Source organism: Ceratotherium simum, chromosome 21 (genome assembly GCF_057802395.1).
Source record: "Ceratotherium simum simum isolate JZ-2026a chromosome 21, ASM5780239v1, whole genome shotgun sequence".
NCBI classification, from domain to species: domain Eukaryota; kingdom Metazoa; phylum Chordata; class Mammalia; order Perissodactyla; family Rhinocerotidae; genus Ceratotherium; species Ceratotherium simum.
The window spans coordinates 30,454,269-30,525,885 of NC_141920.1; the positions used below are offsets into that span (position 1 = coordinate 30,454,269).

At 47.4% G+C, this 71,617-nt stretch overlaps 1 protein-coding gene across 1 annotated transcript; it reads left to right on the plus strand.

Annotated features, from left to right (window-relative positions):
* Positions 1–13,529: 13,529 nt before the first annotated feature.
* On the plus strand, positions 13,530–53,374 carry TGM3 (transglutaminase 3). Its single transcript, XM_014790131.2, has 13 exons — positions 13,530–13,662; positions 23,375–23,548; positions 23,897–24,139; positions 24,771–24,889; positions 26,280–26,408; positions 29,681–29,858; positions 29,962–30,097; positions 39,577–39,680; positions 41,598–41,843; positions 45,240–45,563; positions 47,882–48,039; positions 52,228–52,361; positions 52,766–53,374. Exons 1-13 carry the CDS (start codon positions 13,656–13,658, stop codon positions 52,911–52,913), a joined length of 2,100 nt encoding a protein of 699 aa, XP_014645617.1. The 5' UTR covers positions 13,530–13,655; the 3' UTR covers positions 52,914–53,374.
* Positions 53,375–71,617: the final 18,243 nt, after the last annotated feature.

Consider the following 71,617-nt stretch of genomic DNA (forward strand, 5'->3'; position numbering starts at 1 on the left):
GCCATTACAGGATCTGTCCTTGGAGCAAAGCCACCACCTAACAAACACAAATCAAGCACCAGATTTGTGCCAGACATGGGGCTTGATTGTACAGGAGCCTTCCAGGGAGGCAAGAATGGACAGCGGGGCTTGGCTCTTTGTAGGGACTGAACAAGCTGGTTGGATCAAAAGCATTGAAATCTTTGTGGACTGATCTGGGTTTTGTACAGCTCTTTTCCTCTTCCCATCCCACTGTAGGGCAGTGTTAGGAGAAAGAGCACGGGCTTGAGAGACATAAGTGGCTTCAAGTCTTACTCCGCCTTTGCTAGTTTCATGACCAAGTGACTTAACCCCTCTGAACACTAGTTTCCTCACGTGTAGGATAAGGACAATCATCCTCGCCTCACCGAGTGGTTGCAAAGACCGAATGAGCCAATCTAGGTGTATCCCGAAGTGTGGCGCACGCAACTCTGATATGGGAACAAAGATTTTGTAATTCTAAGAGTTATATTTATTTAAAAATTCATTAGAAAAATAATTAGCATATAAAACTTTTGTTATTAATTGGTACAAGGCTGAAGTAGGTATGTAAGTTGAAGGAAGAAAAGAAAAGAGAGTTGATTTAAAGACAAATATAAAGTAAATAATGCTATAGCTGGTGTGTAGATATGCTGCGTGAATGACTGAAGTAATGGGAGGCTCTGTACAGAACCAAATGGTGGTGGTGGCTGGCACGTGGCATACACTGAAGGTTGTTTCTCCTTCCTTCTCTTCCACTCCCAAGAAAGGAGAGAGAGAGGAAAGGAAGAGAGGAATGAGGGAGGAAGCAAACCTACTTACTACGTACCCAGTTAACTTGTAAGTCTACTCTGGCCTTCCTCTTCTTGTTCCAAAGTTTCCCTTGATGTATGAACTGCCTCCTCACCTCTGCTTCCTCCCAGACATAGCTCTTAGCTCTCCCATTAGGACCTGAATTTTGTCTTAAGTCTTCTGAGATAATCAGGTGTTGGAAGTTCTAAGCACCTCTATAAATCCATCGCCAACACAGTTCAATACGTCTTCCAGAGCCTTCCAGGAGATATACATTTTAATGGACATGAGAGAGAAAGAGACAAAGAGAAACAGAGACAGAGAGTCAGAGACAGAGAGTCAGAGACAGAGAGCATGAGAGTTACTTATGGGAGGAGAGAAGAACAGAACTTGGCAGTGGAAGGTTGTGGGGACAGTAGAGTCAGGTTATGACTCTTGAGTCTGGGACAGTCTTGAGTGTCTTCCTGTTTCCTAAATGGGCTTTTTTCCCTCTCTTTCTCGAGGAAGTGGACACCTAAAGAGGGGGAGTGACTTGCCCAAGAAAACAGTAAATCCTGTTACTTACTAAGCCAGGGACCTAAGCCTGGATAGCTCAATTCCTGGTCCTGTTTCTTTGCTTTCTGTCATAATGGGGAATCTGGGAATCTAGAAGAGCCAAAGCAGTTCCCCTTAAAAATAGGCTCTGCTGTTAAAAACAAAACAAAAACAAAAGCCATGGGACTAAATATCTCCAAAATCCAGAGTCTCAGGTCAGGGCCCAGCCCTTACAAGACACAGGTGAGTGGGCCCCAGAGGAAGAATCACCTAGAGCAGAGCTGTCCTCACACGAGCCAGGGGAGAAGGGGAGAGGGACGTGACTCAAATGTCACGGAGGCTCGCTGTTCCTACTGAATTTTAGTAGATTTTCTTAAATAAGTGTTTTTCCATTTGCTGTATGGCTTTAGAACAATTTCCAGAGACTTTAAATGGTTTTTTATAATTCTCAGCTAGTTAAATGGTTGTTTTGCTCTTGGAACTCAATGAGTCCGTTGAGTTCCCCACTCCACCGTTCACACAGTCGCGTCTCACACTGTGACTTTTTTCTCCCCTATTTCAAGGCTTTTTTGTTTTCCATATGTATATATATATATTTTTTCTTTTTTGAAAAGACAATACATGACCACTTCACACCTATTAGAATGACCAAAATCCAGAACACTGACAACACCAAATACTGGCGAGGATGTGGAGCAACAGGAACTCTCATCTATTGCTGGTGGGAATGCAAAATGGTGCAGCCACATTGGAAGACAGTCTAGCAGTTTCTTACAAAACTAAACATACTCTTACCATATGATCCAGCAATCAGGCTCCCTGGTATTTACCCAAAGGAGTTAAAAACTTATGTTCACACAAAAACCTGCACATGGATGTTTATAGCAGCTTCCTTAATAATTGCTAAAAACTTGCCAGCAACCAAGATGTCCTTCGGTAGGTTAATGGATAAACAAACTGTGGTACATCCAGACAATGGAATATTATTCAGCGCTAAAAAGAAATGAGTTATCAAGCTATAAAGAGACATGCAGGGACTTTAAATGCATATTAGTAAGTGAAAGAAGCCAGGCTGAAAAGGCTACATTCTGTAGGATTCCAACTATATGATATTCTGGAAAAGGCAAAACTATGGAGACAGTAAGATCAGTGTTTGCCAGGTGTTAGAGGAGAAGGAGAGATGAGTGGGGAGAGGACACAGGATTTTTAGGGAAGTGCAAATACTCTGTATGATACCATAATAGTGGATACATGTCGTTATACATTTATCCAAACCCATCGAAAGTACACCACCAAGAGTGAACCCTAAAGTAAACTATGGACTAAGGGTGATTATGATGTGTCAGTGTAGGTTCATCAACTGTAACAAATGTACCCTCTGGGGGTGTTGATAATGGAGGAGGCTATGCATATGTGGGTGCAGAGGGCATATGGGAAATCTCTGTACCTTCCCCTCCATTTTGCTGTGAACCTAAAAGTGCTCTAAAAAGATAAAGTCTTAATAAACAACAAAAAAAGACAATACATGTATGACAGACACTACTAATGACCAAGCACATATCCATTCTTTCCATTCTTACTAACAGAACCCCAATTTTACACGGGATGGCAATACATCTAGTAGGAAAACTCTATTTCGCAGCCTCTCTTGCAGCCAGCAGTAGCGGCGCCCCACAGTTCTAGCAACGAGATGTAAGCAGAAGCTGCTGCGGTGGACTTCCAGGAAAGCTCTTTAAAAGCGTCACAATCAGCAGGCAGTGCTCGTTGCCCTTCCACCTTCACACTTGAAACACAGAGGTCATGCCTGGAGGTAGAGCAGCTATCTGTGAGCTTGTGACCTGATGTGGGCCACAATATCAGGATGGCGGGACAGAGAGCTGGAAGGAGTCTGGGTCCCTCATCACGTTGTACCAGCTCTAGACAGTCTGCCCCAGACTTTTCATTTAGTAAGAAAAATAAAATCCCTGTTTGCTTAAGTCACCCTTCCTCAGATCTCTCTTACATGCAGTCAGTTGAAATTCCTAACATCCTATGTATTTAGCAAAAAAAAAAAAAAAAAAATCAGTGAGCATACAGTGGAAAGTCAGTCTCTTTGTTTCCTTAACAATCAGGCTCATAGGTCCTTTCCCCAGAGAAAAATCACTGTTAGCTGCTTCTTTTAAATCTTTCCAGATATTATCTAAATACATACAAGTATATGCAAGCATAATTGAGTATGTATCTATTTTTTTTAAGCTCTTTTGATGATAATTTAGAACTAGAATCCTAACATTTAAGAGTTGGGGGGTGTGAAACCTGAGAAGATCATTTTGTTCAGAGATTCTCAGGGAGGGTCAGCGAATGGTGCAGGCGGCCACACTAGTTGACAATCACTGTGTCTCACGAGAGATGTTTTTGATGCGTGTGAGTAGAGCATGTGATGGTGTGGGGGCTGAAGAGAAGTTTGAGACCTACTGATTTAGACCAAACTCCTCATTTCCCAAAGTTTCCAAGTGAGTTAGTGACAGAGCCAAGACTAGAACCGAAGTCTCCAGGTATCTAATTTAGTGCTCCAATTTCACCCAAATGTAATCATCAAGGACAAAGGCTCAGAGCCTGAAGAAGTCCTCCTAGCCGTTTCGCTGCGGGGCAGAAGGTAAAGAGAGGCCAAGTGTTTGGGGCCTGTTGGAAGCAGACGGTGGCTAGGAAATTCTTCATTTGGTCCTGTGTTGTAAGTGACTTGAAATTCCATTTCTTCTCATGTTCCCTGTGCACAAGTCCTATGAATATTGCCACATCTCTAAGAGCATTTGGACTTTCCAGACCTTTACATTCCAGAGACGTGAACAGAAGCATTATAGAACATCCTCCCTTCATATCGTCCTGACTTTTCCGGGACAGAGTGTTCTAGCATCGTTTGCAAGTCACTCTTCCAGTTCAAATTTATTAACTTCCTTGCTGTGAAGGCCCATGTTATGCCAGGACAAGCCTTGGCCTTCTGCATTTTAAAGCTTTTTTTATGGATGCATGAAACTAAGAGCTAAATCTGTTGCATGGGAAATTACTACTCATCCTTGAGAATTAAAGAAACTTGAGTGTTGGATAAACTTGGTGAAGACCAAAATTGCTGGTCAAATCCAGCCAAGAGCCAACACTCAAGCTATAAAATAATTCCCTAATAAGTCGTCTAGCGCTGACTCCATTTTTATTTACATTCAATCAGTATGTAACAAGATCAAATCAGAATGGAAAGTGTATGGGGCCAGCCCGGTGGCGCAAGCGGTTAAGTGCGCATGCTCTGCTTCTGTGGCCCAGGGTTCGCAGGTTCGGATCCTGGGTGCACACCAATGCACTGCTTGTCAAGCCATGCTGTGGCAGAGTCCCAAATAAAGTAGAGGAAGATGGGCACAGATGTTAGCCCAGGGCCAATCTTCCTCGGTAAAAAGAGGATGATTGGCACTGGATGTTAGCTCAGAGCTGATCTTCCTCACATAAATAAATAAATAAATAAATAAATAAATAAATAAATAAATAAATAAATAAAATAAAAAGAATGGAAAGTGTACCCTTTGTACGCATTCATAGCTGCCTCATTTGGGAAGATACTGACGTGTTTGATGACTAAGCATGATGGGTAAGCATGATGGTTGGGTGGAAATGGTGGGCAACTCATAGGGAAGAGTTGATCATGTCTGAGCAAGCCTCTTCAAAGTGCTGTTCCCCTGCCTTTTCTCTGCTGAAAATGCCCTTTCCCCCAATTTTTGTTTGTTCATACATACCTTTGAAGGCATGGAACAAATGCTCTCTCTTCCATGAATCTTTTCTGGAAGACCTATCCCATTTTGATTGCTCACCTCTTACAGAAGGTGATCCCACAGAGCCCTGTTGCGTATTTTAGTTAGTGTATTCTCTCTCATCTCCTCTGAGAGATTGTCAGCTCTTTAAAGGCAGGGATTCTATTTTATTAATACTTTTTTAGAAAAACTAACAGAAAACTTATTTTTCTGTCTTGTTACATAATTTATGTATATTCATTATAGACACCTGACAGTGCAGCAAAACAAAATCAGGGAAGACAAATCATTTATATTCTGTTGTACAACATTTTAGCCTTTTAAAATTCCTACTTTTGCTAGCAGGATATATCAAAATTGGATCATCCTATACATAAAGTTTTAAAATCTACTTTTATATTACTACATATCATTAATATCTTTCTGTGACAATATGGTCATTTTTTAAAAACTGAAATATGTTGTCCAATTATAAAATATGTGCTCATTGTAAAAATTGAGAAAATATAGAATTGCATAAAGAACTGAGACTATCTTTTAATCACACCGTGTAGACCACTGTTTACATTCTAGAATAGAGCCATCTGTATACTAGATATACTAGATTTTTTTTCTGTGAGAGCAAAAGTGTGCATATATGTATCATATTGATATATATTTATTTAATTCATTCATACATACAATTTTGGTTTTTACTTACTATGTTATGAACATCTTTCAATGTCAAATACTTAAGATATTTACATCAGCATTTTTTTTTTTAAGATTTTATTTATTTATTTTTCCCCCAAAGCCCCAGTAGATAGTTGTCTGTCATAGCTGCACATGCTTCTAGTTGCTGTATGTGGGACGCGGCCTCAGCATGGCCAGAGAAGCGGTGTGTCGGTGCGTGCCCGGGATCCGAACCTGGGCCGCCAGCAGTGGAGCATGCGCACTTAACCGCTAAGCCACGGGGCCGGCCCTACATCAACATTTTTAATATCTACATAGATAATATGTGGATCTGCCACAATTTAGTAAATTTCCTATTATTGAACATTGACATTTTTTCCAAAACACTGCCTTTTATTAAAAAATGTTATGGATCATCGTGTTCTATGCATTTGTATATGTACACTTTTACAGGTTTTGGTACAAATTGCCCTCCATAAAAAGTGCTCATTTTTTAATTTCCCAAAATGTCTGAAGAAAGCCTTGCACATAGTGGACGTCATGAATGTTGGGTGGATGGATGAATGGATTCAGAAGAAATTCTTTGCCCCTCGCTCTAATCTTTCTTCATTTCTTTAGAGTTCCATGGAAGATCTATTCATTCTTCAGACAACATGGGAAGGGCCCAGATTAGAGGCAGGGCCTGTGTAAACTAACCACCGCAGTTCTGTTATCACTTAATGGCTGGGAAGTGAGTCCTGAGAGGGAGTGCCTTGTTCTGAGTCTGCCTGTGGGTGAGCCACAGGGTGGGGTGAGACGCAGGGTGCGGGCAGAGAGCGCTCCCTGAGGCTGCCAGACTCCCAGCCCAGCCCCTGCCTTCTCCCACTTACCACACTCCCGCAGAAAGCCCATCGCCCCTTCCCAAACCTTTAGGTTTCTTCATAAATCACATCTGTATTCAAGTGGCTTATGCTATGTCAGGTGACAAAAATAAAGCAAAGCATTGTACTTACAGTTACCATAGAGCATCTAGCACACATGTGACTTTGGACATACTTTTTTCTGAAACTCATGTATTATTAGCACCTAAGATGAGGTGGAGGAAAAGGAACATGAAATTTGGAATCTAAAGTTTTAGGGGTTTTTTTGTGTGTGTGTGAGGGAGGTCAGCCCTGAGCTAACATCCGTGCTAATCTTCCTCCTTTTGCTGAGGAAGACCAGCTCTGAGCTAACATCTATTGCCAATCTTCCTTCTATTTTTGTTCCCCAAAGCCCCAGTAGATAGTTGTATGTCATAGTTGCACATCCTTCTAGTTGCTGTATGTGGGACGCGGCCTCAGCATGGCCGGAGAAGCGGTGCCTCAGTGCGCGCCCGGGATCCGAACCCGGGCCACCAGTAGTGGAGCGTGCACACTTAACCGCTAAGCCACCGGCCTGGCCCTAAAGTTTTAGTTTTGAGTCTGGCTTCTGCTAAGACACATAGCCTACCCGGGCATCCATTTTCTCCTTGGTAAGGTGGCAGTGATACCGAGCAATGGGCTCACTCTGCTGGCTGCAATTTGAGCCAATTAATCACAACAAGTTAGAGATGGAAAAACGAAATTTAATCAGATTAGCCAGCAAATTGGAAGACAGGTGACTAACGTGTCAAAGACCCATCTTCAAAGATTACAGAATCTTGAGGCAGTTATATAGGGAAAATGAGCAGTGAGGAGGGGGTCCAGGGATGTTGGTCTCCAGGCATGATGCGCTCCAGGCATCACATTGTTCCATTCTTCTGTCAGCTGTGATGGATACCTTGTAGGTGTGTTTCCCACCTGTGGTCAGCCTGTTCCTGGAGAGAAACTCATAGAACAAAGTTATTAATTTATCAAGCTATTGGGGAGTACATACGTAAGTGGAGGCCATAAATCAGGAGAGCATGTGAACTTTTTGGAGTACGTGCAGCGTAGCGAGTAGTCACACAGAGGAGGGGCTGGGGCCATTTAGTGTAACAAGATGGCCTCACTTATGCTCACTTATAGCAGTTGTACTAAAATCTGCTTCCTGGGAACTGGATAAGGATCAGGGCAGATGGTGAATATAAAAGCACATTTGGTGATAATTGTACAAATGTTCAATGATGTTAATAATATTTGATGCTATTGTTAACACTGAACAATATTTCCCTAATCTTGCATGCCTGACCACTTAGGCTTTGCTAGGATGGGTTTCTCAACTGAAAGACAGGAAAGGACTAAAATGGAGTAGCAAGAAGAGAGGAGTGCAGAGCGAGAGAGCCTGCAATCTAGTTGCAGATGATCTGGGCCTCAGTGTTCTCAAGGGTAAAAGGACACAGGTCAGTTACTCTGTGACCTTATGCAAGTCATTTCTCCGAAAACCTCAGTTTCCTCATCTATAAAACAAAACCGTTTGGGCTGATAGCCTATCTGGTCGTTTCCTTTCTGGGAATTTACACAACCCCGGTGACCTGCCCTGACTTCCCTGTTCTCGAGCGTGCTCTTAGTGCCGGTGCTCTGGTGCAAACCACCACTCGGCCTCCAGGTTGTGGCATTGTAGCCCACATTGTAGCCCACAGGTGGTGGGCTGTGGCTTCTTCTCTTCTCCCTGGATTTTCTACTGCATGCTCACAAATGGTTGAGTGACAGCTTGGCAGAATAAGCCAACCCTTCCCTCAAAATGCCCCAGACATGTGATGAGCCAGGGCTGCCCCTCAGTTACCTTCCCCATGCCCCAGGATTAAGCGTCCTCATTCTGTTTCAGGGTGGAACCGGCCTCTCTGGCCCTTTCCCGCTGTCCTCGGGCGCTGTGCGCTCCAGATGAACTCATCTGCAGTCTTGTCCTGGGATGGGCTGCATGCTCTGCCCCACTCTTCCTCTACCTGCCTGGAAGGCTCTATGATCTTTTCCTTCTGGGTATAGCTGAAACACCTCCTCCTCAATAAATAACTCTTCTTTATCTCCGTAATCAGTATCAACACTCCTTCTGAACTCTTCCCACAGTGGTATGCACCTCTTTTTAGGTCTTATCAGTTTCTGTCTTTTAAGAAAAGTGCCATTGCTCCCTATCTTCTCAAAGGCTGGGTGTCTCCCAATGCTCACCACCCGCCCATACAACCAGGCATTCGATGAAATGAGCGCTGACATGAACTGTGAGGGACTTTTACATGTCTCCTCTTTCTTCAAGCTTTTGCTTTGTTTTATTTGTTTGGGTGGGAGTGCAAACTTTGGGCATAAACACATTAGAGTCAAGGCTTTTCTGTTAGTCCTGGAGGGGCTCTGCCTTCCTGTTCCGCTCTGAGTTACTAACACCATCATCACCAGCATCAGTAACAAGTCTCCTGATCGACAGACCCGGAAAGACCCAGGTTCACTGACCTGGAGGATTTGTCAGAGACAGGGTGACATAGATGGGGCCTCCACAGTCAGGTCGACCTGGGCACAGATCCTGATGTTGCTACTTGTTAGTTATGTGACATTGTCATATTACCTAGCTTCTCTAAGCCCCTGGTTTCTTACCTATGAAATGGATTAGTAATATCTCCCTTGTAGGGTTGTCATGAGGCTTAAAAGTCAACTGATGTGAAACTCTTAACACAGAGCCTGGCATCAGGAAATGGTGGCCAGCCATGTAGATTTGCATACTCCCCTCCTGAAGAAACGTCCCTAAGAGATTTAGATCATGTATTGTTAGGTGCCTGTTGAATGACAGGGTGTGTTCGAGAGGCTCAGAGGTGGGGAAGTCATTACATCTTGTCACTAACAAAGGGCTTTCACAGATGTCATCTCATGATTCCTCAGAATGCTCTAGAGAGTGAGTGGTGCAGGTATCATTATACCCATTTTTCAGAGGAGAAACCTTAGGCTCAGAGAGGTTGAGTGATTTGCCCAAGGTCTGATTATAAAAATATGTGCTCCTGGTAAGTTAGAATGTGTCTCTGGACTTAAACCTGGGTTTGCTTGTTTCATTGCAAACCCTCTTTCCACAGCACACTGGAGGAGCACAGGAGAGGAGAGACTTGCTTTGGCCCTTGGTCATGATGAGACCTGGATACAAAAGGAATATGAAGGTGTTCCAGGGAGGGGCATTTTCTAAAAAGGTGTAGAGACAGGGACAATCAGGTTGGGTTCCAGGAAAAATGACTAGATATGTTTTGCTGAATAGAAGAGTTCATGTAGGAGTGGTAGAAAATAATGGAATTAAGGTTAAACATACACTGGAGGGCGTTGAATGCCAGACTGAGAACTCTGGGCTGTAATAGGCCATGGGGAGCCATTGAAGGCCTCAGAGGAGGGGAATAACATGATCTCACCAAGATGGTGAGAGGTCTCTGAATCGTGACTCATCAGGAATAGTCGAAGAAACTGCTGTTTAACCTAGAAAAGAAGACTTGTCGGGAAGGAGGGGACATTTGCCAGACTTGGGGAGAACACGATCATTGTTGGGTGATGGAAGACACAGCCTCGTTTCACGTGGGCTCAACGAGGGGTCGGGTGAGAAGCAGAGACGGTCAGTGGACAGAAGCTCTAGGGAGACCAATTCTCAGTTAAAATGAGGAAGAACTTTCTGGTTCTTTCAATGCACTTTAACCCCAGTTTGCTGAGAGCCCACCACACAGGCACAGTGATGCACTGGGGATGAGGCAGTGACAGATATGGACAAAGTTCCTGCCCTCGAGGACCTCCTATGGAACGGGTGAAGATACGCCTTAAACAGAGTTTTCAAGAGAAACATGTCAAGAGATTCTTGTGCTAGGAGAAAGGCTGGGTCCATGACTTCTATGAGATTCTGCGCCTCTCCACATGTTGAGAAATCTTCAGTCACCCTAAATCCCTTAATTATAGGAAGGAAAAGGCTAATGATCAACTAGAGTCTCCTTTTTTTAAAAGCACATGTTTGCATGTTACGTCTTAACTGGAGTCGGCGGTGCAGAGAGTGTGGCCAAGCAGGAATTTCATCCTGCCTGCAGCTGGGTGACTCCACCTATGAAGTGAAAATCATTTAGCTGAAATTGTGGCATAGCATGCAAATTATGGCCCGCCTGCAGGTCGGGGCTCCGGCTGCGGCTGCGGGGGCCGTGGAGCAATCCTCCAGCAGCTAACATTAAGTTGACTCAGGGCAGACTCCTGTCGGGGTGGTGGAGGCAGGCCCTGCTGCTAGGCAGTTAGCAGGCAACAGGGGAGCCAGCTGGAGCAGCAGGGGGGCACAGAGGGAAGCTGGCCCCCGACGTTTGTGCAACACCACCCTCTGCAGAAGAGTGTCATAGCCACAGTTCTGTGGTTCTGAGCCTCACTACAGGAGGTGTGTGGGTAGGCTGATGAGGAAACTGAGGCTCAGAGAAGTGAAAGGATTCCCCCATGGTCACACAGTGGGCAAGCCATGGAGGCCAGCTGTCAGTCGGGGTCTTCTGCATCCACCTAGGGCGTCCTTCTCTCACACCACTCTGGGGCCAAGATTGATCAGCTACAGACCCTTCTAAGGGAAGACCAGTGGTCAGCAGTCAGGCACCACTGTTCGCATTTGTGGGTCCCATTGCAAAATCTGCAACACTCGGGACTGTGGGGTTCTTGAAGGATAATAATGCCAGATATCAGGGCCAATTTATTACCCTGGGTTGTGCCAGATGCTGTGCTCAGCACTTTATATTCATTAACCCTCACAGCAATTCTACCTCAATTTTACTGATGGGGAAATGGGGGCTCTGAGAGGCGGGGTGACTTGATGGAGCCAGAATTTGGACCTATGTCTGTGTGACCTCAGAATTCTTCTCCAAGGGCAGCACTGCCTCCCTGTCGCCTCTGCAGGTTGCCTTGTTAGGTCAGTGAAAGGAATGCCCAGGGTCCAATTCTCCTCGGATCCCAGGCCAACAACAACAACAGTAATAAGAAGTAAAACCACTCCATTTCTTCAAGCACACTTTTTAAAGCTAATGCAGTGCAGAGCCCTTTCACATCCATTCATCCCGTTCAATTCACACAGTTCTCAGGGTTTCTGGTAGGACTGACTGAGCATAAGGAGGGCCTGGCCCAGGGTCGTAACTAATGCCATGGCAGGGGCAGGACCCACACTTGAACCCCCTACTTGGGGTCCAGCACCCCTTGCCATACCTCTCTCTACCCTCTGCTCTCTTCTTGGTCACCTGCCAGAGCCAACAGTGGTCGCATTCTCCTGGCACGGGTACTGAGCCCCCAGAGGCCTGAGAAAGGCTGAGGTCCCACCTCATTTAGGCAGCTGACCTCCAGGTTAAGTGAACAGGCTCAGGAGTCGCTCACATAAGGGTGTGAATCTCCTGGTTGCATAGACCTGGGTTAACTCATTTCTTCTCCTGTAAGATAACAAAAATAACAGTACCTATGTCATAGGATTGATCTGAAGATGAAAAAGGGTAATATATGTGAACTGTTTAGCCAGTGCCTGCCCATGAGAACATTAAATTGATGGTAGTTATTATTTCCATCTTTACGTTGATTGATTCATTTATTCAAAAATCTATGTGCTCCTGCAGTGTGGCAAGCCCATGCTAGGATCTGAGAAGATGTGAATAACATGCAGCCTGTACCTTCAAAGAGCTCAGCCTGGGGATGGGGCAGACATAAACAGATCATTCTAGGGCAATGAGATACATATGTTAATGGAGGTCCTAAAATGTGCAAAATGCTGTGGGAGCCCAGAGGACAGAGAGAGGACATGGATCCTCTTTTCCAACCCATGTGTCTATTCAGTCTCACCTTTCTCAAGATCTAGCATTCCCATCTTCTCCTTAAAGACCTAATCTTGTCATCACGGTGCTAGGTCTTCATTCCCACACCAATTCTGGGGGAAGCCTTGAGAAATTTCTGCTCTGTCATGAATGCTTGAAGCATTATCATTTTTCTTAACTCCCTTGTCTATCACAGGAAACCTTGGTTCTTATAAATATCCACAATAGGATCTTCTGAAAACTATATCCCCTTAAAAACAACAAAAAATCAAACAAAAATTGTAGAATGTCAGAGTCCCCTCAACTCCTTTTTCCTCCTGATGTAGAACCTGGGTGCAGAGAGGGTCCATGACTTACCCTCCAGTCTTAAAGAGCACGTGGCAGAACTGGATGGAACTGTGTCATGACTGCAGGTTCAGTGGCTGTCCCTGCTGCCTCATTAAAAAGAAGAGCTCCCCCACATCTGGAATCAATTGAATATCATCAATTCCAGATGATATCTGGAATCAATTGAATATCATCAATTCCAGATGATATCTGGAATCAATTGAATATCATCAATTCCAGATGATATCTGGAATCAATTGAATATCATCAATTCCAGATGATATCTGGATTTAATCCATAATGGTACACATCCATGCACTTCCCACCTGTGTCACCTCATTTGATTATTCCCACTACTCAGTGAGTTGAGAATGAGCTGTGATGAGCATCTCAGACCCCTTGTGCAAGTGGAAAACACCAATATGGTGTATAGTGAGAAAGGACAAAGCAATTTTCTGCTTCTGGGTTCTGTGGAGACATTTCTTTGAGGCCCAGAGGATTTCTCAGAACCAGCTCTGCCCCAGATACTTCAAAAAAAGCATGACGTCATTTCCTAAACCCTACAATCCAGGAAGTTGTTCGTCTTTGAAAAGAAGATCGTAAAAGTGAACTGTTTGCATGTCTTTCTTATCTCCCCTCTTCTGCCCAAGCTGGTCTTGCACAAGCAGGATGACCTTCCATTGGGTGACAAGTATGTCGTAAGTGAAACGTTTACAGGCACTACAGGAATGACCTGGTGCCTCACCCACCTCATTAGAATCATAATTGGGGTGTGTAGGAGAGGCTTCTATAAATGGTACGGCGATCCCCAGCAGCCTATCTCCCCACGCTGACCGTGCCATTCCCAGACGAGCCAGCGAAGAGGCAGAGGAAGGCAAAACATGAGTGGTGAGTGTATGGCATCTTCTCTGCAGGTCCGGGCTGGAAACCTGTGCTTCTCCTGGGCCCTCCTGAGAGGCAGAGAGCGTCCAGCTCGAGACAGCTGCCTTGGGGGCTCTGAAGGCTGGATCTTAGTTTTAGGATTCTATTCTTTCTCAGTGGCTGCCTAGTCCCTCTAGTGCATTTCCAGAGGTAGACATGTTTGGAATGTAATCCTGAATAACGGGCAGGGTATTCAACACAGCTGGAGGTCATATCGGCTTAGAGAGATGGATAAGATTTGCCGTGTCAAGCCGGCTGGTACCTGCTTCCCACGTTTCTCAATGTGGTTTTACCCAGCTGTCAGTAACATAGGCAAAGAAGAGCACATCTCAGAGCTTTAAGGGAGTGAGAGAGTGACAGCATATAAGTTGATTTAAAAGAAACCATCAGCAGTGCTGGAATGCTCCTAAGTAAACTCACATCTGGAAGCACCGGCAGGCTCTTTGAAAGTGACCTGATGAGCTGAAACCTTCCAGTAGCAGGAGCAGGTGTGCCAAAGACTGTCTCTCTGAGCAGTCCCAGGAAAGGGGGTGAATGAGAAGAAGTGCGGGTTCTTTAGCTCTGCGGTCACCCTCGAGGATCTGGCCTCCTGTTAGACAGCACCCCTGCTAAGCAGCATGGTAATTATTGCCTGTCGTGGTGCTCGGCCTAGTGGGCTGACAGCGACGCCAAACCCAAACAAGGAATGAGTCGAACCTGTAAAGTATTGTGGCTGGCGGTTAGGACCACCAAAAGGTTTGCCAAAGAAATCCCTGAGCACAATGCAAAAGGCAAATGCCGGTTTCTCCAGAAATCACAAAGATCAGGACAGGGTGGCTGCAAAAATGGGTCTCCTTCCCTGTCCCTCGTTTCCTCCTGGGAACAGACACTATTGCTGGGTTGCCAAAAGAGGATCTCTGGATCCCATAGACTTTAGCAAGAGGGGATGTCAGCTGTCACCTAGGCCGTCTCCCTCCCTCAGGAGGAGGAAGCACGGGCCCAGGAAGGGGTAGAGACTTACCAGGGTCACACAGAAAGTTGGTAGCAGAGGCCAGGCTAGGTTCCAGCAGCAACCTGTCCACTGTGTCCTGCTACCAGAGCAGAGTTCATACACGAGTGTGTGTGACCTCTGGGACACAGGAAAGCAATGCTGAGCCTGGTTTCTCGTTTGAATGCTGTTACCAACCGCTTATGTGTTCCCTGCAGCCACCAAGCCTCAGGTTCCCAACTGCAAGATGAAAGGCTTGAAACCGGTGGACCATAGGCACCTTCCAGTACAGCCTGCTCTCTCGCCGTGAGAGGGAACCAGGGACAGAGAGCAGCGGGCCGCACGTGCTCACCCCTGGAAGCACACACATTCATGTGGCTCTGCGGCCCGAAGCAGGCCCATGAATAGCCCGCCCGCTGTGCGCCCTGCTTGACATCCTAAGGGGCCCCATATGTCACTGCTTGTGACTCATGGAGCCGCTGAGCTCTGAGAACTCAACATCTAAGTCAACCAGATGTTCTCAGGTCACAACAGAATGCGGACAATGGCTGGTAGGGAGAAAATCAATTTTTAAAAGAGATGAGGGAGAGACAGGTGAATACCTTCATTCCTTTAAATTTGTCACACACGCAGTTCCTAGCTCGGCTCCCAGTCAGCCAGGCAGTGCTCAATCAGTGTTTCTTGAATGAATGAATGTACTTATTGAACACGTAGGGAAAGGAGTCGTGGTAGGTGCAAGGGGAATGGATAACCGAGAGATAGTCTCTGCCCTTAGTGAGCTCGCAGTCTGATAGTGTTTGGTGACACTAGTTCATTGGCAAGTGGCCTGCAAGGTGGACTGTCACTCAGCTGCATTACAAACACAAACCAAGTGCTCTGGGTGCCAAGAGGAGGAGGGGATTCATCTTGGCCAGGGTTTGGGATAAAGAAGACCCTGGGAAGCAGACAGTATTAGTCATGGATGATGAGTCGGACTTGGTCAGGAGTAGTTTTGTTGGGTGAGGAGTGTTCTGGGCAGAGGGAACAGGAAAATAAATGGGGATGGGTCAGCAGGTGTGACCCAGGGGACAATCAGAGTCCTCACATTGAGAGGACTCTGTGTCCAGCCCCTAATTTAAGGTTCTTGTTGGAATCAGTGGGGGTTCAGTTATTCTGTCTCCTGGTGGAGAGGGCAGCTGGGCTGTGGGTGGGGATGATGGTGGTGGAGGAAGGCCTGGCAGTGTTCTGTACAAAGTAGTGTGAGATCTCTGCCTATTGCCCACTGATGATGGAGCCCCAGAGTGGACAGGAATGCGGGCTGTGAACACAGACGTCAGGCCCAATGTGGACAAGAAGCATTGCTCCCCATCCCCGAAGCCACTCGGAGGCCCTGGGTCAGAGTCATAGTCCTCAGGGTACAAGCCTGAACAGCAGACCTCTGCCTGCAGGAACCTCTCTTCTGAGGACCAACACTCTGTCCCGCTGGGGTGGTGAGATTTCTTGCCACTACTTTACTGGGCAGAGCACTGGCCTCAGCTTCAGAGACTTACCTCCTCTGGCCTCATTCTCCAGTCTGCAGAGGACCTGGGCCATTCTGGGCTGTAGGTCTGCCACAAAACATTTTTTCTTGGAGCTGGGACACCGGTGGCTCTTTCTCTCGTGGAAGCAGTTAGGAATTCCTCCCAAGTTCCTGCCTCCTTCTCATCTGTAAATCTTCTAGGAGCATCTGGGCTCTCCTCTCTCTGGGCAATGGCTTCATGTTTCAGCCAGCTGGACCGGAGCAATATCTACACTCTCTCTGAAAGCAGATCGCCCCTCTGGGCTCAGAGGCTCATGGCTCCAGCTGCTCAACATTTGAAATAAGGATGAGCTGCCTCTCCTCTGCTCCAGCCCCACCCGCTTTCGCTTACCTGCGGCAGCAGCCGCTCCCTGATTATCAGACAGACCTGCCAGCAGCAGCCTCCCACTTGGAATGAGGGCTGCTCGAGTTTCAACCTTTGTTGCCTAGGCTTATACACAGAGGTAGATTAGCTGAAGGGTTATGAGTCCACATCCAGAGATGCTCTGAATTGAATCTTAGCTCTGTCCCTACCAGCCAAGTGAGCTGGGGCAAGTTACTCAACCTGTGTGACTCAGTTTCCTCATCTCTAAAATGGGGTTATTGTGGAATCTACCTCATAGGTGCTCAGTCCACATAGCTTATTATTCCTTGGGAACTTCTGTGAGGCTGTTTTCTCCTTGCCTTGGGGGTCTGAAGAAAAACCCTATGAGATGAAGTCCACTTTCTAATCAAGGATGATGCCCAGGAGAACCTCTCCCATTAGAAGCCTCCCCCGCCCCCTTGCCAGCCCCCCTCACACATTTCCAAGTCCCCCAGTGTGCTGCGCTTATTCACCTCAAATTACTTCTCTTCTGCCTCCACCCTGCTGGGCTGTGCTCCTCAGATGGGCAATCATTCTCCTCCCCAGGGCCCACATGCCAGCCTGGGGTGTGAACTGAAGGAGGAAATTCTTTTCCCTATTGCTTGGGAGTGGAGGGAACGAGGCCCCAGGGTCTTTGGTAGGGGTGGGGAGATGAGTTCGGCAGTGGTCTGCACTCCCCTCTCCTGCCCTCATTTTCCTCCTTTGTAAGGAGGAGGCAGCGACTCCACCCCCTCACCTCACCCCTCTAACCCCCAGTCCCCACCCCACCCCCCGGCCTCCCTCCCAGAGCTGCCATGTGGCTCAGGTGAGATAATTAATGTGAAAGAGCTTTGATAAGTGTAAAATGATATATAGGCCTAAGGAAATGATTCTCAGTCCTGGCTGCATATTAGAATCACTAGGAGAATTTGAAAAAAAAAAAAAAAAGAAAATACCAATGCTGTCCCTAATCCAAAGATTCTAATTTAATTGGTCTAGGATGGGCCGGCCCCGTGGCTTGGTGGTTAAGTGAGCGCGCTCCACTGCTGGCGACCCGGGTTCGGATCCCGGGCTCGCACCGACGCGCTGCTTCTCCGGCCATGCTGAGGCCGCGTCCCACACACAGCAACTAGAAGGATGTGCAGCTATGACACACAGCTATCTACTGGGGCTTTGGGGGGAAAAAATAAACAAATAAAATCTTAATTGGTCTAGGATGGGGCTCAGGCCAATATAACACTCTCCAGGCGATTCTCATGTGCAGCAAGGGTGGAGAACTGGTCTGAGAGATTCCAAACTCTCTTTGGAAGTGAAGGGGGCCCAGGCGCTTCTTCCCTCCTCTCCCCCAGACCATGTAACGTCAAGGCAGGGAGTAGGTTATGGGTGGCCCGTTATAGGGCTTCCTGAAACCCCAGAAGCCTGGAACTGTCCAGGAACTTCTTGGGGCTTCCTGGAACTGTGCCCAGTCATTGCCACCACAACCACCTTGGCTGGCTGCAGGTGGCAGCTCGGAGTCATGTGGTCAGGCGGAACTGGCTTCCAGTCTGGGCTTGGGTCCAGGCTCTGCCTGTGTGATATTTGGCACGTGACTGGACTTCCGAATCCTTCACCTGTGAAATGGGAATAAGAGCATCATAGGGTTTTTACAACTAGTAAGGGGCATACGCAGGTAAAATGCTTAGCACGATTCCTGGCACGTCTGAGGTCCTCAATGGCAGCCCATAAAAAAGCTCACACCCTCCTTTCTCCTGTGTGCTGCTGCCATTATGTGTGGGATCCCAAGGCATTTGTCCCCACCCCACCGCCAGCTCCGGGGGCCCAGGTGCTAGTGATGGGCACGTGTTAGATCCCAGTAATAAGCCCAAGAGGGAGGATGTTCAGGCCTCACTATCCCGTTCTGCAGGTGGGGAAAGTACAATCCAGAAACACTGAGGCCTTGCCCAAGACCTCTCAGCTTTCCAGGCCATCAGTCCAGGGCTTATTCACTTCATCGCAGAGAGCCTCACCAACCCCTCACTCAGCCACCAGTGGGACCCCTGGCTTCCCCTGTGCCTGGGTGCCAGGAAATTGTACCACCCGTGCTGCACAGGGATTGCAATATCTTAATGTGGGGGAAAGAGAAAGGGAAAGGCACAGGTTAGAGAGAGAGAGAGAGGTGAGAGCACAGAGGAAAGCACCTGTGTTCCTGGAGCCAGCGGTGGGGATGTTCCCCATGCCCAGAGCGGAGGCGAGGGGACACTGGGAATGACTCACGGCCCCTCAGCGACCAGGATGGAAGACCAGTTTCTGGGCCAAGCTCTGCTTCTAAACTACTCTGTAACTTCAGCAGACGGCTCCCCCTTTCAGGGCCTCAGTTTTCTTACCTATAATATGGGAATATGGATTATATCACTGTTTTTCAAGCTGCCAGCTGTTACCCATTAGCAGGTTGTAAAATCGGTTTTGTGCATTATGACCAGCTATTTTTTAAAAAATGAAGTAGAAGACAAAATATCAGTCTACTGTACATAGCAATGGTTAGTATTGTTTTGTGAAACTTTGTGTCAGTCAGAGATCCAAGTACGTAAACACTGTGTAAAATGCATTTCTTAGTGTGGTCTCTATCGAAAAGCTTGCAGACACTTGGTGAGATGATTTTTAATGTATCTATCAGCCCTAATTATAATATATCTCTCAGCCTGTCTTTGTCTAGAGAAGAGACATAGGGAATAGAGTCTGGGCAGGTGGGGGAGGTACAGCCACTGGAGTATCAGTTACATCTGGTTGGGCCACCTGCCAGCAAGTCTATGCTGTGGTCCTCGCAGGAACAGGAGGTGAAAACCCCAGTCACACACCCACAGCCAAGTCATACTCACCGGCCTGCTGCGGGTGACTCGATTATAGAGCCAGGCTGATTGAGACAGCAGACAAGTAACTCCCTCACAGTCGGGAATCTGTTCCGTACTTCTCGTGTTACCCCTCCAAAGGTGGACCACAGAATAAGTGGGGGAGGAGGTTATATTATCAGGTATTTATAAGTGGGTTTGTCTGTGAATGACAGCCCAAATAACAACGGCTCAGAGAAATAAACAAGACAGATGTTTACTTCTTCCTTACACAGTGGTCTGAATGTAGGCAGTTCTGGGCAGGTAAGGCAGCAATGCAATCCCCAGGGGCCCAGGGGCCATGCAGCCCCCGCTCTGCTGTCCCTAGTGCATGCTTGGTCCAAGGTGGCCACTAGAGCTCTGTCCACATCACCCCCACACTGCAGGCGGCAGCATGGAAGAAGAGGGAGGTAAACAGGCTAAGGGCATCTGCCAACTGTTTTCAAAAAGAGGCTTCCTCAAGAGAATTGAAAACAGGTGTTCAAACAAATACCTACATATGAGTGTTCAAAGCAGCACTATTCACAACAGCCAAAAGATAGAAACAACCTGAATGTCCCTCAAGTGATGAATGGATAAACAAAATATGGTGTATCCATATAACAGAATATTACTCAGCCATAACAAGGAATGCACTACTGATACATCTACCACATGGATGAACCCTGAAAACATTATTCTAAGTGAAAGAAACCAGACCCCAAGGCCAAATATTTGTGTGATTCCATTTATATGAATTTGCCAGATTTCAAATTTCAGAAAGTAGATTTGTGGCTGCCAGAGGTTGGAGTTAGCAGGGAATGGGGAGTGACTGCTAATGGGTAGGGGGGTTCTTTGGGGAATGATGAAAAGGTTCTGAAAGTAGATGGTGGTGATGGTTGCACAACATTGTGAATGTACTAAATGCCACTGAATTGTACACTTTAAAATGGTTAAAATGGTGAATTTTATTTTCTGTGAATTTTACCTCAATCAAAAAACAGAAAAAAAGAGGCTTCCTGGAAGTTAATACATATAACTTCCTCCTGCAAGTCACTGGCCAGAATTCATTCACATGACCCCCCAGCTGCAGGGGAGCCTGGGAAATGTAGTGCCCATTAATATGGGGGATTTTACTGCCAAGAAAGAAGGAGGAAGTGAATATTGGGATGGACATTTAGCACATCTGCCACATTAAAGTTGCTAGTGGCACTGATATTCTCAGTGAAGAAAAAATCGGAGAAATTGCCCCAGGCCTGACACTGGAGTTCAGCAGTAACTCAGGGAGGTAGCATGGAATTGTGACAAGGGCACTGGAAAGAGAGTCCAGAGACGTCCCCCGGTGGGCAGATCACCTCTCAGGGCCTCCATGTCCTCACATCCAGTATAAGGGTGGGAAGTACATGATCTGTTTCCAAGGTTTCTTTTCCTTCTGATGTTATTTATTTATTTATTTATTTTTGTGAGGAAGATCCGCCCTGTGCTAACGTCTGCCAATCTTCTTTTTTTTTTTTTTCTTTTGCCGAGGACGACTGGCCCTGGGCTAACATCCATGCCCATCTTCCTCCACTTTATATGGGACGCCGCCACAGCATGGCTTAGACAAGTGGTGTGTCGGTGCGCGCCCAGGATCCGGGCCAGCGAACCCCAGGCTGCGGCAGTGGAGTGCGCGCACTTAACCGCTTGCGCCACCGGGCCAGCCCCCTTTCTGATGTTTTTTAAGTGTCTAAGTTGATGAGTCAATTGTAGGGACCATGCAACACTTCTTTCATCCCTTCCTCCATCCAGGCTGGTGCAGAAAACGGCCCTGAGTCTCATAAATAACCATGAAGCTGTAAACTCTAGAAGAACCTTGGATGGCGGTGTACCTCCCCCATCCCTGCCCTTTCCCTTCCAGAACACACTTCGGCAGAGGGGCTGTGATTAGTGCTGCTTCAAGGGGTGGTGGGTGCGGGGAACAAAGGAATCGAAATAATCCACAGACAAGATCATGGGATCCTTGATTTGAGAGCTGGCAGAAGCAATCCCAAGTGCAGGGAGAATAACTAAGGGCAGCAGCCAGCAGAAGGAGAAAGGCTTCAGAAACCACCCTGGAGGCTCGATGAGCATGCTCTCAATCTGCCCATCCCACTCAGGGATGCAGAGGCAGGCTGCTCCCCTTTCATCCGCCTCCCACATAGAATACCCTTTTGGAACATATTTTTCCCTTCCAGGTGCTCACTCTCTCCTCTGTGTCAGGATACAAATGCCAACAGGGAGGACAATGCATAGGGAGGGCCCCTCACCACCTGAGTACCTTCTGGACTGAAGGTCCCACGTGGATCCCCCTTCTGGGCAGAGAACTGGAGACCATAGCAATAGGGGAAGGCCAGAAAGACCTGGGCTCAGAGTCCTGGCTCTGCCAATTACTGGAATAAGACGTTTATCTCTCAGAGCATCAGTTTCCGGTTTCTGTGAGGATTCCATCTATGATATATAAAGTGCTCTGTATACTGTCAATAGCAGTTGACATACAGTAGACTGATGACAAACGTGAGTCCTGCTTTTCCTCCCCCTCCAGCTCTGAGGAGCCTTGCATATCCTACAAGCACCTTAGAGGGGAGAAGGCTCCCTTGTGCCAGGGCTCACGGTTGGTGTCAGGAGAGGCAGAGATGACCATCATGGTCACTGTGCTTGTCTCACCCACTGCTGAAGCTCTTTGAGGGTTGAAACTTCTTTTCATACATTTTATACCCCCACCATTGTTCCTAACATAGTGTCCTGCAAATAATAGGTACTTTCTATACACTTATTGAGTGGACGTCCATATTCACCTTTCCTGATGGACTAAATTTTGAGCTGCTGTCCTGATGGTCATTTCATGACATTTGTCTGTTCATTCAGTTCCTTCATTCGTTTGTTTATCTCATTGTCCTAATACAGTCAAGCAATGTGCTAGTCTTCAGAATATAAAGATCAAGAAGGCATGTTCTGATGGAGAGAGACAGACACATATAAACAAGAGTTGTGCCTGGCCCTGGGATGTGCCACCACCCTCCCTTCATAGCTGTGGCCTTGTTGCAAAAGCAGAGACTAGTTTGGTTTGCAGAGGAATGCGTGATGGAACATCTCAAACATAACTTACAGGAATCAAATTTCTCAAAAGGTTTATCTAGGCTAACCTCAGCCATCACGGTATCTCTCATAAACCTTTCTCAGTTCAGCTCCGTTACCTCCACGATCACGCGAGGAGAAGTGTGGGGGGTGGATTTCGAGGTGTGCGTCCTCAGGGTCTTAGCCAGAGATCTCATGGACCTTTGGCCTGCTCCTATATGCTGCTCTTGCCAGCGAGCATTTGAAAGTCTCTTCCAGGTGAGTGATTTCCCAATCTCTAGACCTAGTAATGCTGCTCAGAGTCATGTAATCCTCCCCAGTGTCAGAGGCCCAGGCCAATACCCAGGCATTGGACATATACAGAAAGCAAAGAATACACAAGGAAATGTTGGCTGGATGTAGGAGTGGTCAGACACACTGATGTTCAGGGAGACGCAAAGGGAAAGACAGGCTAAACCAGGGTGGTGGATTTGAGAGAAGTACCTCCTCTCAGTTCAATTTGAGCCCCCAGCCACAAAGTGAGATGCTAAGAATGGACAGGACGTGGGTGCTCTGGTTACACAGTTCTCCTGGCTGGTTGGGTGACACTACGCTGAGAGCGTGGCCTGTTCCTTGAGGGCTGAGTGACAGTTGGCCAGGCAGAGGAGGAAGATATTCTCAGCAGTGTGAATAGTGTGTGCAGAGGTTCAGCTACCTGAAAGGGAGGAATGGGAACAGGTTGTGAAGTGCTTGCTATGTCGCTCAAGGTCTTTGGATTTTAATGTGATTCTTCCTAGAAGTTTGGATCTGCCCCAACTGGCCCCGCCCAAAAGCTGTCCCTTTGGTAACTTACACCTTTTCCCCATGCCACCATTCCTTGCCTCCCAGGACCTCAGGCCCTCTTTTCTGTCTCACAGCTTTAGAACCCCAGAGTATCAACTGGCAGACGACCTCCAACCGGCGGGAACATAACACAAACAAATTCTACAGCCAGGAGCTCATCTTGCGGAGAGGCCAACCCTTCCAATTCTCATTGATCTTGAACCAAAGTCTTGGCTCTGGAGAAAGTCTGGGGTTCATAGCCTCCACAGGTACCTGCTTCCCACCTCTACACACACCCGAGAAGCCCTTGGAGCTGTGCATCCAGGGGGTGGTGGTGGTGACCCTCGGGGCACCGGGCTCTGGGCTCTAGCCCAGCTCTGCCATTGACTCAGTCTGACTTTGGGTAAGTTTCTGCCTGTCTCTGAGCTCAAGAGTCCAAGTCCTCAAATCAAGAGAGATTTGGCCTGCATAGTCTCTCCAGTTGCTTCTAGGGCTAGAATGGTGCTTCATTGGATGATAGCCCCCAAAGGGCCCCTGTGGTTATATTAGAATCTGATCTCTCCCCACAGTCTGGCCAGCACTACTTGGTTCCGATCGTCCTCTGTCTTCTTTTACAGGGTCTTACGCCTCAGAGTCAGCCGGGACAAAGGCTGTGTTTCCACTCTCCAACAAGACAAGTGGTGGTGGCTGGGGTGCACAGCTCGTGTCCAACAAGGACAAAGTTCTGACCATCTCCATCATCACTCCTGCCAATGCACCCATTGGACGGTACACACTGAACCTTCAGATCTTCTCCCAGGGCAAAGAGTTCGTTCTGAAACTTGGGACATTCATACTGCTCTTTAACCCCTGGTTGCAAGGTAGGCACCTAACCACCCCTATGTCCAGCCATCAGCTAAGCAATGCTCGTGGAAAGGAGATGAGGGGGATGATTTTCATGAGCTCAGGTTTGATTAGAGAAAGCTTGTGGGTTGTGGAAAGAGCATAGAAGCTAGAAGTCAGAAGCCATGAGTTTGAGTCTCAACTCTGCCACTTAACCAGCTGTGTGAGTCTGGACAGTCACTCTACCTTTCTGGGCCTCAAATTCCTCACCATTAAATGGGCATCCTGCTATTTCCTCTGGGGCTATTGCAGGGACCTCATGAGCTTTTACAAATGGCCTAGTATGGTGTAATTATAAGGGACAATGACCACAGTACAATTCTGCAGCATGGAGGTAGCTTCCTGCTTGAAGGAGCAAGTGGCTCATTCCTGGGGTCTCATTTTCACACCCTCAGGTTATCCCAGCTTCTCTTTCAAGCTCATAGTTCCCACAATATGAGTTGCAAGCATTACAGCCCAAGGCTTCATTCCTCAGTGGAGGCTGAGGGAAGGGCTGCAGGTGTGGCTTGCTCCAGCCCCCAGGCCAGTACTCAGGAGTGGGAGAAGGACTGGTCTCTACAGTCCTCTGTAGGATTCTAGTCCCTGATATCTGATTTCTATGTCAAATAGCGGATGGTGTCTTTATGAGGAACGAAGCCGAGAGAGAGGAGTACGTTCAGGAAGATGCTGGCATCATCTATGTGGGAAGCACAAATCGAATTAGCATGATTGGCTGGAACTTTGGACAGGTAAAAGCGTCATAAGGAGGCTGGGGTAATGTCCCTGTTACCCAAGAAGCTCAGCTGCTGGCTCCACAGATAGGTGGAATTTCCCAAATCTGTCCATTTGCCTGCCCTGCTATTCATTCATTCATTCAGAAGACATTTATTGACCACCTACTGTGTGCTAGGCCACAGACTGCACGCTAAAGATGCAGGAGACGGATAAGATGGATTTCCTGTCTTTCAGGGGGTCACAATCTAATGGGCAAAACAGACAAATAACTAAATCGATGCAATGAAGTGTTCTTGGTGCTCTAATACACAAACGAGGATAGGGCCCAGCACAGACACTTGGGACAATAATATAGTTTGTTGTTCATTCCGTGTAAGACTGTAATGAAACTTTCTTGGTATGTGCATGTGGCCTTTCAAGACCGTAGCCTCTTGGTCCTTCTTTACTGTGACCCCCGATCCAAATCCACAGAGTTCCCCGGTTTGCTCAGCCTAGAAAACCTTCAGGGATTCCCTCCACTTTTTCTTTTCTCCAGCAGATAGATGAAAGCATGAGAATGAGGTACTTTTGGTGGGGTCCCTTGGATGCCCAGGAGGGGCTGGGTAGGTGCAGGCTCTGCCCATCTCCAGTCCCCATTCTGCAGTCAACCAGAGCAAGTCTGCCTTATAGTTTATACATTGGGTTTCTGTGTCAAATTTCATTGGAAGGAATTAAAAAGAAAAAAAAGGGTAAGGATATGGAGTGCGTCCAGGGGTGGAAGGGAGGCTATTTTTGATGGCATGGACTGAGCAAGCCTCTCTTAGGAAGGAACTTTTGATCAGAAACCTGAAGAAGGCAAGGGAGCCAGATGGATATCTTGGGGAAAAGCATTGGAGGCAGAAGGAACAGCACATGCAAAGACCCTCAGGCAAGAGAGCACTTGGCCTTCTCCCTTGGAGAAACAATGGCTGAACATAAGTCTCATTTTGTGAAAATACCTTCAAAGACCTCTTTTAGCGTGATATTTTATCTTTATGATCACCTCCCCAGGAATCTAAGTAATATGCTCAAGATCACAGTCAGAGCTGGATGGAGACTTAGAGATGAGCCTGGCCTGATCCTTGGTTATACAGACGGAGAAACTGAGGCCCAGATGAGTAAGGGACTTGCTCCCAAGTTCATGACAGTGAGGGAGTCCCACGCACATCAGAGGCCTCAGCACAGCCCTCGGGGATAGCAAGAGCTCGGGATGAGTTTTCAGGGGCAAAGGTGCTGAGGTGGTCGTTCCTCGGCAGCTCTCAGTTCTGGAACTCCCAGAGTGAAGGCACCCAGGCTGTTCCCGTGGTTCTCACCGTGTAGCTCCCTTAATCAGCCGACACCACCTGTCATTTCTTTCATTCTAACATATGATCCCATTTTGAGCAGTTTGAAGAAGACATTCTGAACATTTCCCTCTCGGTCCTGGATCACAGTCTGAATTTCCGCCGTGACCCTGCTACTGACGTGGCCCGCAGAAGCGACCCCAAATATGTTGGCCGGGTGCTGAGCGCAATGGTGAGTGATAGAATAGCCGTAATAACTAGCTGTTACCGTGTATCAAACCCAACCATAGGTTAGGCACCTGAGCTCTTTCCACACGTCATCTCATTGAAGCCTGACAAAATAGGGTTGGTGGCTCTTACCATTCCCATTTTGCACACGGGGAGCCTGAGGCTCCTCTAACTTAAAGGGCTTGCCTGAGGCACACAGTGAGTGAGTGGCAGGGTAGAACTGGACCCAGGTCCGCCTGGCTCCAAGCCCTTCCACTGTAGCCTGAGGCCTTTCTCAGATGACAAGGGGACTTTCCCCTTAGGTGGCGGCCAGGGCCAGGTGGATGCAAAGCTGAGACTTTGCTCCACCACGGGGCCTCCTGGGAAAGGGGGTAAGTTCCCAAGTGAGGCCAAAGTGTTAACCTCCTTGGCTTTGATCCATGCCCTCCACAGCATGGAGTGAGAATGCTAGGCTGGGAGGGCAGCGGGCCAGCCCTCTTGTTATCTAGATGGGAAACTGAAGCCCAGGGAGCCAGAGTGACCTGCTCACAGCACACAGCCTGTGAGTCAAACCAGAACAAGGCCTTGAACTGGCCACCTAGGGCCTCTTTCACTCACCCAGTCTCTCCACGTGAGACCTGCCCCCCACCCGACACACACACACACACACACACACACACACAGAGTTACACACATAAGCCAGATCCTGAGGAATCTATCACTCTGCACTCAGTGTGTAGAGAACATCTCCATCACAAAATGTCCAAACATGCGATCTACCTGCTCAAAAGTTACAAGTTAAAAAGCTAAATGTCAGAGGGTTTAACAACTCAAACTAAACAATTACCCAGAAGTGTCTTTAACTTTTTTTTTCTGTTAATGGGTTAGTCATTTCTCAGTCTCTTTCCTTTTGAGTTGGAGAATATCCAAGCTAATGAGCTAGTTATGTGGTTAGAAATTTGAACAGTCTTTTGACTGCATGATAAATATCTGGGGGTAATCAGAGAGGGCTTCCTGGAAGAGTAGAGACTTGAACGGAGCCTTGCAGGAAAGGGGTGGAGAGGCCCAGGGAATGTGGAGGCCCTGAGGAGACGGATGAGAGCCAGGGCAGCTGGGGAAGAGTGAAGAGAGAAAGCGGGGCCTGGGCCGAACCGTGAAAACCAAGAGGCCCAGGAAGGGTGGGATGAAAGCCGAGGCCACGGTTAAGGGAAGCAGGCATTCAGGGTGGTTTATGAAGCTGAGCCTCCGGGCCCGGGAGGCAGGGGGGTGAGGCCAGCCAGCACCAGCAGCAGCTGACTCACCCTCCCCCTTCCAACAAACCACTCTATCCCAATGCCAATTTCCTCTGCGGCACCTCCCTGCTGCGTTCTCCAGACCTCCTGGTTGGGCTGGGCAGTGAGCTAATTACGGCCTGTGCGGGGCTTTGAAATGTCAGCTTTCAGCCAGAGATGACCCTGCTGATTACCACTTTGGTGGCTGGAGCGCCTGTGACTCAGAAGCTGGGGATGGGCTGCACAATCTTCCATCTTGGAGGAGGCCCCGCCTTGCCTGATCCTGCAATTACAGCCCAGGCCCTCCTGCAAGGGGATGTGGAGCTCACCTACCACACAGAGGCGCTGTGGAAGGCCCAGTCGGCCTGTCCTGGGCCAGGATCCTTCTGTTTCCAGACTGTCCATTCCCGGAGGCCTTTGTGGACTTCCCCACAGAGATGCAGTAGGGACTCACAGGCTCCGAGAGCCCTGGGAGATCCTGGTCCAGCCTCTCACTTACGGTTGGGGTAAATGCTGGTCAGAGTTTCATAAACTCTGAACACTTAGCTGCCGGAAGACACCTGAGTGCTCGTTTGTTTCCTACTTTCCTTGTATTGGAAGGTGAAGAGCTAAGGCCCAGAGAGGTGAATTCACTTGCCCACAATCACTGAGCTGACACGTGGCAAGGCTGGGCTTATAATCAATCAAGTTTCTCCTTCCTTCTTTCTCTTTTAACTTTTTATTATGGAAAAGTTCAGACCTTCCCAAAAGTAGAAGGAAAAGTAAAATGAACTCCTCTGTACCCGTCACCAGCTTCAGCACTTCCCCACTCAAGGCCAGTCTTGTTTCGTCTCTGATCCCCTCCTCCACAGATTATTTAATAAATCCCAGACATGATGTCATTTCACCCACAAATATTTCAATATGTGTCTCTAAAAGACAGTGCAACCCAGGTCTCTTGATTCCTAGTCCAGTGTTATTTTCATGCTGCATTGTGGTTGTGTTACTTATACAAGAATCAACTTATACAAGAACAGTTGAATGAATGAATGAATGAAAAGCAATATTCCATCTTTATTCTTTCCAAGAAGAAATTAGTTGCTAAAGTTCTGAAGTGATCTTTTTTTTTTGCTTGAGGAAGATTAGCCCTGAGCTAACATCTGTGCCCATCTTCCTCTACCTTTTTGGTTTTTGTTTGTTTGTTTGTTTTTGTTTTTGTTTTTTTGCAAGGAGATTAGCCCTGAGCTAACATCTGCCAAAGCTCCTCTTTTTTTTTTTTTTTTTTTGCTGAGGAAGACTGGCCCTGGGCTAACATCCGTGCCCGTCTTCCTCCACTTTATATGGGACGCCACCACAGCATGGCTTGCCAAGCAGTGCGTTGGTGCGGTCCTGGGATCCGAACCGGTGAACGGCTGCTGCAGCGGAGTGCACGCACTTAACTGTTTGTGCCACTGGGCCGGCCCCTCCTCTATCTTTTTGTACGTGGGACATCACCACAGCATAGCTGGTGAGTGGAGTAGGTCCGTGCCCGGGATCCAAACCCCCAAACCCGGGCTGCTGAAGCAGACTGCACGGAACTTTAACCACTTGGCCACGGGTCCGGGCCCTTACGCGATCTTTTTAGAAGACCTGTTCACCAAAAGACAGTTTCAAACCGTGGACCCCCAAGTCAGACACCAGCGACAGCCAGGGAGTTCTGGCAAGAAATGGTCTGCAGGCTGGTTTTCTGACCCTGCCTTGCCGCTGACAAACCGTGAAGCCTAAGTTAACCGTGAAGCCTAAGTTATCCGTGTGAGCCTGCTACGCAGGATTGATATATGGGTTAGGGGCAATCACACATGGCCTGTTAAGCAAAGCACTTTCAAATTCATAAACTGCTTGATACCCCTGGGGATCATCATTACAATTATCAACCTCAAATCACCCAGAAAGACGCAGAAAATGCACTCAACAGCTCCCTGGCTTCCTTTCTCATCTCCCGACCTTGTCCCCTGAATGCTGCATGTCACTCTCTGTGCTGATTCATTTGGGGTTTTTTCCTGCCCAGATCAATAGCAATGATGACAATGGTGTGATTTCTGGGAACTGGAGCGGCGACTACACCGGTGGCCAGGACCCAAGGAGCTGGAACGGCAGTGTGGAGATCCTCAAGGGGTGGAAAAAATCTGGCTTCAGACCAGTGCAATTTGGCCAGTGCTGGGTCTTTGCTGGGACCCTCAACACAGGTACTCTGGGTGTGCCGTGGCTGTGCTGGGTCGGTGGGCAGCAGCGGGGCGCTGCAAGGTCCCGCCTCCACTGCAGCTCCTCAGGCTGCCCCTTGACTTGCAGTGCTGCGGTCTCTGGGGATTCCCGCCCGCGTGATCACCAACTTCAACTCAGCTCATGACACTGACGGAAACCTCAGTGTGGATGTGTACTACGACCCCATGGGCAATCCACTGGACAAAGGCCGCGACAGCGTATGGTGAGTCTCAGACCCTTTTTGAGCAGCTTCTTGCTCTCCTCAGCCCCTGGGGCTCAGTGCCAAACAGGAGTTGGGAGGCAACGACATGCCAACACACAGCTTAGAATGGAAATTCTGACAATGCTGATCACACGTCTAGCAAGACCCGAAACCATGCTTCTCACGCTTCTGCAAAGTCTGATGATCCGCTCTGTGCTGCCGCCAGATGACGGGTCTGACAGCAGTGAAGGATATGGCCCCTGGGCTGTGAGAAACCACCCTGAATTTATAGGATCCATTAGATGCTATGCTACTTTAGAAGATAAACGTTGAGGCTATTGATTTTACAGTAAGAAATATAGATTTATCTTATTTCAGGCAACCCATATGACTTATGTGCTTTCTTGAAGAAAAGCAACACATTTTCTCTTACACGTATATACTTTTTATGTATCTTGGTTGGTAGAATAAAATGTTAGTTTATTCTGGATTCCAAACAAAAATAAGAAGCTTTATACGTAATTGGGCATATATATTTCTAACCACAAATATGTCACGTGCACATGTATTTACACACACAAATATTTGTAATGTGTAATAGATGTCGACTGGAAGTGGGTTATATGAAACTTATAGATGTTTATCTATAACTTCATATAGCAGTATATATACATAAAATAGATATTGTTACAGCTGTTTAAGCTTATACCATATGCCAAATTATTACCAGATGGCAACCAAAAATAATTATGTCTCTATCTCTATATACACACAGATATCTGTGTGTCTGTATGTATGCAGTAGTACACACATATGTCAATAACCCATTGTTTTAATCCATTTCAAAGGATACGTACACACACACAATCACTCACATGCATATGTATGGCTAGATAACCTGATGGCAGGTGCCATCTTATTTCCAGATGTTCAACTTTGAGATAGTCTGTGTAAAATATTCTTTATTACTTATTATTCCCAGAATAAGTAGGTCCAACTTTTCTGAAATGTGCTTAGTGTAACTAGTGGAATAAAGTCAAAGGAAAATAAAAATTACCGGGAAAAGCTGCTAAAACAAATACACAACAACCCTGTGCCAGCAACTGGCACAACTCCCCTCTGAAGGAGAGTGAGGCTTGTGTAATTCACCCAAGCTCTCATGGGTGCTGGGGTTTAATGGGGGAGAGAAAGCGTATTTCAGGATGTTCTTTCTTGATCTGCACATATACGACTTTCTCTCTAACGACACTGCTACTTACAGCGAGGTTTTGTTTTCCAGCTTCTCATAAATGAGTGTCTTTTCTTCTCCCAGGTTTTTCTTTCGCTGTTGCTGGGTCCAAAATCCCATTGCAACCTGTTCTGATTGTTGGGATAGTGCCATTCCTGGCCTTGGTTTCCTTCATGAAGGAGATGGTTGGTCTGACAAAATGACTGATTTGGGGGAGGAGTACCCTTCTGGCATAACCCTTCTGTGATTATCCTGCACGTTAGCAACTGCGGAGAGAACAGAAGGCTTGAGCCTCGGTCCCTCTGCTGAGAGCATTTCCAGTGCTGGTAGGGAAGTGGGAAAGCCATTAGTTGAGGCTAATGAATGACACAGGGTGACATGTGGAGCGCCAGGTGAGTGATTCAGACAGTAAGCACTGTGGGAACTCAGGGAAGGAGTCGTCAGGGAAGGCTTCCTGGGAGCAGGAAGGTGGGGCTTTCAAGCTGAATTTGGAATTTAACCCAGACCTCTTGGTTACTACTCTACGCTACCACCTTATATTAGCTTCATAATTCATTCCCAACATAATCACCGTGGGGCAAGTCTGGGTCCACGGACATATTCCAGGGGGTCTCCACTGTCATTTCTTTTGGTCTCATTGGAGGGTGTCAGGCCCAAAACCTCTGATTTTTGCTGAGAGTCTCGTCACTCCTCACCTTCCCATCCCTACCAGCCTTTTCTGAACCCGTCTGAGAAAGCAATGGGAGCCGTTGGTCCCTCCCCGCCCCATTCCCTACTGGCTGTGGGCGGGGAACCAGCCCTGGGTGGTATGAGGACAGAGAACCCAGTTCCAGCCTCAGTTCCGTCTCACTCCAGGACTTGTGTAAGCCACCTCATCATTTTGGTCCCAGGTTTCCCCATCAGTGAAATCTAAGGACTGGCCTAGGACTAGATGTTTACTTAAGTCTCTTACTAGCTTTAATTTTCTGATTCTCTGGAGCTTCAGCTCAGCCCACTTTTTGTATGAGAACTACCCCTCCCAAGGGAGCTATCCCGTCCCTTCTACATAGATCCCACCTGGGGGGCAGCTAAACCACCAGTCATTTTCTGCCTGGAGTGAAATTACGAGCCTGTTATTATAAGGGCAGTTTGGGTTTGGAGAGAAAACCTTCAATCTGAATCTTTACATGTTGCAAATGTTGAAAGCTTTTAGAACTTTGTTCAGATGTGCCTAAAGTAATAGAATGTAAAGATCAAGTGAGGTTAAGCATCTGATAGTGCTTAACAATAATAGCAGCAACTACTAATTTTGGGGACAACTGTTGTGTGTCAGGTACTATTCTAAGTGCTGACGTGTCCTCTTCAGAAATGATGAGGTGGGCACTGTTATGATCACCCCCATTTTACAGTTGAGGAAACGGAGACGCAGAGGCATTACCCAAGGGCATGTAACTAGAAAATTGTGGAGATGGGATTTGAACCCAGGTGGCTTTGTAAACTGTAAAGCACCAGAGAATGTTATTATTATTCCTGACTGACCTTGACCTGGAGAAATCTGACAGCTCTTACCTTGAGATTTTCCTGGTTGGCTGGACACCAGTCAGGGCTCTGGTTGCGTTGGGTGCTGTTCAACTCAGTCAGATGGAGAGGCTGGCCTCTTGGGTTCCCACTTAGGCAGCAAATGTCACTCCTCTGTAAGAGTAAACGTTGTCTCAGGGGCTCAGTGAAGACAAATGACTTGCCCAAAACCAAACTGAGTTAGTGTCCAAGCTAGTGGGGAACACAGGTCTCTGTCAATAGGACTCTCCCAAATCAAAGAACAGTAGGACTGGGAGGCATCTTAGAGAGGGAACTGCTCGTTTCATAAATGAGAAAATAAAAGCCTAGAGAGAAGTAAAGGCAAACAGCTGGAGACATTTAGATGCTCTAAATAAGTGCATTACTTTCCATAAGTTCCTAACTTTTCTTTTTTTTTTTTTTTTTTTTTTTTTTTTGTGAGGAGATCAGCCCTGTGCTAACATCCGCCAATCCTCCTCTTCTTTTGCTGAGGAAGACAGCCCTGGACTAACATCTGTGCCCATCTTCCTCCACTTTATATGGGACGCCGCCACAGCATGGCTTGCCCAGCAGTGCGTCGGTGCGCGCCCGGGATCCGAACCAGCGAACCCCGGGCCGCCGCAGCCGAGTGCGCGCACTTCACCGCTTGCGCCACCGGGCTGGCCCCAGTTCCTAACTTTTCTGTGCCTCAGTTTCCCATCTGTAAAATGAAGGGCTAGATCAGGGGACCTCAGCAATTTCTTCCAGATCTTTCTGGAAACATTTACAGCATCCAGTGGGGTACATTTTCTCCTAAGCCATTCGGCGCACGCAAGTGGTTTGGCTTAAGAGGCGCAAGGCTCTGGAGTAGTCGCTGCTTGACAGTCAGGACATTTGCGGGGAGCTTAGTTTAGGATACTTCTTTTATACGGTTGCCTTCTGGGCCACTATAAAGGAAGTCTCTGGGGCCTACTCAGTCACTGAGAAGCAGCCAGGTGATTTAGGACGGTTTGGCCGTGGTTAACTCTATCTTGACATTTCTGGCTTGCTTTCCTAATTCATTTGACTTGACTCACCATTTTCTAGAGTCACAGACCTGACTCTACTTGTAGACTTTATAGAGCTCCAAGGCAGAGGCACATGGGGATTATCCAACCCTGTGGTCAGGGAGGTGGAGTCAGCCAGTTCTGGATAAGAGTTGCTGGCAACCATACCTTGGCTCGGGTGCATGGCTCCTAACACAATCTCTCCATGGCCACCAGCCTCCACTAATAATTAGCCAGTCCCCAACATGCCTAGAGCAGCTCAGCCAGACCCACAGCCAAGAAAACCAAGGCTGCAAGTGTGGCCCAGGCCCCAGAATGATTCAATCAGCCAACAGGATTAAGTATGTGCTGTATGCCAGACCCTGCACTGGGCACTGGGCACCAAGAGAAGTGAGATGCAGGAACCACGCTAAAGGAGTTCATAGGTGCATGAGAAGATTGGCAATTATGGAGTAGAAGAAGTCATGTAACTGAATTATGGGCAAGATTCAGAGATAGCACAAAGGTGTGGTTGGCACCCTCTTGGCACATCAGGAAAGGATTTCTTGGAGGAGGCAGTATCTGAACTGCATTTGGAAGGACAAAGAGGCTTTTTCACCACCTAAAGGGGTAGGGATTTGGGGTGACTTTCTAGACAGGGTCTCCTGACCCGTTGAATTTTAAAGGTAAGCATAACTCAGTTGCTGTCTCTAGGGCAAGTGGTTTATAAACTTCAAAGTTTGCATTAGAATTGATTTGGGTGGAAGGAGATAGGAGGGGCAGGAATCTGCACCTTTTTTTCTTTTTCTTTTTTTTCCCAAAAGCCCCAGTAGATAGTTGTATGTCATAGTTGCACATCCTTCTAGTTGCTGTATGTGGGATGCGGCCTCAGCATGGCCGGAGAAGCGGTGCGGCGGTGAGCGCCCGGGATCTGAACCCGGGCCGCCAGCAGCAGAGCGCGCGCACTTAACCGCCAAGCCACGGGGCCAGCCCAGGAATCTGCATCTTTAGTAGACGACTCAGGTAGTTCTGAAACGTACAGCCTGCCCTTGAAACCCCCAAGACAGGAACAGAGCCCAAGGTTGGGCAGTAGGAGAAAGTGTGGCACACAACCAGAAACCAACCAGAATTTCCTTGTTGGAGCCCTTGGGCATTTGAGAGGCCCATGGATTCCAAATAAGTATGAGTGAAGTGCTGGCTTCTGAATGAGGGAGGAACCAGGATGTAGTTGTTATCTGTGCTGTCTTAAATTCCCGCCTTGCAAATAAGTATTAAAACACAGCTACTCACCAGTTTTTTTTACCAACCCACCCTTGCCGTAGGCTTCTCTGCCAGGAACCAAATAACTGTGAAACTTGATATTCTTATGCTTTCTCATCCCTCTCTTGTCCCTTTCAGTTTCTAGAATCATCTTCCCACACTCTTCCTGCTTTTTTGTTGGTGAATCCTAACCGATCCTACAGGCCCATTCAAAAAGGCATTTTGTGGGTCTTCCTGGAGATAATTTTTATAACTTCTTTTTCACAGCTATAGGAAATTTCAGAACATATAAAGAAGTAAAAGTCGTCTGTAATGCTATTGTTCACCTACTTTTAATATTTGATCTTTTTCTATCCAATCTGGTCTCTGTGAGCTGCTGTTGTTTGTAGAATTGGGATTATACATTCTACAAGGCAGGAGGACAAGACAGAGTATATGTTAATATATCCCACTTTTTCCCACACCTGGAAACCAACCACTTCATAAACAGTTTTAAATCATGTGATTCTGACTAAACAATCTGTCATGAGGATTTTCCCTACGTCGTGCAATAATCTTCAAAAATAAGATTTTAAATGTATCATATTCCATTGAATAGTTAAACCATTATCTCTTTCCCTGTTGTTAACTATTTCCTATTCTCTCTGTTATCTATTTCTCTTTTTTCCTCCTATAAATAACACAGTAATGAGCGTTCTTATATGGAAATCTTGAGCACATCTGTGATCAGTCTCATGAGAAAGATTCCTAGAAATGGTATACCCAGGGTTAAAGGGAATGAACATTTTAAAGGCTCATGACATCTATTGCTGTTGCCTTCCAGAAAGATTGTGATGACCTAGGTTTCATTACAGGAGTGAAGTGTATCCTTTCTTCCCACTCGTATCATTGGTTGGTATTATTTTTAATTATCTGTTTGTTCACCTCCTCTGGCCTTCTCCCTTTCTGCCTTGTTTTGGAGCTGACTTTCCATATCTCCCTCGCTCCCTGGAGGATGTCGCAGGGTCACGTTGCACCTGATAAGTACTTAAGGGGCACCTTATCCTCCTTTGACACCTGTATAGTGTAGAACTCCCCCATCCACACTTATCCTATCGGATCCCCACAGGAAGCCTCTTCCAACACGCAAAATGGAAACAATCTCTTCCTGATTATAAAATAATAAAAAATAAATAAGAAGAGTCATTAGTAACACAACTACCCAAGAAAAACATTTTGAGATAGAGCCTTCCAGACATTTTATTTTGTTTATATTCATACACATTAGATGTATGTGCTTTGAGTTTTAATTACCCAAATGGGATCAAGTTAAACAATCTATTTTATCATTTTTTATATCTTTCTATGTCAATAAATAAAAATTTAGAGAGACAGTATAGTTCGATAGTTAAAAGCAAGACCCTGCAGCCCTTCTGCCTGGGTTCAGATCCCACTCTGACTATTCACTTGTTGTGAGACCTTGAACAAGTCACCTTTCTGTGTCTCAGTTTCCAGAATTGTTGAATGGGGATAATAATTATTCCTGTCTTAGGAGAGTGTTGTGACGATTAAATGAGTTAATATATGTAAGGCAGTTAGAACACTTAATAACTTTCTATGAAGACATTTACTGTATTAGCTGTTATTGTTTAAAATATATTTTTAAATATTCACTTATTTTATAACTACAGAATTATAGAAATGATGAGTAATTCTCATTATAGAAAATGTAAACATTATAGAAATTTAATATGCACCCAAATTTATCCATATATACAATATAGACTCCAAACTGTTATCTAAACTATGGTTATCTAAGATGCTGTTACTGATTTTTTATGTATAATTTTCTAAATCCAAATAGGTTCATCATATTTGTATACATTTTTATAAGCTTATACCTATACATATATATCAACATACTATTTTGTAACTTGCTTTTCTTACTTGATGATATATTTTAGACATCTTCCCATGTAAATGCTAGATTGATTTTGCACATTCTTTTAGACAGGTGTGTGATATTCTGTTGCATGGCTCTGCCACAATTTATCTGACTGTTCCCTTATCGATGAACTTTTCCTCCATTATTTTTGCTATTACAAACAATGCTACAGTGAACATCTTTCCATGTCCATCTATGGCACTCCTGTGAGTTTTTTATAGGAGAAATTCCTAGAAGTGGAATCACCGGCTCAGTGGGTATGTAGATTTTTAAAGGTTTTTCATGCTCATTGCCAAATTGCCCTCCACAAATGTCAGACCAATTTAAACTCCCACCAGTGCTGTATGACAGTGCTGTTTTCCCACACCTGGAAATGAGTGTCACACAACAATGCGTATCATTCTATGTTTTCATCTTTGTCAGCCTAATAGGTGTAATGGTATCTTTTTGTCATTTTAATTTTATTTTAATGGTAATAAGTTTAAAACTATTTTCATATGGTCAGTGATCATTTGTATTTCACATAAAAATTGCCTGCTCATTGTCCTTAATTGGCATGTTTGACTTTTTCTTTAGTTTTTTTTTTCTTATTGATTTGTAAGTACTTTATAATATTAATTACAGCAAATCTCTCTCTAGTGTATATATTGCATGTATTTTCTCCACTTTATTGATTTTTTTTCAATCTCTTTTCTCTCTCTTCTTTAGACTGGACAATGTCTACTGATCTATCTTCAAATTTACCAACTCTTTCCTCTGTCATTTCTATTCTGCTAGTAAGCCCATCCATTGAACTATTTAACTTCACATATTGGTCTTTTTTCCAGTTAAAAATTGCCATTTGGTTCTTTTTTGATATTTTCTATTTCTCTGCTAAGAGTCCCTCTCTTCTCATTTGTTATGAGCATATTTTCCTTTATTTCATTGAGAATAGTTATAATAGCTGCTTTAAAGTCCTTATCCAATAATTCCAACATCTGGATTAGCTTAGTGTTAGTCCTGGTTGATTGTCTTTTCCCTTGAGGATAAGTCACATTTTTCTGGTTCTTTGTATGTTGAGTAATTTGGGATTGTATCCTGGACATCGAGTATGTCTGGATTCTGTTATTTTGCCTTAGCAGTCCACCTGAGATAGACTCAAGCTGCAAACTCTGCCTCACCTGTGGTGGGCAGCAGCTCACATCTCAGTTCAGTTCTTTTATCTTTAGCTGAACTGCTTATAGTCTGCCTCCGTACATGCATGGCTCAGAGGTTGCCCAGAGGCTTCAGCAAAGTTTATATACAAATTTGGGGTCCCCTTTCTCTGACTCTATCCTTTCCAGGACTTCCCCCTCACTCTCTAGCAGGCCTGGTTGACCAAGACTCTGTTTCTTGGCTCCTCAGGTCAGAAAGATGTGGGCTGTCTGTTGGAGTTTTTACTGCCCTAAACTTTATTCCCACTGTTGCCGGTCCTTAGGGCAAAGTCACCAAAAGTGCAACTCGCCCCATGCCATTCCCTCCCTCCAAGTTTTGACTCCCTTCCAAAATCCTCCCACTTTGTTCACTCTTAGAAAGTTCTCTTTTGTATTTTTTTTTCAGTTTATTGTTATCCACAGAAGGGACCATCTGTTGTGTGCTTACTCCTTCATATTGGAAACAGAACTAGCGTTTGCTTGTTTGTTTGGTATATGCAAGTTTAATATTTTTACCTGGTCAAATTTATCAGTCTTTTCCCTTACAGATTCTGAAGTTGGCATTCTGTCTAAAGCTATCCTCTCCGTATCATGAGTATAAAAAATTTTTTTCCAGGTTGGACACAACTTGGATTTATGTTGGACTTACATTTTCTTCTAGTTGGACCAAAAATTGCCAAAGCCATTGTTAGTATAGTTGCAGTGGGAGTGGCAAGGAGGAGAGAAGAGGGCAGAATCAAGGGATGGAATGAATAAGACTTTGGCTGATTGGCTATACCTGGTAAGGGAGGGGAGCCATGACTTGGACATACAGATTGGGAGACAAGGGGATGCCATTGATGAAGAACATTCTAGGACTGGTATATGTCATTCTTCAATCCAGACCTCAGCCCAGAGGCTTTGTGGCTCTTAGGCCTGTTGCTCTTGCTGCAGCCACATTCATTTTCAGCCCACATGAAGTACAGAACTGTACCCCAGCAGGAAGCACAAGAGAAAGCTGTGTGGGTTTGCCTGCTGGGTCTCTGACTCGAACCTAGCTCTGTTCTGTTCCTCAGAAAGGCAGTAGAACATGGTGGTCAAGGACCTAGGCTTTGGAGCCAGGCATACCTGGGTCCAAACTTTGATTCTGCCATTGTTAGCTGCCTAAACTCTCTGAGCCTCAGTTTCCCCTTTTATGAGATGGGCATAAAAATAGTACCGGTTTCATAGTGCTGTGAGGATTTAAGTGAGACGATGCTCGCCAAGGTTTAGCACAGTAGCTGGCACAGAGTAAACCCACTTGATGAGTATTAGGGCATTGCACCATCAGATCAGAGATGTGGTATTTTGCCCCTCGCCTGCTGTGTGGCCTCTGCAGTCTGTGGTTCTATCTGCAGGAATTTCCATGTCTGGAATGAAGCCTGGTTTGTGCGGACCGACCTGGGCCCCTCGTACAATGGATGGCAGGTTCTGGATGCCACCCCCCAGGAGAGGAGCCAAGGTAACCCTCTGCCAGCCTGCTGGTGTCCTCCTTCTCTGTGTCTGGCTCTAGGTCACGGCCTCTCAATTCTTTGCAGTAGTCGACAACAGCACAGGAAGGTCACCCGAGTCATCTCCATCTCTGGAAGGCACAATGGGATTTAAAAAAAATATTTTCAAAGTAGATTTCCCCCCCTAATTTTGCTTGGCTCAGGCTACTATTAAATGGGTGCCTTCCCTGCACCCACACGGCTGTCGTCGCTGTTGCGGAGGCCCTGGCACACGCCAGGCAACAAGGGAAAGAAGTTGTCCTCTGCCAACAGTGATTTCCGTGCACCACCCTAGTAGGCTGTCCCTCCCAGCACAGAAACCTCCCCATCTCCCATTGCCTTGGGGTCTAGCCCAAATTCCCTAGCTCAGCCCAGCCCTCAGCACCTCTCTCACCTGCATGCATGTACCCTGCCCAGCTGAGCGCTCCTTCGCATAGGCTGGCCTCATCCCTGTCGCCGTGCTCCCAGGCTCTGCTCCCACCTCTGGCCTCTCCTCCCTCCTCCCCTGTCAGAGCTTGGGTCCCAGGCTCTACAGGACCCTCCTCTCTTCCCTCCTCTGACATCTGGAGCAGGTCTTGTCTGTTCCCTTCATTTTCAGTTGTTTCTTTCAAACTTCAAAAAAGTTAATTCTATAAAGTCATATGTGCACATGGTTAAAAAAATTTTCAAACCATTCTAAAAGGACTTACAGTGAAAAGTCGATCTCACCCCCTCCCGCAACCGCAGCCTCTCTACCAAAAGCAACAAGCGTCACTAGATGGGGGGGTATAGGGGGGGAGCCTTCTAGACTGTTTCTAGGCCACTGTTTTTCAGACTTTCCGCTGCAATCCATTAGTGGTTATAAAATCAATTTAGTGGGTTGTGACCATTGTTTTAAGAAATGTAATAGCATGCCCTGGAAAGGGATTGCGGAAGGAAAGGAAAAGGAAAGAAAATATCAGAAAAAGTGGTAAGAATAAGTATTGTCCTGTGAAACTTGTGTTTCAGGATCATACATGTGCCATGATGTAAAATCTATTTATTTCTAGAGGTCATGGTAAAAAAAAGTTGAAAGTCACTGTTCCAGGCATACAAAAGTGTGTGTATGTCTGTGTGTGTGTATCTTTTTTGTTTATTTGTTTTGTAAACACAAACAGAATAATACTCTTCTTTCTATTTTGCTGCACCTTGCTTTTTCTCAGCTGGACACTTCAGAAATGAAACTGTAATTATATATCTATATCTACATCTACATTATATCCATCCATCCATCCCATCCATTTATCTGTCTGTCTATCTATCTATCTATCTATCATCTATCTATCATCTATCTATCTAATCTGTGTATCTGTCTATCTATCCATCTATATCTATTCTATCTATCTATCTATCTATCTATCTATCTATCTATCAGAGCTCTATATGCTGAGAGCTACAGGAGGGAGGTGATGTTCAGGGTTTTGGAGCTCAGAGGAGCAAGAAACACCTGTGGGCTGGGTTTTTGGGAAAGTTGTCCAGGAATAGGGGGTGATGATCTGGGAAGAATGATTTGCAGAGGTAGAAAAGAAGCAGCCCTGAGCACAAGAGAGCAGAACTTTCCTTTTTAGGAACTGGACTGAAGGCAGTGGGTCAGCAGGAAGTCCACACTCACAGAATGCAGGATTGGGCCAGTCTTCCGTAGAGGTGGAGTCTGACCAGGGTGCCATTGCAGAGGATGACAATAACCTGGGAGGGTCTGTGCTGAGTGCCAAATGACGGGGGCAGACTGTCAGGGCTGAAGAAGTTTGGCGGGGTAGAGGCAGGGGAGTTGGGTGGTCGTGGATGGCCCCTAGAGGAGCGAGCCCTGGGGTGGGCTATTGCAGACGGGCCTGGTTTTGGCATGCATCCAACCTGTGCATCCTGGCCGCCAGGGGTGTTCCAGTGTGGCCCAGCTTCGGTTATCGCTGTCCGAGAGGGCGATGTGGACAAGGACTTCGACATGCCCTTCATCTTTGCGGAGGTTAATGCTGACCGCATCACCTGGATCTATGATGTCTACAACGGCACCCAGAAGCGGAGTTCCTCGGAATCTCGCAGCGTTGGCCAGTATATCAGCACCAAGGCAGTGGGCAGCAACTCTCGCCTGGACGTCACCGATAAGTACAAGTACCCAGAAGGTAGGAGGGGCACTGATGGGGCGGTACCATCCAGGGCTTGATGGTGGAAGGACAGCTTTGAGGGTGGAGAAGGGAAAATTCCTCATATTCTTCCTGCGTTCCCAGCCAGAATGGTAGGACTGCTCCCCAGCACCTAACACCCAACTCCCCAGACTATTTCCGGTGGGGACAGGACTGTCACAGGCAGGCACAGTGCCAGCGGAAGTTTGCTGCAGGGCACAGGCAGCTGTCAGTCCAGCTCATCTCCAGCTGTGTCCCTTTGCCAATTGCATGACTGGGGTGACAGCACTGTGACTGAACATTACAGGGAGAAACATGGCCCCATGGGAGGCCCCAGGGGCTTTAGGAGAACTTTCTCAGACAGCCCACTCCCCTAGCCTCCAAGAAACACAGGCAGGAAACACTATCTGAACAAGGAAATAGACAAAGACCCCAAAGACATGGGTCTGTGCTGTGTATGCACAGAGGCTTCCCAAGAAGCCAGATGAGGTGGGTCTACTTCGTGAGGAGAACACCTGAGTCCCTGAAATCCTGAGCGTCCATGTGAATGTTGGGCCTCCTAAATTCACCTGGAGGGCTGGTTGCTATGAGGCCGCCTTTAACTCAAATTACATTTGTTGTTCTTCGAGTCAACAACCTATCTCTTTGAGGATTCTCAACGGTGATGAAAGTTCTACATTGGAAGGTGATGTTCATTTTCAGAAATAGCCGAAAGTGAATTAACGCTTGCTCTGGCAGGCCACAGTCACTCCTTCTTGGGGTCAATATTTCACTCTTTAGAAAATGCTTTGAAAGAGTTGCTTCGGTTGATCCTCACCGTTGGTTCTGAGAGGTCAGGAAAGTGCTCTCATAAAGGTGCCCACAGTCCACCCTGAAGTAAACCCTAAAACTTTGTGCAACTGCTCGCTGTTGGTGTTGGCTGCATTTTACAAAAGAGGAAGGCTGAGCACGGGAGACAGGGTCTGACTCCAAATCCAGGTGGGTGACCCCTCTGAGTAGCGGTATTTGTGGACATTTTGAGGCACGACTCTAGGGTGATGAGATTGGTGGCCTCAATTTGGCCCCAATCTGCCTATGCAGGGCATTCCCACGGTTGGGGTCAGATGGCCCTTCTCTCAGTCAGTAAATACATGGTGAGACCCTGCTCCAGGTGCCTGCTCCATGCCGGGCTCTGGGAGGCAACGAAGAACACAGCAAATGGGGCCCTGCCCTCACAGAACTCACAGGCCAGGGGGGATGGCAGATGTAGGACAAGCATTTTCAACACCATCATCATGTGGAAACAAGTGTCTGGGCCAGGGAACAAATAGCCCGGGGCAGGAGGCGAGCTCCAGTCCTTCCACTTATAAGTGGGCGACCTCAGGCAGGATTCTTAGGATCTCTGATCCCTCATCTCCTCACCTGTAAAATGAGAATAGCCATACTGTCTTCAGTAGGATTTAAATGAGCTCGTGTACATAAAGCACCAAGGGCAGTGCCTGGTACATGGTGAGGACTTCATAAATAGTGGTGATTTTTATCAACTTGAACATCTGTAGCCTCATTGGAATAATGACCTCCTAAGGTGACTTTTGAAGTGCCCTGCTTACATGGATCTATGATTCTGTGGGGTTCCCTACCTTACTGTAACACCTCAATTCTGCTTCTTGGGGCTCTAGCTGTCCCAGCCAACCTCCTAAGCAATGGAGAGGGGCCAGGCTGTGGCCAGGCTAGGGCATCCCTGCAGGATTCCTGACAATGCCCCAGCCCCTGCGTGACAGCAGGGTGATCACCCTGCCTGTTCTTCGCCAGTTCTCCTTATCTAATGATGCCAGCTTGTCCTTGGGGGCCCGGAGAAAAAGCTCATAAAATGGGCTACTAAGCGTTTGCGTAATAGCAACACCGAGGAAGAAAACAGTAGCAGGAAGCTTGGTCGAGTGAGTAAACCCAGGCAGGTGACCTATATAGGTATCTAGGCTCTGAGCCTCGTCTGAGCAAACACACCTGCTTCAAGGTCCTGGGCACAGAAGGCTCAGCTCGCTGCACAGACATCAGCTGTGGGTGTGGACTGACAATTTGGCAAGAGGATGGGAAGGCACCAAAAGGAACCCAGCCTGCCGAGAGCTGTCAGTTTGGGTAATCTGGCTCCTGCTTCCTTTTCAGTAGGGTGTGGTAGGAGGCTTGGATTAAGGGTCTAGACACCAGGGGACTGGCTATCTCTTTGCCTTTAATCCCCAGATTAGACCAGTCACTTGGACCAGTTGCTTCTCCTCTTAGGTCCTTAATTCTAACATGATGGGCTTGGTTGAGTTGGACTCTGAGGTCTCAGCCAGTTGTTATATGTAACTTATGGGAAAGGCCTGGTTAAGTGGTAAAGTTTGTAGGCTTTATAGGCTGTAAAGTATTAAAGACTTATAATAAGTCATCTGTTGTCTTAAAAATCTCATAGGTTGTTTAAGGAAGGTGGGGGCCATAAGCGTGCTCTGAGATATAAACATGGTAATTCTTCTTTGTGCGCCTCTGTCTGTGTTCCTGGAAGGCCAATACCTTCTTCTTGGTAGTGGGTCTACCTACAGGTCGAGGCAGGGAGCCTTACATGACCTGTGCGGTCAACGCGGCTCAGAGACTGAGAGTTGGTTACTGCGCTCCTAGTGCCCAGGAGCCGTGATCTTTAGGGCACATCACGGCCATTCCCTGGGGGCTGTTCATACCATCCCATTCAGCAGCACTCATAATCTCCGTTAGAGTCAGAAAACCCGTCCTTTATGTTTTTGAAACCTGGGCTCTCTCAACAATTTAAACTAGTCACAACTTGGAACCATACCAACTGGTTGGTTTTTGTCAGCTGACACAGACAACAGTGCCACTCTTCAGCCCTCAAAGCGCCTTTAGAAACAAGGCAGAATAACATAGTAAAGTGGTTTGAAAAAAATTTTTACTGAAGTCAATTCTACATCATAACCTTGTTTTGGTTTTTTTTTGCTTATGAACTCTTTCTAACCTTTTTCAGTTCCGTTTTTTTATTTATTTTAAAATTATCTGTTTGTTCTTTAAGTCTCACAAGAGACCTTTTATCCAAAAAAAAAAAAAGAAAGAAAGAAATCTAACCTAATTAGTCTAAGCAAAACATCAAGCCATATGGTATAATTTTATGCAGGTACTGGTAAGGTTTTCTCTGCAGCTCCTTGGAAATATATAGCTGATTGGAAAAGCACCATAGACCACCTGGTCTGTGAGCCTCATGGTAAGGAGGGTGAGATGGAGACCTGGAGAGGTTGGACACCTGCTCAGATCAGAATCGTTGTGCAAGCAGAAGAACCAGTGTTAGTCCCAGGCCGCCCTTCCAGGTAGGGCGCCGTCCTTTGTCCAGGTTGCCACTGCATCCCTGAGATGCTTCTCTCTCTTCCCATCACGCAGGTTCCAGCCAGGAAAGACAAGTGTTTCGAAAGGCCTTGGAGAAACTTAAACCCAATGTTGCATTTGATGCAACATCTGCGAGATACGCGGCTGCGAGATACGCGGAAAGGAATCTACAGCAGCCCAGCATCTCTGGGACCTTCAAGGTCACTGGCATCCTGGAAGTGGGCAAAGAAGTCAACCTGACCCTGATGCTCAAAAACCTGACGAATGATATGAAGACAGTGATAGTGAACATGACGGCCTGGACTATCGTCTACAACGGCACACTTGTACACGAGGTGTGGAAGGACTCCGTCACAATATCCCTGGATCCCAAAGAAGGTAACTCTTCCCATAGGCTGTTGGGGCGCCGCACATCCAAGATAGCTGACATTCTGGGGTGGAGAGTTCCTATTGGAACTGACTCAACTGACTAAGGAGCAGCACATGGCCTCTGTGGTTAAGCTGTGGGTTTTGAAGTTTTGGAAATTGCTGTAATGATGAACAGCACAAGTCAGGGTGGTGCCAACCAAAATCCTTTTACACCCTGGGGGAGGAAGGAAGGAAGATTTGGCAGTTAACAGACACACCTCAATCTCCCTTACAGGTATATTCCACTTTGCACAGTGCGCAGAGCACTTCCTTGTATACTATCTCATTTGACCTGCTTAAAAAACAGATTTCAGTATCTGCATCTTACAGACGCAGAAACTGAGGCTTAGAGAGATTGTGACTTGCTTAAGAAATTAAGTGTCATAGCTAGTACGTGGCAATGCCAGGGTCTTGGTCCTAGGTGTCCTGATACTAAATCCAGTGCAGCCCCCCATTTTCAAAGTTGTATGGTTGCCACCCCTCCCACGTGCCACCCCCCACCCTACACTGAATCACTTTTCAGGCCTGACACTAGACGGGCTGCAATATACTTCAGGGTCTTGAACCTTCGCCCAGTGTTCCCCCATAGCTGCCAGTGGGTGGGTGGAGTCTCCTGATTCCTGACGACAGTGATGGATTTTCTTGGAGGTGTGAGAATTTGGGAGGAACAGTGACTCCTTGCTCGTGGGTAGCACAGACGGGAAGGGAGAAAGGTGGAGCATGGAAAGGCTGGCGCTGTGGAAGGATTAGAATGCAGGTGTGCCCACAGTGGCAAAATCCTTCAAGCTGTTATGAAAAGTTTGGACTTACAAAGCAGATTAACCAGGGTGGGGTGGCTACTTGCTTCACATAAGGAACTAACATAAAGTGTTTAATTATACAGCCCATCTTGAAAGAATTCTGTCAGCAGAGAAACAGGTGTGTTACACCTATGAGAAGGCAGCACCCCCTAGCAACTTGTCTTCTGGCGGAATTTTAGCAGAAATCTTCCCCAGAAGCAACTGCCTGGCTGTTATTTACCTTCAAAACTCGAGGAAAGAGCTACTTTTTTAGGCCAAAAATAATTCACATGAGGGAAATCATTTAAAAAATAACATATTTCTGTAGCAGAGTGAGATGGGAAGGGGGAAAGATGCAGGTGATGTGGTCCTAGAGGCCCGACACTGTCACCTACTTTCTGGGTGACCCCGTTGAGTCTCCTTCCCTTTCTGAGCCCTAGTGTTCACTGTCCGAGAGGGTTGGACCAGCTGTAAGGACCTGCCATCTCCACATTTGGGGCACCCTGGGCAAACCCCTCCAGGGCTGAAAGGAGACGCAGCTTCCTCCCCAGAGTCTTCCCTCAAAGAATATATGACCCCATGGGTGCCGGGGCACCCCCAGGCCACCCACGTGACCACGTGATAGAGAGGAGGTTGTGCCCCGACCACAGAGAAGAGAGAGGGCCCCATGGCCTGCGGTGTCCGAGAGGGGCCTTGAGGCTTGGGGAGGAGCCGGACAGGTGGAGAGAAGCCGAGGAAGGCATTTCCATCTGAGGGAACCGTGTGAGTCAAAGCACGGAGATGACAATGCGCCTCTTGTTTTGTCAGAAGAACAATGAGAACCGCGGAGGGTTTTTTTAAGGAAGAGGTGAGTTGGGCTCAAAGGCAGGTCCAGGTTGAGGGGTCTGAACTTTATTCAGCGAGGAGCCGTGGGAGATTTCTGAAGTGACGTGGAAGAGGAATGACATGATTGGGAAAACAAACGGTGCTTCTAAAGACTTGTCTGACTGGTGCGTGTGGATGGCTTAGAAGCAGGCGAGACCAGAGGTGGGGAGATGGTTGGGATGCTGTTGCAATGGAATCCCAGGCTGCTAGATGACCTGGGAGGATCCTAAGCACTCATTCAGCCAATCCCTGGCTTCCCTTCCTGGTTACGATTGTGCTGTCACTGTTGTTGTCATCATCATTAGGCGATCAGGAAACATTCATACACTTCCCCTGCTCCTTAGAGGGAAACTTGCCCTCCAACACTTTCCAGATGGGGAGGAAGCCTCAGCCCCTACGAGCCCATCCTCCCGGAGTCTGACCAGCCAGCCTGAGTCCTGGTCTCTCTCTCCCTGGCCCTGCTCTGTGGCCTGCCCAGAACAGGGGCGTGCTTCCCACAGGGCCCAGCCAAGGGAGGGCTCAGGCAAGCCTTGGGCTACAGATATTCCTGGCCAGCTCACCCTGACTTGGCTTGGCATCAGCTCTCAAGGTTTCAGAAGCCAACCCCGCTCCCTCTCACTCTGCTCCCCTGGCTTCTCCTTCAAGAAATACAGCATCCCGTGAAGATCCCGTATGCCCAGTATGAGACATACCTGAAGGCGGACAACATGATCCGGACCACAGCCGTGTGCCAGGTCACCAACGAGGCCGAGGTGGTGGTGGCGAGGGACGTCATCCTGGACAACCCCACCCTGACCCTGGAGGTAAAGGGGTGGTGAAGGGGTCCCTCCCCAGCCAGTGCATCCCCCACAGGCCCTGCCAGCCCCCTGAGCCACAGCCCTCCCAGACCACAAGGAAGGTCCTTCCCTGCTGAGAGGGGCAGAGAACTGGGCCCAGCTCGTGTCCACCCTCTGCCAAAGGGATTGGCCACGAGTTCCTGCTCAGAACAGTGTCCTTCCTTCCTGTCTGGCGAGATAAACAGGCACATTGCCCTGAGGCTTCTTTGGTTCCAGTTCTAGACCCCCTGGGGACATCAGCTGAGGAGCAGCTGGAGGACTCTTCAGCTCACTTGCCCCCTCACTCAGCTCTGAGCATCTGCTGTGTTCTGGGCTGTGCCAGGCTCAGGATTCACAGGGGGCACATGGAGTGGGTCCTGCCTGCAGGGAGCCCATGGCCCAATCCCCAGACATGTTTGTGGAGTGAATGGGAAATGGGTGCATCTCTCCACTCTCTAGACCCCAGGGTTACAGAATCATGGACTCTTAGGAACCTAGTCTCATGCTCCCATACCCTCCCATTTCACACGTGAGTAAGTAAACTGAGGCCCAGAAGGGAACAGCCAGTTACTGCCAGAGCCAGGGCTAGACCTCAGGCCCTGGGACTCCCAGCCCAGGGCCCTTTCCAGGGCATCCAGACAGGTCTGTAGCCAATCATAGCATCTTTGCAATGGTTGAGAATGAAGATGCCTCTGTCTCTGCCTTTTGGGCTTGCTTTTGGCTGCAGGCTCTCTCCCTGGAGCCCAGGCATGTGGGGGCTTGCAGGTCTGCGAGAGGCACCTGAGGCCACTCTGTCCCTTCCTCAGCATGGGGACCAGGAGAACTTGTGCTGACTCCAAGCCTGTCCCTACCCCACAGCCCAGAGCAGAAGCCGCTACAGCCAGACAGTACAGCTCTGAGGGGTGAGGCTGGCAGGCCAGGACCAGCAGGTAGATGGGCAGAGGAAATGGGATCTTCCCGTGGGGTCCCACAGAGAGCCTCCTGGGTCAGGCTCTCCTGCGTCTGCTGTATCTACCATCTGTCCCAGCTGTCTAGACTGCGATTGCCTTTTCCTGCCCAATCACAATGCCGCCAGCCTCCCAAGCCCCAGATTTCTAGAGGAGCTAGATAATTGTGGCTGCCCTGGTCCCACCCCTCCCTAAGCTGCACCCTAGCTGCAGGGGCTCCTGACCTCAGACACAGGGCAGGGGGACCCAGGGCGCCCGCTCCCATGCGGCCAGCCTGTGATCAAGCCCTTTCACTGCCTTGGTTAATCTGGGCTGTGCTTCAGGATGGGAGGTGTCCCCCCTCAGGGGCTAGGGAGTCAGTGACAGGATGGCCAGCTTGGGGGAAAGCAGAGGGGCAGTAGCTCAGACCTTGGGCCTGTAACCTTGTATCTAGGCCCCAACGTTTATCAGCAGTGACACTGAATAAGTCCCTGAATCTCTGAGTCTCAGTTGCCCCAACTCTGTTCTGGGGATAATAAAATATTTCCCTTGCAGGGTGTCATTTCCTCGGGGAAGCCTTTCCTGATCGCCCCCCCAGTTAGGCCTGGTCCCCAGTTACACACCCTCAGAGCCTGTGTCCTCTTACCTCACAGCATTTGTTCTAGATCAGGTTATACCTTTGTGTGTGCAATTGTTTGGCTGCCATCTCCTACTAGACCGTAAACTCCACGAGGGGATGTGCGCCCCCTCTTCTGGGCCCATCACTGTCTCCTGTGGTGCAATATCTTAGAAGCTAATCAGAGCTGGTAAGATAGAAACAGGCCTGGAACAGAGCGACTTGGATCCAGACTCGTGTTCTTCCCCACCCACAAGGGTTTTCTTTGTCCTTCCTGCTTGTCCCCCGCATGTTAAAGCCTCTCGTCCTTCCCAGGGCATTTCCAAGAAATGTACCCCGTCCCTGTGGACGTGATGGACAGCCAAGTGCTGATTCCCACTTCTGAGACTGGGAAAGGATGCTGGGTAGCAGCCAGTTCAGTTATGAAAACGTTCTGTGTTAAGATGATCAGTGTTTAAATGAAGGTAGTTTTTCCCCATAAAACTCCCTTATCCGATGGCCTCAAACCTTATAGCTTTATCTTTTATTCAACACTTGGCATCTTTTGGATTTCCATATCAAGTTGGCTTTGTATTTAAAGAGACCATAATATCTTTAGAAAGGAAATCAGCATACGCACAGGCTAGAAATGTGCCATGAAGAGTGTTCTTATTTAGTCTTTTTACAAGGCATCCGATCTTTCTTCTTGGGCATCTCTGTGTGAATTTCCTCCTAACACATTCTCTCCTCTACTTCAGCCTCCGGAGAATCAAGACATTCTCATCTTAATTGAATGAATCAGTGCAGAGCTCGTTCAGAACAGGGCACAGACTTTTTTTTTGTGAGGAAGATCAGCCCTGAGCTAACATCCATGCCAATCCTCCTCTTTTTGCTGAGAAAGACTGGCCCTGGGCTAACATCCATGCCCATCTTCCTCCACTTTATGTGGGACGCCGCCACAGCATGGCCTGACAAGCGGTGCGTCGGTGCGCGCCCGGGATCCGAACCCAGGCCCCCAACAGCGGAGCGCACGCACTTAACCACTACGCCACGGGGCTGGCTCCAGGGCACATATTTTTAAACTCCTGAGGGTGATCTGTATGAAAAGATAATAATTTGGGTAAAATCCCATTATCTTACCTGGCACTGACTGGCAGTTAGCACTGAGGGCCTCAGACTGTAGAATCAGACCATGAAATGTGAACTTTGTTCCAAAGGGTGATGTCCTTCACATTGGCCCATGAACACTGACAAGCAGACAAAGTGTCTTGTGGCCTTTACCCGCTTCCTTGGGTGCATGTACAGATTTGGGTCAATAGGACAGGGTGGTAAGCAGCAATAAAGAAAGAAAAATAAATACATGGAAATCTCAAATCAAATATCAATGTGAAAAATATGGCACTGTTTATGTAGCCTTGCTGTATCCCGAGGGCATAGACTCATGCTTTGCCCTTCCAATTATGTCATACTCTTAAACGAGCTCCCTGGGAGAAGTTGTGTAGAGATCGCGGCCTCTAAAATGTTTCAGTCATGCACAAATTATTGGTAGGCACTGCAGGCCTAGCAAGAAGAGCAAAGGCTCTGGAACCAGGGAGGCCCTGGCTCTTCAATCCGTCTGAACTGCAGCTTTATCACTGTCAGGTGGTTGCTGTGAGGATCAGGGGCAAGAAAAGGAAAAACCAAACTAACAAAAAGTAGCACCTCTAGTCATCCTCAAAAGAAGAAGAAAAGAAATCCACCAGCCATACAATTTCAGTCTGCATCTCCAAAAGGCTTTCTCTCCGTCCCATCTGTGATCTCGTCGGGTCCCTCCTAGGCCAGGGAGGCAGGCGCAGAGGGAGGGCTAATCTGCTTAACAGATGAGGAAGTTGAGGCCTAGAGAGACGACGTGTCTGCCCACTCATGGCTGCTTCTTGGCCGAACCACTAGCTTTTGTCTTAGGGAGCAAATATAGTCCAGGTTGCTTTTCTGACTGGAAACTGAGGCTTCTCCGGCCCCCGACCAGGGACAGCGTGGTGCTGGAGCCCCGTCCAGACCACAGCATGGCATGTAGGGAAGCTTTGGGCTCCAGAAGTTTAGAAGGACATCACTAGACTGGGGTGTCATCAGAGGAGAGTGGCCTGAATTGAGCTGGGGGCCCAACGCCGTGTCCCCTGCTGAGGAGTGGGTCTGAGCAGGCTCAGGCCTCCCAGGGAGGGGGCTTCCAGGCTTGAAGAGAAGAAACGGGACCAGCGAGTGGGAGGTTCGGGGAAAGTACTATGATTAAGTTCAGAATGAAACATTTCCTAACTCTCAGAGGGCTCCCCAGTGGAGCTGGGCTGTCCTGGGCAGCAGGGGGGCTGCCCTTCCCTGATGAGCTAGAGAAGGGGCCCATGAACCGGCATGGAAGTTAAAGCCTCTCAGCCACTGTGCCGTGCCGCCTCTCCCTCTGAGCCTGGGTGTCCCATCTGAAGCGTGGAGATGATAGCAATTTCCTAGGAACCCCACGCATGGATGTCTCTGGCACTTAGAAGGACTGAATAAATGGTCCTCCCTTCCTTCGTCCTCAGTGACATCTTCCCCATCACCAAGTCGCCCACCCAGCCCGGTTGCTCTCACTGAGTGGCAGGTGAGACAGCAGCCCATACTCTGACTCATCAGCCCCTCTCCTCATAGGTGCTGGACCAGGCCCAGGTGCAGAAGCCCGTGAACGTGCAGATGCACTTCTCCAACCCGCTGGATGAGCCGGTGAAGAACTGCCTGCTGATGGTGGAGGGGAGCGGCCTGCTGACGGGCAGCCTCAAGATTGAGTGAGTCCCAGGCCTGAGGGCCAGTGGGGATGACGAGAGGGGGGTGGGGGGGTCTCCCCAGGGCCCCCCAGGCAGGGCAGACAGAGCTTCTCTAGCCTTGGAACTCCAGAATCTGCACGTAGGGGTACACATTGGCATTTGGTTTGGAACTCTCGGGAAGTTCAGGACACCAAAGCTTGGAGCTGGTCCTCAGGGCTTAGCATAGTTGGGAGATCATGGGACCCCAACCTTTCCCTGCTGAGGGGTCCCAGGGCTGGAGGGGCCCCGTGACCCAGGAGGCAGCTAGAGAGAGCTAAAGGAGCAGTGACCTTGTCCAGCCCCCACCAGAGCCAGACTGGGTGGCAGAAGACCCGTGGAGCCTGAGCTCCATGAATCTCACCGTCAACTGTGTCCTTCCCCATCAGCGTGCCAGCTCTGCGCCCCAAGGAGCAGTCCCGGGTGCGTTTTGAGATCCTGCCCACCCGCAGTGGCACCAAGCAGCTGCTTGCTGACTTCTCCTGTGACAAGTTCCCTGCAATCAAGGCCATGCTGTCCATTGACGTGGCCGAGTGAAGGGCTCGGGGGGCTGCCATACAAACTTGGGTAACACGGAGCAGGCAGGGCTCGCCTGTGGAGTGAGGCCCCTGCCCGTGCTGTCCAGCCTGAGAAACCCACTCTGTCCCCCAAGACGGCCTGAACGTGGACCTCCAGCCTCCCCCTGGCCCGTGACTTGATCACTTTTGCACGTTCCCCAGCTGCTTCTCCCCGCGGCTGCCTGCTCTGTGAGCCCCATGGCCCCGCCCAGCCCTCACGCCCATCAACGCTGCGAGACAGAGTGGCACCTGACCCAGCAACTCTCCAAGTGGATACGGAGGGAGAAGACGGTCTGGACTGTTTGCTGATCCCCATCCTGCAGCTAGGACATTCCTGCTACTCCCTCAGGCCACCGTGGAGGGGAGGGGATGGGCAGCCATCTGTTGTGGCACTCACGTCCTTACACTCAAAATAAAGGTTAAAAAGAGTGCAATCACCGAGCACCGACTCTCCCAGACTGCTGCTTTGTCTGCGGTGGTGGAGGAGAGAGAGGGGCTGGGGACATGCCCTTCCGGAAACGGATGACCTTGGAGAGGCCTTGTTCTTAGTGTTCCAATGTCAAAAGGAAGTGGGCTTGTTCTGTGTGGCTCCAGTTGCAAAACAAGGGAGACATTTCATGTTAATTTAGGAAAACTTTCTAATACGATGTCCAACAATAGATTAGGCTGCCTTGGAGGGAGCTCCTTGTCACAGGCAGGCTTTGAGCACTTTCTGTGTGGCCACTCTTTTCGGGCTCTTCTACAGGTATCAGAGTGAGAAGGGACTTCAAAGTCTTCATGGAACCATTTTGCAGAGCATGTGTCGGTGGTGGCCCTGCTTCTGCTCATGCTGGGCTCTTCCCTCCTTGTGCCACACTTGCAGCCAGGAGACAATGTGCAGCTTCCAGTGGCCACAGCACCGCTAATTAACGGGAACCTTCTCTGCCTTCACGCATGCTCTGATGGTTCCTCCGTCTTTGCCCCTTGAAATGACCCCAAACAGATCCCATAGCTCTCCTGTCACTTGTGTTGATGAGCCCTGTTTAGGCAATCATGCCTCACTTTCTGAATGTAAAGGAACAGTCCAGTCGAAACAGAAGTTTCAACCCCACATCCAGCTCAAAGCTTCTCCACTGTGCTCAGCTTGGGCCTCACCCTTCCCTTCCCTTCCTTCCTCTCCTCCCACCTGTGGCTTGATCCTTCAGTGTTGGAGCAGGGAGAGAGGGAATTAGGAGAAAAACGACAAAGTTCTATTTCCCTGGTGCTGACGGAGCACGGCCACTGAAGCCCTCTGCGTGGCTGGTGTGGACATGCAGGGTTTCTGCACTGCGTGTTCCCTGGCGTGGGCGACGACATCAACGTGCCCCTCAGTTTCGGCCCCAGGAGGTTCACCCCACTGCCTCTAATTGTGCTGGAAGTAGTGGTCCTCTCATGATGGCTTGAGCCCACTTCCCTTTCATGGGGTCCCCCGGCCCACGGGGAGCTCACACCTCCTTGCCCCATCAAACAATGGGAAAGCAGGCTGCCCCCAGCTGGCCCCTCTCCTCCTCCTGCATATCAAGCTGTTCCAGCCTCAGCTTCCCACCTCCAGAATTCCCCTGGGGGCAGCCAGCTCCCCATCTGTGTCCACCCTTGCTCCCCATGTCAAGGAACTCTCCCCAGGCCCCAGCTCTGGTGTCTGAACGAGCAGGGCCATCCAGTCTCTGCAGGACAGCAGGCCTGCAGCTGTGGAGTGAGAAGCTTGTCTCGCCTCTTGCAAGCTTCGCCATTCTCTCCAAGTGTTCTTGGGGCCTTGCCCTTGACCCGGCCTGGAGACAGGGTATTCCATTCCTCCTCAGAGACTCTGCACCAGTGCCCAGTGAGGAGGGTTAGGGTGAAATAGACTTCTGTTCTGGTTTCTGATAGAAAGGAAGAAATCCAGGGATTTCTATTTCCTCCAGCCCACTGCAGGCCTGCCCTGGACGGACCTTAATTCCCTCCAACATCAGCCTCGTCAGCGAGCATTTCTTGCTTGCCTGCTTTGTGCCAGGCTTTGTGCTGTGCTGAGCACGGGGTCCAGACAGATTAAAAACCAACAATAGCATGATCCCTGCCTTTGGGTTTCCACCTTGAGGGAGACCCCTAAGTTGTGACATTAAAAATCCACGTGGAGGGGGCCGGCCCCGTGGCTTGTGCGCGCTCCGCTGCTGGTGGCCCAGGTTCAGATCCCGGGCGCGCACCGACACACCACTTGTCTGGCCATGCTGAGGCGGCATCCCACATACAACAACTAGCAGGATGTGCAACTACAACATACAACTGTCTACTGGGGCTTTGGGGAGAAAAAGGGAAAGAAAAGGAGGAAGATTGGCAATGGATGTTAGCTCAGGGCTGGTCTTCCTCAGCAAAAAGAGGAGGATTGGCATGGATGTTAGCTCAGGGCTCATCTTCCTCACACACACACACAAAAAAAAATCCATGTGGAATTTCTAACCACCCCCAGGCACACATGTCTTGTGAGAGCTGTATCTAAAAACACCCCTGCACCCCACTTGGGTTCTAGAGAATTTTAGCAATAAAACAAAAGAACAGCAGGCAGAGGCCACACCACTACATTTATTTCTGGTGAACGGAAGCTGGAGGTCGTAGCCTAGTGTGAGATGCAAGTGGGCCTGCTGGTTAAACCCCAGCATTAGGCGGCTTTGCTGTATTGGTTAGCTGCCATAGCAGGGAAATCTTAAATCCAGGGTCCTAAACAAAATGGGCATTTATGTCTCTCTTGTGTAAGAGCCAAGGGAGGCAGTTCAGGGACCCACGCTTCTTTGATTTGTGACTCCGTCATTCTCCGTGTGTAGCTTCCACCCAGTGGTTCCAGGTGGCTGTTCCAGCTCAAGGCAGAATGCCCACAGTCCATCCAGTAGGGAGGATAGACAGGCACCCTCTTTCCCACTAAGGGAAGAATCTGAAAGTTGAAAGTTGAAATTATAGTGTTCGTTTCTGCTCACATCCCATTGGCCAGAACTTAGTGACGAGGCCACTAAGGGCCACAGTGGCAAAGGAGGTTGGGAAGTGTGGTCATTAGCTGGGTGAGCTTTCACCAGCTATTGAGGTGACCAGCACTCCCCATTACCCTGATCCACCAGACATGGGACACACTGGACTAGGGTGGTGCTCTCTTCCTTGGGGTGGAAAACCCAGAGGAGGTGGAAGACCCTTGATCCAAGAGGAGCAAAGGAGCTGAGTCACACATACCTAGTTATTCTTCCCAAATTAACCCATCAAGTCAGCCCCACCACCTGCCCAGAGGCAGAGAGAAGCTGGGGATGTGCCCAGGGGGGAAATTGCTCATTGTAGAAACCCAACATGGGAAAGGCCTTTTCCCAGAACAGATCTCTGCAGCCTTAATTCGCTCTTTGCTCCTTCTAGATCTAGACTTGCCTCCAGGATGGCCTCTGGAGCCTCAAGCCTGCTCCTCTGAAAATATCCCCAGTGGGTGTAACTCTGCCCTTTGAGACTAGATTTAGTGTTTGGAACCTGGCAGAAGTTCCCTGGATCCCAGCCTGGCAGGGGCTCAAAATGAGAATCATTTGAGGCAAAAAATAGAATGCATCAGTTAAGTCCTTGGGAATGTCAAGCTGGAGTTAGAAGCACAAGCGATTCATTGGGGGTGATGGCTATGAAAACAAAAGAAGTGAGACAGGAGTAGAGGGTAAGCCTGCAGACCGTGACGCGGGTCTGCCGTCCGTGAAAGAAGAGGCAGAAGGAAGGAGGGTTGGGTAGGAAAAGCCGTGGTGCAGCTCTGAGAAGATGGGGAGCTGCAGTGCAAAGATTTCCCACACGGAAGTCGCCATGGGGCAGAAATGGCCATGCTCATTCGTGGCTAAGGCTTCCCTGGAAGATCATGGCCTTGGCTCGAAAGCCAAGGCAGGCCCTGGAGGTGCTGCACACTCTGTGCAGCTGATCAGCAAGTTCTTTATTGAAGGGAGCGCTGGGCAGCACACGTCCATGGCTGACACATTGACTCTGAAGGCAGTTCTGAATGGTTTGCGAGCTCCTCGAGAACAGAGACCAGACCTGCTTCTCTTCTGCATTCTTTGCCCAGGCAGAGGGTCCTTACCCAGTGCACAGGGAAGGTCTGATAGAAGAATGAATGTGGGTGTTCAAGAGTGCCCAAGACCCCTTTGAAAGGAACAATGTCATTCGTGGAAACCCTTTCTCTTGCTTAATTGTCAGTCTTACTGAGTCCCACCCTTACACTTTTGAAGAGATAATGCAATTCAGTATAGAGTCAATACCTGCCTCTTGAGAATGCTTACTACATGCCAGGCCCTGAGCCAAACACTTTACATGCAGTATCTGATTTAATCCTCCCAACAAGCCTATGGCATAGACACTAATATCCCCCACGTTACCACTGAGGGGGCTAAGGCTTACAGATGTTGAGTCTGTGGGAGATCAAGATTTGGCCATCCTAAAATATATCTCTTTACCTTGATTGTTTTCTCTGAGGGACATTTGACCTCCCCCACTAACTGCCTAAAGAATTTGACATGGTGGCTCCTTCCTGGAACAGATCTAGCATGATGGCTGTAAAGATAATGCAGGATAGAGGTTACAGTAGGAAAGGCACCAACAAGCCCATCTTATCAAAAGTTCTGTCTCTCTGGCCACATTCTCTTGATGGCCCTGCGAGGAGTTGCCAGACAATCATTTACATTTATAAGGAAAATCTCCATTTGTAAAGGTATCTCCTTCTCTGTTTTGGGAAGAGGGGGGGATGGCCTCATTTCTAGAGGCTTATCAATGTATAAGGTGAGGCCTTAAATCTGCATAATAACCTTACTCTTGTTTATTGTGATTTAGTGGTAATCTCCTGTAACTCCCCCCACCCCCAACATCCTCCTTTGTCGTTGGCTGAACATGGTATTTAAGACGAGAATTTCTGCTATTATGTTGAGAAACGCAGCGTCCCTGCTTTCTCCCATGTATACATGTTATTAAACTTGGTATGGTATTATTTTCTCCTGCTAACATGTCTTGTTAATTATTTGGCCAGCCATAAGAACCTTAAGGGAAAGGGCAGAGGGAGATTCTCCCTCTTCCCCCGACAAGTCATTTGTGCAAGATCACAGAGCCATGAAATAGAGAAATTGGAGTTCAAAACCTCTGTCTACCTTCTCTGCTGCCTACCCACTCTGCTAATTAGCCAGACACTTTCAGTGGCCTACAGTCGTTTCTCCTTCTTCCTTGCTAATTGAATCCTGGTTTCATCTGGGGCTCAGAACCAAATGGTCTAAGTCCATCATGACAATCTTCTTCTCTTTTGCCAGTGATTACTTTAGAGGTGGACAGGTAATCCCGTCCTAATCAATGGGATGGAAAGGAAGTCTTCTGACAGACTTTTGGGAAAGATTTTCCTTCCTGATTTAAAAAAGAAAAAAAGAAACTTGGGGAAAAGAAGCCCTACCCCTTTGAACTACTTTTAACACTTCTTGCAAAGCAAATGTACTGGCAACACACTCCCTCAATTTTTTTTTTTTTTTTTTTTTTTTTAATAATTTAACTTTTTTTTTTTTTTATAAGTTTGATTATTATTATTTTTTTTTTTATTTTTTGCCCCCAAAGCCCCAGTAGGTAGTTGTATGTCACAGCTGCACACCCTTCTAGTTGCTGTATGTGGGACTCGGCCTCAGGATGGACAGAGAAGTGGTGCCTCGATGCGCACCCGGGATCCGAACCCGGGCCGCCAGCATCGCAGCGCGCGCACTTAACCACCATGCCACAGGGCCGGCCCATTCCCTCAATTTTTGTTTGCCTGAGAAAGTCTCTATTTCTCCTTCATTTTTGAAGGATAATTTCACAGGGCACAGAATTCTAGGTTGATGGGTTTCTTTCTCTCAACACTTTAAATATTTCACTCCAGTCTCTTCTGTTTTATTTTGTTTTGTTTTGTTTTTTTTGTGAGGTAGACTAGTCCAGAGCTAATATCTGTTGCCAATCTTCCTCTTTTTGCTGAGGAAGACTGGCGCTTAGCTAACATCTGTGCCCATCTTCCTCCACTTTATATGGGACGCCGCCACACCATGGCCTGACAAGCGGTGCATCGGTGCACGCCCGGGATCCGAACTTGTGCCGCTAGCAGCGGAGCACATGCACTTAACCGCTACGCCATGGGGCCGGCCCCCTCCAGTCTCTTCTTGTTTGCATGATTTCTGAGGAGAAATTAGATGTAATTCTTATCCTTGCTCCTGTATAAAGGATATATTTTTTCCTTTTTCCAAAGGATTTTTTTTGTCTGTCCTCTTTAAGGACTTTTTCTCTATCTTTGATGTTCTGTAGTTTGAAAATGATATGCATAGGTATAGTTTTTGGGTTTTTTGTGGGTTTTTTGGCATTTATCCTGCCTGATGTTCTCTGAGATTCCTGGATCTGTGGTTTGGGGTCTGACATTAATTTGGGGAAATTCTCAATCATTATTACTTCACATATTTCTTCTATTCCTTTCTCTTTTTCTTCTCCTTCTGGTATTCCCATAATATGTATATGTTACACCTTTTGTAGTTGTCCCACAGTTCTTGTACATTCTGTTCTGCTTTTTTTTTCAGTCTTTTTTTCTCTTTGCTTTTCAGTTTTGGAGGTTTCTATTGAGATATCTCAAGCTCGGAGATTCTCTCCTCATGTCCAATGGAGATTCTCTCCTCCACCATGTCCAATCTACTAGTAAGCTCATCAAAGGCATTCTTAATTTCTGTTACAGTGTTTTTGATCTCTTGCATTTCTTTTTGTTTTTTCTTAGGATTTCCATCTCTCTGCTTACATTGCCCATCTGTTCTTGCATGCTGTCTGCTTTACCCTTTACAGCCCTTAGCATGATAATCATGGTTGTTTTAAGTTTCTGATCTGGTAATTTCAACATTCCTGCCACATCTGAGTCTGGTTTTGATGCTTGCTCTGTCTCTTTAAACTGGTTTTGTTTGTTTGTTTGTTTGTTTTTGTCGTTTAGTATGTCTTATAACCTTTTCTTGATATCCAGACATGATGTACTGGGTAAAATGAACTGCTCTAAACACCTTTAGTGATGTGGTGGTGAGGTGTGAGGAAGGGGAAGCATGCTATAGTCCTATGATGAGGTCTGTTTTTTGGTGAGCCTGTGCAGGAGGGAATTACTCTTTGATCTTCACTATGAGAACCAGGTAGGGCTCCTGGAGGTAAAACTCATAAAATTATTGGGGCCTCTCTATGATTGGGTCCCCCTGGAGCTTCAGGTTTCCTTACCCTGATGCTGGTGCCCACAGAGGTTTCTGCCCCCATAAGTTGTGATTCTCTGTACTTGTCTGTCAGTCTCCAATTTTGGGGGCAGCGATTTGCACTGTGACCTCACTTGTTTTACAGAGCTAAGAAGAGTTGTTGGTTTTTCGGTTTGTTCAGCTTTTTACTTGTTGTCGGGATGGAGTGGTGACTTCCAAGCTTCTTACATGCCAGACCGGATGCCGGAAGTCTGTTCTAAGCATTTTATAGGTATTTATTTAATTCTTCCAACAATCATTCAAGGAAAAGACTAATATTATCTTCATTTTACAGATGAAGGAACTGAGACTGAGAGAGTTAGTGAGGTCACAGGAGAGTTAGTAAATGGCAGTGCTGGTGCCCAGGTAGATGGGATCTAGTGCCCAGCCTCTATGTTATGCAGTGCGGCCTACACAAATTCTAAAAATGCATCCAGTGATAAATGCCATCACAGGTTGACAAAGAGACAGGGAGGTAAAGGATGCAGAAGCTCAAGGAAGAGTGTCTCTGCCGTGGCACCCAGCCCTGGAGAGGCATTCTTGGACGCCTCCTCCCAGCCTGCTTTCCTGCATCTGCTCAGTTATTGGCTGTCTCATTCCCACACTGAGGAAGTACCATCAGCAGGGGACCTGACAGCCCCTCTGCCCAGAAGCAGCCTCCTCACTGGCCCTGCTTCTGGCTCCAGGCCACTCCTCCTCCAAACCTTGATCACACCTTCCTCAGAAGCCAGCCTCACACGGCTGGACTCAACCAGCATCTTCCAGGGCTGGCCCAGTAGTAGGGGCTGCTCCTGCTACCTTTACGCCATTACGTCACTTCTCCTCCCAGCCACCTCCAAGCAGACATTATTTATCCGCCTCGTACCAATGGGGAAACGAAGGCCTAGAGCAAGTTTTCTCTGTTCTTTGCTTTTATTCGAGCCTTCACACACCTTTATGATCACCTACAATACTTTATTGCAGTCATTTACATGTCTGTCGATGGTTGCCAATCTATACAGTGGAAACATGGGCAAATGTGCATAAAAATGATTTATTGATATATGATACACTATAATACATGATACGTTCAGGGACATTACATGATAAGTTCAACGTGTTTGAATTGTTGCACGGCATAATTTATTGTGCTGTGCAAAACTGCAATGAGATTGGAGTGTTAATGCAGCAATCCCGTTAATCCTGCACACGGCCTCGAATAATCTGTGTCTTTGATTTTCACTGAATAAACCTGTACCTTTAGCATGCCTCAGAAGATATAATCAAGGGTGTTCAATCTGGAACAAAATTAAGTAATATTACTTATGTATTCCAACTTTATGGCCCACCTTGTAGTAAATTAGCTTTCTCTCCTGTAAAATAAAAAAATTTAAATGTATACAGACACATTTATTAAAATATTTTATGCAAATATATGCACGGTATAAAAATTCCTTAAACACATAAGCATATAAGAGAATGAAAAAATACTTCTTCTGCACTCTTCTTCCCCTCCTTTCCCCAGAGGACCCGTGAGTTGTCAGTTTGGAGTGTGCTCCTCCCGATACTTCTAAGCCCTTGAGGGATGAGAGTAGGTGCCTCCTACTGTTTATGGTGGGAATTACAGGCTTTTGTAAAATCATCTGATGGCCAGTGCTTCAGACTGAAGGCCCAACCTTCTGTTTAAACTTGAAATGCCTGGGCGGAATGGGGCCATAACTCTACAGAAAGATTTTCGTTTTTTTGTGTATGATATTGGCAATCCAACTCACCTGATCCTGGAAGATGTGACCTCCCAGGGTCACCAAGCCGTTAAATTGCATGTCAAATTGCATGATTCAATGCAATGATTTCATTGAATCATGGATGATTAATGAGCCCCTATTAGGAACAGGTTATAGGGATTCAGCACAGGTGATCTGTGCTTTCTGGAAGTTCGTTGTCGTGAGCAGGCAGAGGTAGGGGGGTAGACGTGGGAAGATAGATAATAAAATGAGTAATCAAATAAATACAAAATATAAATTTAAGTAATGATTAGCACACTGAAGAATAAAAGTCAGGATGAGGGTGTGTGTTGGGGAGGGACTGGGTAGGGTAGGCCCTCTGGCAGCGGGTATTTGGGTAGAATCCTAATGCGAATGACGAGGGAGAGCCACGTGAAGACCTAAAGGAGTGAGGTCCAGGAACAGTGCGGCAAAGCCATGAGGGGGGAGTATCCCAGGTGTGTACCCAGAACATAAAGGTAGTGATGCTCCTAGGGTGGAGCAGGGAAAGTGAGAGTAATCGAATTAAGATAGAGAGGTAGGGGCAGGGGGCACAGACCCCAAAGGGCCTTGTAGTTCACTGTAAAGACTTTGGCTTCTATCCTGAATGAGATGGGGAGCCCAGGAGGGCTTTGATCAGAGAGGTGACAGGATCTGACTTGTGTTTTATTTTATTATTATTATTTTTTTTGTGAGGAAGATCAGCCCTGAGCTGACATCCACGCTAATCCTCCTTTTTTTGCTGAGGAAGACTGGCTCTGAGCTAACATCTATTGCCAATCCACCTCCTTTGTTTTTTCCCCAAAGCCCCAGTAGATAGTTGTATGTCATAGTTGCACATCCTTCTAGTTGCCGTATGTGGGACGCGGCCTCAGCATGGCCGGAGAAGTGGTGCATCTGTGTGCCCCCAGGGTTCCGAACCCAGGCCGCCAGTAGCGGAGCATGCGCACTTAACCGCTAAGCCACGGGGCCGGCCCCTGACTTGTGTTTTAAAAGAAACCCTCTGGCTGTTGCAGGGAGTCCAGTGAGGAGGCTACTGAACCCATCCAGGTAAGAGGTGATGGTGGCTCGGACCTGGGTGGTAGCAATGGGTGGGGTGAGAATGATGGAGAAGGCAGAACCCACCACACATCTGGAGGGGTTGTATGTGGGATATGAACAAAGGAAGCAGGCAACTGACACCAACATCTGCCAGCTTGGGCAATCGATGATTCCAGGCCTCACAGAGCATGGCTCTTTTGTTCTTCCTCCGCCAGTGAGCCCTGGGGGGCTGTAAGTGGGAAGCTCTTTACCTCCCTCTCCAGGCTCACTCTGACCTCCCTCGGCCGCCTCTCTGTGTCTGACCCCCTAACCACTGTGCTGGGACCCTGACCTAAGCCCAGGGAGCATCATCTTTGGTTGAGGTCCCAGATGCTCAGAGCTCCACCCCAGTCCTGCAAGGAGGAGCAGGTTTCAGAGGGAAAGGGAGACTTGTGGTCCAGCTGGGTGGCTGGGGCAATCAGGGAGGACTTCTCAGATGAGTTAGCCTTGAAGGATGTTAGGACTTCCTGTGTTCAGGCAGGGGGCCTTGGACCCTGGCAGAGAGAGACACAAGGAGGGACGATGTGTTGCTAAACCAGAGGGATATGAGGCTGGAGAAGCGGGTGGATGAGGACTGGGGAAAGCCAGACACTGACTGGCCAGAGTTAATTTCAATTTGCTGGGGCGGAGCAGGGGGAGGCAGATAATATTTTCCAAAAACGGCCATAGTAATAGTTCTGATTCCATGTGCTCTTCCAGACTCAATTAAAAGGTGGAGTCTAATTTCCCTGTCTCAAAGAGTTGTCCTTTGAGTATGCCTTGAGGAACAGAATGCAGGAGAAGGGATGCTACGTGACTTCTGATAAATCATAAAAGACAACATGGCTTCTGCCTGGCCCTGTCTCTCAGGACACTCACCTCTGGAACCCAGCCTCCATGTTGTGAGGAAGCCCAGGCCACATGGAGAGGCCTCGCGCAGGTGTGCCAGCCGAAAGCCCAGCTAAGATTCCTGCCGCCAGCCAGAATCAAGCACCAACCATGGGAGTAAATGAACCTTCAGGTAGCTTCTGCCCCAGACATTGAGCTACCCTTGGCCCTGGAGTCTTTGAGCTGAGGCCTGGGGCATCATGGAACAGAGGCAAGCCATCCTCAGCATGCCCTGTCTGAAATCCTTGCTCATAAGAACAATAAACGCATGTTATACACCACTAAGTTTGGGGATAGTTTTTTATGCATCAATAGTAAGTGGAACAAAGTCCAATACGTGTCAGCCTGGGGAATAATTTCCCAGTGTCATTAATGTCTCTCTATGATTTCCAGGGTATCAATGTCTGAGCAGGCATTATGCACAGGCACTAAAGCCAATTACACAGCCGTTTATCTAAATATCATTTTATTATTGTTCCCTGTTGTGCTTAGCTGGTGCCTATTTGTTGGGGAGGCAGGCACCCTCCCCACCCAGGGCAGGGACCACCCTTGTGATTCTGTTTAAGAGTAGAGCTTTCTCTTCATGATGCTCCCTTGTAGTCAACAATGCACCTGTTCATCATGAATAAAGAGAACTGGGGGACTCCAGGTGACTCTGGAGGAAGGAATGTGACCTGAGGTAAGGGGTTTCTCTGCCCATCTGGTGACTCCCAGGTCAGCCTCGTCCCAAAACAAGACTCTTTAACCATCCGTGCATCCATCAGTCATCTCTGCATCCATCAGTCAACCATAACCATCTTGAACACCTGCTATGTGTCAGGCATTGCACTGCACGCAGGAGAACACCATGGTCCATGGCCTTGTGGAGTTTACATTCTAGTAGGGAGCCAGACAGAAGCAGGTAAACAAATAAAATACTGGCAGGTTGTGATAGGTGTGATTAAGGAAAGACAAGTGTTGTCCTGGAGAATAATAGGCTACCTTCCCCTGTGGCCAGAGAAGGTCTCCCTGAGGAGTTGTCTTTCAGCTGAGACCTGAAGGAGCCAAGCATGGTAGACTTGTCTGCAAACAATGGAAACTGACTCTGGCTGAATCAAGGAGAGGGAAATATTGAAAGGATACCAGGGAACTCACAGACTAAGTGCAGAATTTGGAGAACCAGGCTTAGAAACTGGGCAGGAGCAAAGGATGGCCATGCATCCAGCATCACAGTCAAAATTGCATCACAAAACCCATCAAGTGAGAAGATCATCGCTTGACCTAAGAATAATATGGCACTAGAATCCATTTTGGCCACCAGGACCATTACCATTGTCCTCCAGATTGGAGTTCCCATTGTCCCCGCTTCTTCTTGCCATCAGCTCCCAATTAAAAATTCCAGGTAAGAACATGTGTTTGGCTAAGCCTAAGTCATGTGATTATGCTCTTGCTGCCAACAAAACCTGGAAACTTAAGACAGGATGTCTGGATCCACAGCAGCCACCTTGCAACTATGAAGCAACAAGCATGAAGAAGAAAAGCCAACAGCCAAGGATAGTGGAACAGAAAGCTTGAAAGAACTAGCTCCTTGATGGCACTGCTGAGCTGCTATACCAGTCTTGAGACTGTCTAATTTTAGGCATTTTACTAAATAAGCAATAAAGGTCTTTAGAATTTAAGCCACTATTGTCAGAGATTCTGTTACTTGAAGAAAAAGCATTTTTAATCATTATAAATGGAAAGAGACTCATGCTCAAGTAACTTCTATCTAAGGTGACTGCTCTAGTTGGTGGAGGGGGCAGGGCAGTAAGGTTTCTCAAACTTTTGTGTAAATCAGGATCAACGGGGGGTGCTTGTTAAAATGCAGATTCTCACAACCCATCCCCCAAACTTGCTGGCTCAAATCACAAGGCATATGCGTTTTTATAGCATCCAGATGCATCTGATGGAGGCAGCCCACTGAACACACTTGATGAATTCTGCCAACACAGGCACCATGGTTTAGAGGAGTATCAAGACAGGTAAACCCAAGTCTGCTCAATTATCTTACTCCTCTCTGAGTTCCAACTTCTCCTTTGCAAAACTAACTGTGATAATGAACATCAAGTAGCTAAAAGTGCCTGGACACAGAAACACTTATAAATAATATTATTTAGTGCACCAGATTGCCTGGGTATCCTGGCTCTGCCTCTCAACTGACTGTAAGACTTTGGACAAATTACTTAAACTCTCTGTGCCTCAGTTTCCTCATTTGTACAATGCAGATAATAAAGGTACCCACCACATAGAGTTGTGATGATCAGTGAGTTAATCATGTTGAGCTCTTAGAACAGTGCCTGGCAGAGGCTAAATGTTCAGTAAAGGTCAGCTTTAATTATTATTGCCAGGGTCAAGCATTGGTCATAGCATCGCCTTAGTCTAAGATGTTCCCCACCCCCACCCCGCAGCACCAGGGTTTGAGAGTACTAGGGAGCACACAATCATTCTGCATGGAGGTAACTGGGAGGACTTTTGAAGGAGGCAAGATTTGATTTCCCCTTTGGTCAGAAGTGGTCTAGTCAGGGCTGGGTGCGTGGCACTGGGGAGAGACCTAGGCTGAGGCTCAGCTCAGAGTTCTGAGAGTTTGCCTAGAGTAGAGCAGAGCCCCCCCTTCTCTGGGGAATCACAGGGATAGACGCTGAGAGCTGTGGCCTGGATATTAAGGAAAGGCCCAAGGATGATGAGGGCTGGGACCAGCCTGCTGCAATCTTAAAAACAACCAACAGAGGGAGACCTAGACCAGAACCAGCCTCCAGAATTTAGTGACTAGCTAACGCTGCTCAGGAAAACAGGTGATTTCAAAGAGCAGTCAAGACTGAGAACCAGCACCCTGGAGAGTGCATTAAAAGCACCTGAGGAGCTTGTCACAGCTGCATGTCTTAATCCAGCATGGGAGGGGGCAGGTGGTGGGGTGGAACATAAATGTGTATCTAACACTGCAAATTCTCTTGGCCTCATCTGTCACTTGTCCCAGTCCCTACTGCAGGAACTGACTCTGGCATCTGACAGTACTTTCCCCTGTACTCCACTTTAACTCTCATCTCCTGTCCAGGACTTTCCTTCTGATGGTAAGGACCCAGCTCAGCATCCACTGAGCTGTACGCTTAAAAATAGTTAAAATGGTAAATTTTATGTTATGTATATTTTACCACAATTTTTAAAAATAGATAAATTTTTAAAAGAGAAGAGCATAAAACAATAATTATAAAACTACGTTATGTGTTCATAATGTATAAAGATGTAATTCGTATGACAATAATTACACAAAGGATTGGGGAAGAAATGGAGCTATATTAAAGTTTCTATATGCAATTTACATTAAGTTAGTATTAATCCAAACTAGATTGTCTTAAGATAAAATGCTAATAACCCCACAGCAATCACTAAGTAAATAACTTAAAAGTTATTGTGAAAAAAACAAGGAAATTAAAATGGTGCAGTAGAAAATATCTATTTAACAAAAAAGAAGTCAGTAATAGAGGAACAAAGACATAAGACAGAAAACAAATAGCAAAATGGCAGATGTAAATCCTATCTTAATGTTAATTACATTAAATGTAAATGGGTTAAACTCTCTAATCAAACAGCAGAGGTTGGTAGAATGGATTTTTTAAAAAAAACATGTCAAACTATATGCTATCTACAAGAGGCACACTTTAGATTCAAAGACACAAATATGTTGAAAGTAAAAGGATGGAAAAATACACACCACACAGACAGTAACCAAAAGAGAGCTGGAGTGGCTATACTAATATTAGACAAAATAGACTTTAAGACAAAAACTCGAGAGACAAAATAATGCACGTTCCTGGGCAGGATCTCTGTAGGCAAAGCCCAAAAATATACATACTCACCTTCGCTCCAGAAGGTTCTCCTGAACACTAATGTTTAAGAACCATTGGCAAATGTAGTAGGCCCATGGAGAATTTAATCTGACCTATACTTTGCTTTAAAACTGTTTGAGGGCCAGCTCCAGTGGCCCAGTGGTTAAGTTTGGCACATTCCACTTAGGTAGCCTGGGTTTGCTTCCTGGGTGCAGACCTACACCACTTGTTTATCAGTGGCCATGCTGTGATGCCAGCTCACATACAAAGTAGAAGATTGGCAACAGAAGTTAGCTCATGGCGAACCTTCCTCAGCAAAAAAAATAAATAAATAGAAGTGTTTTGAATTTCATTGTTGACATTTAAAAATCAGGAAATTGACATAACATTCAAACTTCCTGCTTCTCCTGTAAAGTCTGGCTGCACTGGGTCTGCATTTCTGCTTGATAATCATTGGCTCCAGCTCATACCGGCTTCCTTTTAGTTGGGTCTGTTGTCGAGTTCTCCATAGTTCCCACCCAGAAGGATCTTGGGAGCTTGGCCAGGCCAACACTTCCTTCCACCTTTCATAGATGGGGAAACAGACCCAGCAAAGCAAGAGACTTGCCAAGATCCACAAAGGGAGGCTCAGGCAGGAGCAGTTCTACTGCTCCTTGTCACCACCCCCTCCACAGCACTAGCCTGTCTTACCATAAAGAAGCAGAAATGCTGCCTTTGAATTCTTACTCCCCAAGTTGGGCTGATGTGTGCTCCTCCTTCACCCTTCCCTGTTGCCTGGGGCCTGCAGGTTCTTTCTCCCCTATCAAAACCATTTCAGGAGACCCCCAAAAATCACAGTAACACTGAGAGTTGCATGGATGACAGTGACCCAGGGAAGGTACTCTCAGGGGCATCTGCAACTTAACAGAGATCCAGTGTGAGTCGAATGAGTGATTGAGGTTCTGATGCTGGAATTTCAGGCACCTGCCAGGGAATTGGGGATATACATTCCTACATATATTGGGGAGGGGGGCACATGGTGAATCTTCCCACTAGTGCTGAAATTGAAATCAGGCTGTAAAGAGAAGTGTCTCTCAGATGATTCCAACTGCAAAACTCCTTTCTTCAAATCAAACAACTAATGGGACTTTAATGGATATAAAGTAATCAAGGAAGTTCCATGATTTGATGGGGACGGAGGCCAGGAGCTGAGTTCACTCCACTTGCCCTGTAGTAGTCACTCGTGATGGACTGTGCCTTCCTCTCAGCATAGCTAGGGTGGAAAGTGCCAGGCACCATTGCCAGGGTCCCATAGCCAGTGCAGGCCATGGCATGTCTCTGCTCTGCTTGTAGATAAGCTTCAGAAGGCTGCTCAGCCATGTGCAGGCACGTTCCAGAAGTGGGGGAGTTAACACCTCTGGAGGTGACTCACTACAGTGGAGGCTGGAATAGACCCTACCATCCTCTGGAGGGACAGTTCTAAGGTACCTTCCACACAGTTCTTCCAAGAACACCCAGCAGGGTTAAGCCCAAGATGCCCATAGTAATTGTTAGTCCGTTCAGGCTGCTATAACAAAGTACCGTCGACTGGATGATTTATAAACAACAGAAATCTATCTCTCACAGCTCTGGAGGCTGGAAGTCTGAGATCAGAGTGCCAGTACAGTCTGGTTCTGGTGAAGGCCCTCTTCTGGGTTGCAGACCACTGACTTCTTGTTGCGTCCTCACATGACAGAAAGAGTGAGGGAGCTCTCAAGCCTCTCTTTTATAAGGGCACTAATCCCATTCATGAGAGCTCCACTCTCATGACCCAGTCACCTCCCAGAGGCCCCACCTCCTAACGCCACCACACTGGGGACGCAGATTTCAACACGTGAATTATGGGTGGGACACAAACATTCAGTCTATAATAGTAATCTACTTATTAACATGCATTTTATTAACATTTCTCCCTTCAGTGTCACTCTTAAAGCTCCTTCACTTCTGCCTCCTTAGATCACCTCCCAAATCTATAGACACCCAAGCCCTTGCCTTAGTTTCCGTTTTCAGGGGAATCCAATCTAAGACGGCCCTCATCATTGCCCCCAACATGCCTCCCCACACACTTGCCAGGGCTCCTCCACGTGGTGACAAGCACTGCCCTAAACACCTCTGGACCCCGGGCTTCTTGGCTACTGTGGCCTTGCCCCTTGCCCTCCAAGAAGCCTTCTGGACTCAGGGGAAAGCAGCCAAAAGGAAAAGATCAATGCAATTGATATCGTACAGCATTTACAATTCTTTATGCAGAATAAGAGCACAATAAACAAGCCGTGGTGACCGGAAGTGGGAATTGAGGGACAGGAGAAGCAGAGGAGAGAGAGCCCCAGGCTTCTGGCTGAGGTTAGAGGACGGGGATGATGCCATTGGAGCAGATTGGGGGGAGATAAAAAGACTGGTTTGGGATGCGTGTTTTGGTCCCGAGGGATATTCTGGAGGAGTTTCCAGTAGACATTTGTTATTGGTCTCTGGAATTCAGGAGATAGAGATTTGAAAGACATCAAACTCTAAGTGATATTCAAAGTCGTGGGCATAGAGGAGATCACTCAAGGTGAATATCTAGAGCAGAAAAAAGCTTAAGAATCACTGTTTTAAAACTGAACCATATAGATAATAACAACAATAAACAAACACATAGGGACAGAGATTGGATTGGTGGTTACCAGAGGGGAAGGGGGGAGGGAGGAGGGTGAAAGGGATAATTGGGTACATGTGTGTGGTGATGGGTTGTAATTAGTATTTTGGTGGTGAATATGATGTAATCTATGCAGAAATAGAAGTACAATGATGTACACCTGAAATTTTTACAATGTTATAAACCAATGTTACTGCAATAAACAAATAAAAAATGAAAAAAAAAATAAAAAATAAAAAAACTGAACCATGGTGATTTCCGGAGGGTGGGGTTTTAGTGGTAGAGGAATGAAGGAACTTCTATTTTAACTTTATACACTTTTTTCAGCTTTATTATTACAAATATTATTTGAATTTATTTTTTATATTTTGTATTTGTATTTCTTTGTACTTTATTATTACAAGTAATTCAGCTTTTTTATTACAAATAAAATTGTAAGATATTTAAAGTGTACGTCATGGTGATTTGATATACATACACATCATGAAAGGATTCCCCCATCTGCTAAATTAACACATTCATCACCACATATTTATCTCTCTCTTTTTTTTGTGGTGAGAACATCTAAGTTCTACTATCTTAGCAAATTTCCATTATGTAATACAGTGTCATCAGCTGTAGTCACCATGTTTTACATTAGATCCTCAGACCTTATTCATCTTATAGCTGAAAGTTTGCACTCTTTACCAGCCTCTCCCTGTTTCCCCCACCTCCCAGCCTCTGGCAACCACCATTCTACTCTCCGTTTCTATAAGTTTGACTTTTTTTAATACACTTTTGATTTGTTGTTTTATACATATTTATCTGTAGTAGTTGAGGGTGAGAGAAGAGAACCAAAGATTGTCGTGGAGACCCCCATGTTGTACCTGCTGGGTGCTCCTGCTGACACCCTCTCAGCACCTGTAGGAGGGGGGCCAACTCCCAACACGTGCCCCAGCTCAGTGCGCAGGCTTGTTCCATCCTCTTGACGTTAATTATTCCCGGCCTGCCCAGCACCCCAGACATTGCATGCCATGGGGTTTGCTCAAGGGAGGCAAAGAGGGTTTATTCGTTCTTTATAGTCACCACCTGACAGTCGCCAAGTCCCCCGGGGCTGTTTCGGAGGGCAGTTCCCCAAGATAGGCATCAGCCTGCTCTCCTGCTGAAGAGAGCCACCCATAAAACTCAGGATGAGGTGCCAACCCCACCAAAGGCTCCGTCCACTGGAACTCCCGAAGTCTGGGAAGAGAGGCTTCACCTGTGGTCCTGGTGGGGAGCTA

Bases quoted from the DNA above. Each gene is read 5' to 3' on its own strand.
- TGM3 (XM_014790131.2), top strand. The intron at 29,859-29,961 runs GTACTCTGGGTG...CTTGACTTGCAG, and splicing joins TGCTGGGACCCTCAACACAG to TGCTGCGGTCTCTGGGGATT. The intron at 30,098-39,576 runs GTGAGTCTCAGA...TTCTATCTGCAG, and splicing joins AAAGGCCGCGACAGCGTATG to GAATTTCCATGTCTGGAATG.